The sequence below is a fragment of the Zalophus californianus genome, chromosome 11 (assembly GCF_009762305.2).
Source record: "Zalophus californianus isolate mZalCal1 chromosome 11, mZalCal1.pri.v2, whole genome shotgun sequence".
Classification (NCBI taxonomy): domain Eukaryota; kingdom Metazoa; phylum Chordata; class Mammalia; order Carnivora; family Otariidae; genus Zalophus; species Zalophus californianus.
In genome coordinates, this window is record NC_045605.1 from 103,981,913 (window position 1) to 104,054,001 (window position 72,089).

At 41.5% G+C, this 72,089-nt stretch overlaps 1 protein-coding gene across 1 annotated transcript; it reads left to right on the forward strand.

The window, feature by feature from the left end:
• Positions 1-20,522: 20,522 nt before the first annotated feature.
• SCGB2A1 (secretoglobin family 2A member 1) lies at positions 20,523-25,611 on the forward strand. Its single transcript, XM_027581272.1, is given in 4 exon segments — positions 20,523-20,650; positions 22,358-22,439; positions 22,818-23,005; positions 25,421-25,611. Coding segments are annotated over 4 exon segments (378 nt in total). The 5' UTR covers positions 20,523-20,599; the 3' UTR covers positions 25,478-25,611.
• The last annotated feature ends 46,478 nt before the right edge of the window (positions 25,612-72,089 follow it).

Genomic DNA, 72,089 nt, shown 5'->3' on the forward strand with positions numbered 1-72,089 from the left:
GAACAACCTTGCCAGAGCTCTGGGATTGGGGTATGATATGTGGTTGTAATTTGATGTTAAAGCCTTTGCAAAATGTGGGGAAATTTGTATTATAAGTTGAGACTCTCTCTTATTCTATTTTTGAACAGAATTCCCACAAAGAGGCTGTATATGGGAGCAAATGGAGTAACTCATCCATAATACATGAATCTGGGTAAATGCGAACATGTGTTTCTGTAGGGTACATAACATTGCATAATTCCTATAAATTTCTAGTTATTTTCAAAGACAAAGTTAACAATTGTATTGCTGAGGCAAAATGTACTGAACAAACTTCTGCCTTTTCGGGAAAGAAGGGTCAGACTATCCCGGGAAAGTACCTGATGAGCTGGGTCATGGGAGGACCCCAGTGATGGGTGATGCTGTATGAGTCAATGTGCAGTTGGATGAAGGGTCCTCAAACTTCAGCTTGTGTCTGAAATGGCTCCTGGACAGGATTCCCAGCATTATGAAATGCACAAGTAGGGCAGTGCACACAATGAGAAACTGTTATGGAAAATTCTGGAGCAAACCAAACATTCCCAAATTTTTTCTTCATTCCTTTCCCTGTGTATGACACAGGAAGAGATTTAGACACAATAGCACCATTAAGTTGTGGCAACAGTTGGCAAATAGGTGAAGGAAACAATCTCTGATGTACAATGGCCTTTTCCAAGTCATGGGTTTCTTTTTGTAGCTCACAGCTTATAGCAAGAAGTTTGAGCATGCGTTAGGGGTATAAGGGTTGTGGCAGATGATGTGTGGGGGTAGTGGACGGCTTGGTCAGCCTACACATTTCCCTGAGGAGCCTCAGGGCAAAAGTCTCAGAGGCTCAACAGTACACAATGACAAGAGAGGTAATAATAAAATGGCTTCATGGAGTGTGTAAGATAAGGCACAGTGGTGATTTGGGTGCCATCAAAGATGCTTGCAGCTTTGGATAAAGACAGATATATTTCAATTTTTGATACTTCTTAAATCTATGATATAAAATGTTATTGGTAAATAGATGTGCCCTCAAGTAGAAAGTACAAGAGCTGAGCTTGAACCCAGGAGTCAGACCCTAAAATTGGGCCCTTACACACTGCTCACACTGCTCAGTGAATGAATACATTCTACTTTGAAAGACCCAGCACTTCAGAATTCAATACACAGTGTAAAACTGCCCAATGAGGATTCTTTTTTTTTCTTTGTTGACATATATTTATTTTTTTTAAATTTTATTGTGTTATGTTAGTCACCATACAATACATTATTAGTTTTTCATGTGGTGATCCACGATCCATTGTTTTCATATAACACCCAGTGCTCCATGCAGTACGTGCCCTCCTTAATACCCATCACCGGGCTAACCCATCCCCCCACCACCCTCCCCTCTAAAACCCTGTCTGTTTCTCAGAGTCCGTAGTCTCTCATGGTTCATCTCTCCCTCCAATTTTCCCCCGCCCTTCATTTTTCCCTCCCTTCCCCTATGGTCCTCCCTGCTATTCCTTATGTTCTACAAATAAGTGAAACCATATGATAATTGACTTTCTCTGCTTGACTTTTTTCACTTAGCATAATCTCCTCCAGTCCCATCCATGTTCGTGTAAAAGTTGGGTGTTCATCCTTTGCCAATGAGGATTCTGATGTGAGCTGGACTGGATTTGTAAAATAATTTAAGAGTGGACCTCCTTAGTAGTTCTAATATTTCCTTCAGGAACAAAGTGTGTGCCTCTATTTTTTCAGATTCCTTTTTATATCTGTAAGTAAAATGTCATTATTTCATCCTTTAAGTTTTGCCTATTTCCATTTATATATATTCCAACATAGTTTTGTTGCTGCTGTTGTTCTGTTGCCAATGACATCCTTTTTTCCATGATGTCAGGAATGGTCAGAGGAGGTTTATAGGAAAGTAATTGATGTTTATGTGTTGATCTTATATTCTGCTACATAGTGAACTTTTGTCACCTCTAATACTTTTTTTTAGTAGATTATCTTAATATTTCCTGACAGTTGATCAACTAGATCTATATGTGGTAACAATAGCATTGATTTATTTTTTTCTGATTGCTTTCTTGCCGGAAGGCAATATAAAGATATATTTTTTAACGAACACTTTATTTTTTAAGTTTTTTTAATTTATTCATTTGAGACACAGAGATACAGAGAGAGAGAGAGAGCATGAGCAGAGGGAGAGGCAGAGGGAGAGGGAGAAGCAGGCTCACTGCTGAGCCAGGAGCCCAATGTGGGGCTCGATCCCAGGACCCTGGGATCATGACCTGAGCCGAAGGCAGACGCTTAACCAACTGAGCCACCCAGGCGCCCTGGAAGGCAATATTTTTAACAAGCTGTTTCTCTTCTTTATAATAGCCTTTACTGTTTTAGAGAAGTGTTAGGTTCACAGAAAAATCAAGCAGAGCATACAGAGTCTTGGTGGGCCTCTCACCTCCACAGGTGCACAGCCTCCCCCACCATGAATAGGCCACACCTGATGGTACATTTGTTTCAGTTTATGAACCTATATGACACATCCTCATCACTCAAGGTCAGTAATTTACATTAGATTTCACTCAGGTCGTACATTTGATGGGTTTTGACAGATACATAATGACTGGTATCCAGCATCATAGTCTCATACAGAATAGTGTCCCAGCCGGCAAATCCTCTGCACTCTGCATATTCATTTTTCTTTCTTCCCCAAACCACAGAAAGCATGGATCTTTTACTGTATCCATAATGTTGCCTTTCCAGGATGTGTTAGGGTTGTAATCAACATTACAGAGCTCTTCGGGTTGGCTTCTCTTATTTAGCAATATGTATGTAAGGTTCTTCCATGCTTTATCATACCTTACAGCTCATCTTTAAGGGATCAATTCCATAGAATTATAGAATTATATTCCATTGTCTGAAGGCAGCACAGTTTCTTTATCCATTGACCTACTGAAGGACATCTTGATTGCTTCCAAATTTGCGCAACCATGAATGAAAGTGCCATGAACATCATGTGCAGATTTCATATACTTGTCTTCAGCTCCTTTGCATAAATACCAAGAAACACAACTGCTGGATCATACAGTTCTTTCCACCTCTTGGCTAGTGTGGATAATGCTACTATAAACATGGGTACGCAAATATCTGTTTGAGACCCCGCTTTCAATTCTTTTGCACAGATACTGAGAGGTGAACTCAATTAATCACATTAACTTTCTTTTTACTCTTTTTTTTTTAATTTTATTTATTTATTTCAGAGAGAGAGAGAATGAGAGAGATAGAAAGCACAAGAGGGAAGAGGGTCAGAGGGAGAAGCAGACTCCCCGCCGAGCAGGGAGCCCGATGTGGGACTCGATCCCGGGACTCCAGGATCATGACCTGAGCCGAAGGCAGTCGCTTAACCAACTGAGCCACCCAGGCACCCTCTTTTTACTCTTTAGAGGGAACTCCAGGCTCTTTTCCTCAGAGGCTGTACCATTTTAGACTCCATCCAAATGCACAAGTGTTCCTATTGCTCCACATCCCTGCCAATACTTGTTATTTCTTTTTTTCCCAGTAGTTGCCATAATGGGTATGAAAAGCCTATGTGATTTTTTTTTAAAGATTTTATTTATTTATTTAACAGAGAGAGACACAGGGGGAGTGGGAGAGGGAGAAGCAGGCTTCCCGTGGAGCAGGGGGCCCAATGCGGGGCTCGATCCCAGGACCCTGGGATCATGACCTGAGCTGAAGGCAGATGCTTAACGACTGAGCCACCCAGGCGCCCCAAGCGTATGTGATTTTGATGTGAGATCTAAAACCCAGCATGACAGCACTAGTGCAAATAAACTTAGATGTGTCTCACCCCATCCATCATTCTGCCCCCACATCCCACAGAGTTCAGTGGAAACTCTCCTTGATTTGGCCCATCCTGTCTTTCCAGTCAAAAAACCTTCCCTCTGCCACCATGCACTGTTGTATGTATTATGTGTTTCAGGGTAAGCTGCATACCTGATATTCCCAAGGAACAGGACTATTTATACCTAGAGAGCCTCCCTGGTGCTGCCCAAATAAATATGTGGTCAGGCCATCGGCCTTGTCTCCCCTCATGCTCTTCCCTTGGGATCCCTCCTCCATCCATCTCTTTTTTTCTTTCCTTTTTTGCATTATGTTCAGTTAGCCAACATATAGTACAACATTAGTTTTTGATGTAGTGTTCAACGATTCATTAGTTGCGTATAACACCCAGTGCTCATCAGCCATTTCTTCAAGTCAGAATTCTATATACCCTTCAATGGCTCTCCCATATGCCCCTCTGGATAACCAGACTGACATCCTAATGCCTTTAGTAAGGATTTTCCATGCCTCCCCTGTGTTTCCGAGAGCATGCTAGTTATACTTGAGGAGAGGTAGAGGAAAAGCCCCTTTGGGGAGCTCTATTGCCTGGACCCTGTTGACTCTGAAGGTGTGACCCTGACAGTGGACAAGTAAAGCTAATGAGGAGTTTCTTTTCTCCATGTAGAGCCTGATTTGATTATAAATATCTTCTATATTTTTTAAAATACTAGCTTAGAATAGAAAATTAATTGTTGGGGAGGTAGGCTTCTCCTTGACATTGTCTTTTCTTGGGATGCCAAAAACCACTCATTCCTCTCACTGGGGTCACCACGCTACTAATCTTTCTCCCTCACCTGCCCAAAGGGAAACTTAGAGCAGGAGGCATCATTTCATACTGAAGATACACTCCAGCCAACTTTAGTGGTTTGTTGGTTAATATTCATTCATTTATTCCAAGAATATATGCTTTTCCTCTCCTGTGTGCCAGGCACTATGCTAGGAAAAGATGAGCAAAACCAGAGGCTGCCCCTGCAGTTCAGAAGCTAATGTCCAGTGGGTGGAGGGCTTGCACAAATTAACTGACTATACATTTTTAAAACTACAACCTCAGTTTTTGCTACAAAGGAGAGGTGCATGCTGACAGCAATGCCTATGAATAGGAATGTTGACTGTGGCGTTGGGGTCTGCGACACCGATGAATGGCATGAGACCTGAGAGAGGAATGGAGGGCTGGAAGCCAGGCCCATGGCCTGACCACATATTTATTTGGGCAGCACCAGGGAGGCTCTCTAGGTATAAATAGTCCTGGGATCCCCAGGCTCCTGCGTTCAGCTCACCTTTCACTCAAGCTGAAAACTCAAAGCAAAATAAACGATGAGGTTGTCTCTGAGTGTCCTGCTGGTCACTCTGGCTCCTACTACTATGAGGGTGAGTATCATTTCTCATCAGACAGGCATCAGCCCTGGTGAGTACACTTCTCAGAACCAGGTGAACTTAGGTGGCTTTCCTCTTTTTCCTCTACTTGTGAACTAGCCTCCCACCCCCACTCCCAACCCCAGGGCTAATTTTGTGAGTTCCCAACACCCTGGAAGTTGTGCAGCAAATTAATGCAGACAAATTTTAAGAGTTTTCCACTGAAACCTCTCTCCTTATCTGTGATCTGTGCTTCAGAAGCAAGAGGACATAAGATTTAGGTATGAATCATGGCTCGGCAACTTACCAGTGCTTTGACCTTGGACAAAATGCTTAATCTCTCCAAGTCTCTTCTCATTCTTGGGTTTGACAGATACCACAAGAATAGCTATAGCAAGAAGTGAGATTAACTGTATCAAGGGTCCAGCTTTGGCTCTCAAGCTGATTTCTAGCAGTTCCCAGATATTCTCCTTCCCATAGTTTTTCAGGTGACAGTTGAGTTCTCAGCTTTTAACTCTTGGATTCAGTCTCATAAAATGTTATAGCTGGAAAGTTTTGTGGAGAGTTCCCACTTCCAGAAGATCCAGTGTTGTCTGAGTCTCTTAATAATAAATTTTCAAGGTGGCTCTGGGAATAAACAGCACTCACTATGTCTACTAGTGAGTAGATCTCACTGTATCTACCAGTCCTCCTGGTTTTCTAGGAGTGTTACCAGTAATTGTAGTAGAATTACTACATTTTTAGGGGCAAGATTCTTGTTTATCTAGATAAATTCTTGTCATTCATTCAACAGTATTTTTACATATCTTCTTACCCATGGTATCGACCCAAATCTTCTACAGTTGTTCTACCTCATCTGACTTTCTAAATGTCCTCATCTTTCCCTCACTTTCCTCTGATTTGAACCTCTCATGTTCTTTGCATAGTTTGACATCTGATCAAGGGTGAGATCAAGCCCGGTAGGGTACCTCAAGTCTACAGCGTGGTTACAAAGACTTCGGGGGATAGAGAATCTACACTAGGAAAAGTGGTTTCTTCAGGCTGCCACACAGGTCCAGGGGGTCAGGACAGAGCCCCAGTCCCTGCCTCTCACCCTCTCTAAGGGATTCTGCAGGAATAAAAGAGCCAGTCATAACTTTGTGGATAAACTTCAAATGTGTTCACACTGATTACCTGGGGGATTGTGTTTGCATGTGTGTGTTTAGCTTTTTAACCATGTCTGCATCCAGTGACATAATGTCATCCTTCAGTCTCAAAGGAGCATCTTCCAACATATAAATAGTGTGACTTTTCTTCTCCAGTTTGACGCCCCACTTCTCTGCTCTCTGGAAAGATCTCACTCTGCCATTCACTTAAAAATTGATTACTCAAATCTCTCTTTCTCTGATATCCAAGACAAAACCAAGGTGTCACTGTGTTCAGGCAAAGCTTAATTGCTTGAAATGTAATGAAAGTAATTTCAGCAAACCAGGAAAGTCTAGTTAAAAAGGTGATGTGCCTTAAAAAGGATAAAAACTGAAACAGTGATCAGCAAGCCTATATTCTAGTTCTGGCTCCTCTGATTGCTCTGCAAAATGAGGAAGTCACAGCTTCCATGGCCGGGCGTTGTCACTGGCACTATGGTGGGATGAAATCCTAAAACCTTTAGGGTTTGTGTCTAATTCTAACATTAGGGAGCCAAGGGAAAAATGTGAATTTCCTTATATCAGTTGTATTCCTTTCTCTTCTCCAGCCAATGCGAGTGCCTGTCCAGACTTGGTAAACATTTTGAAAGATTTCCTCTTTCAAGATTCAGCTAGCTTCAAGACCACCCTTCAGGGAAAATATAACCCACCTCAAGGAGTCATTGAGGACTATCTGAAAGTGAAGAAATGTTTGGGTCACATCTTCCCTGAGAACAAAAAATGCATTGGAGAGGCATTGGTAATTCATTTCTTCTTTGTGCATAAAGGCTTCTGCTTGTTGAGAAGCCAGTTAGGCTGTCAGGATGCTGTTCTGTCAATGGCATAGGGGGTGGAGGTCCCTGCCTCCCTGCTTGCCCCTGATAGGGTGAAAGGTGGCCACAGGGTGGATAACATTACACCTGGGGACCTACACTAAGCTTGCACAGAGTGTCATGACGTGTTCCTCCTTTACAGGCACCAAGTTCCCCATAGTGTCCTGAGGAAGAGAACAATTGGGGCCCCATGCAGGGGTGTCGTAGGGCCAAAGTGAGGCTATGCCCTTGCCTGGGAACTTTCCTGAGAGTGAGTTCTCCCCCTCCAAGTGGACACAGTCACAGCAGAGTCCCATGGGGCTGTTGGGAGTGTTGAATGGGGAGACAGCTGGAAGGGAGGGAAACTGGTCCTCTGTCAGCATGGAGGGCAGCTGCCTGGGCACTCTGCCAGCTTCTGCACCGCCAAGACCTACCCCCCATACCTCAGCCCACTTCACCACTCCCTGCCTACAACGCTCTCTCTTGTCATACCCATGTCCAGAGACTCTCCTCTATCTCCTGTAATCACATGTGAGGGTGAAACACTTAAATTACATCTTTGTCTAGAAATAAGATACTTAAAGGTGTCTCTCAGCCCATCCACTGCTGGATTTAGGTCATAAGGTTCAGTCACAAATGCTCATGGGGGCTGGGGTTTCAGTGCTGAGAAGACACATGCCATCTGGTTGAATTTCCACACCATGAACCTGGGACTCTCCTGAAAGCAGTATTCCCAAAGTCCCCTCCCATCCCTATTCTAGTCTCTCACTCCCATATCCCCACTGCAGTGAAAAATTAGAGTCTTTCACTCGAGATACCAAGAAAAAAATCCTGGCTGCTCCTCTTTCCATTAGAAACCTGAGTCTTACTCTTGGGTCACCTCAGGCTTTACTTGCCAGAATATGGAAATGGATTTTTCCTGACTTGCATCATTTGTTGTAATTATGTCGGGTGTATTTAGTTTACCATCCTCCCTGGCTTCCTGTCTTGTGCCCATTCTACTTGCCTTTTGTTGATTGAAACTTCACAGACAACTTCTTGTAAGTGACAGCCTGTGGTTAAGGTGTCATCCCCAAGAGAAGCATGACTGACCTTCTCTCTCTTTCTTTATCTATTTCAGGAGAACATTGTGTTGTATTGTACATAACAAATCTTATATGCTAGTATCTCAGTCTCCAAATGACCACCTGATCTTCTGGAAAATGTAAAGATTTCATCGTCTTGCTTTAATAAATCAGTTTCCCTGCATTCCTCTATTTGTCTTATTATTATCCCACAGTCTCTGGCCTTGAGTTGGGGTGCTCTTTGTCATGCAGTGGCCATTGGGTGTTGTCAATAGTAAATTTTAGAGACCTCGTGTCCAGTCACCCATAGCAGCCTGAACAGCAGGGACCACAAGAGGAAATATCTGCGCAGAAATCATCTAGAAAATCACTTTCTAGATTTCCCATACGCATGGGCATGAATGAAAATGAAGTTTCAGGGTAATGCACAGTTAACGTTCCTGGGATGGTTTTGTATGAAGGATACCCACAGCCTATCTATCTGGGCAGTCATGTGGTTCCCAACGAGCACTGTCACTAGTATTTTGTCCCCATCACAATCAAAACAAACTTGCTTGGTTCTCACACCTCACTCTGGTTTCGATCCTATGACTTCTCCAGTGTAATTTGTTTTCTACCTACTTCTCAAATTTAATGAACTTCTAGGGTTCACCCTTCAGTTAAATCATTTTGATTCTGCACATGCACATGCTCATTGACCTCTAGAACATTCATCAACACCTCAGGCTAATGCTTTCTCCCACACATTCTCCTGAGAGCTCCAGAAATAGCTTCCAGGTGCCATCTGGAAAACTCCATTCAGGCCTCCATCGTTATTTCAAGAGAAATGTAGAAAACTGTACGCACTGCCTGCCTGCAACCTACTCTTCCTTCCATGGGCCTCCCTTTCTGGCTAATGCCCCAAGCCATGAGGCACCTGATGCAGACAATTTGGAAGAGTTTCCACTGACTGCTGCAAAGCACTACCATACATTTGGTGGCTTACACCTATTATTTTCTTTTTTTTTTAAGATTTTATTTATTTATTTGAGAGAGAGAGAGAATGAGAGATAGAAAGCACGAGAGGGAAGAGGGTCAGACGGAGAAGCAGACTCCCTGCTGAGCAGGGAGCCCGATGTGGGACTCGATCCCGGGACTCCAGGATCATGACCTGAGCTGAAGGCAGTCGCTTAACCAACTGAGCCACCCAGGCGCCCTACACCTATTATTTTCTTAACGTTTGGATAACAGAGGTCCAAAATCTGTAACACTTAACAGAAATCACTGTATCAGGAGGGCCTGTCTGGAAGGTTGAGGTGAAAATCTGTTCATGGCTGCTTCCAGCTTTGATGGCTGGAAACCATCATTCCTTGTCTTCTGTCCCATCACGCTGATCTCTGCCCTATGAGGTCACACTGCCTTCTGCTTTTCTGTGTCTGTCAATCTCCCTCTTTCGCCTTCATATAAAATGTATGGGGTTGTATTTAGAGGACAATCCCAAAAATTCAGGATAATATTTCCATATCAGAATCTAGATTTATTACATCTACAAAGTCCCCCCCTCTTTTTTTAACCATGAAGGGGAACATGGCAAGTAGCAGGGCTTAAGATGTGGGTATCTTTGGGGAGTTTTAGGAGTTTACTACATTCACCTTCCTGTCGTGAGCCAGCATGAAAAGACCAGGACAACCCGAGAGAGAACGGTGGGGAATGAAGAAAAACAAGAGTCAAGAAAGCTGGGATCGGGAGGTCTCATGAGCTGATAACTCAATGGAGCCCCAGTGTGCTTGAGAAGCTTTATTTTATAGTTCAATAACAAGGATGTTTATCCAGAAACTGCACATTAGTAAGAAACCTCTAAATAGAACAGACAACCACAAGTTCCTCCCGGCTGCTCTGCAAAATAACAAGAAAGCTTAATCAAGCATTTTTACAGAGGAACTATTGGGTTTGCCCCTCAAGTCCCAGAGCACTTATGTAGGTCAAATCAAATACTGGGTTGCATGCAGGGATTGTGGAAGCTAGCCCCTGGTTGGGCTCCCTGACTGCAAGGACCGAGTCAGCTTACAATCAGTTCCCTACACCTTCCCCCTGACATCCAAAGTTCACTGAGTTCTGCCACCTCCACTCCCACAGCCTCACTTCTGAGCTTTCCCTCCTGCCATCCCCATAGCCATCATCACACACCAGTCCCATCATGCCTGGCTTGTGTCAAAGTCTCCTACATGTTTCCCTGGGCTCTTTTTTTGTGCAATACATCTTCTTCATCAATGCCAAAGTGACCTTCCCATCCAACTGAATCTGATCTCACTCCTAGAAACATGAACTAATACAGTTATATGTTTCCAAGGCTTTTGAATAAGAGGAATTTTTGATTCGTAATCCTAACGCTGATATTGTAGTCAGAAATTGATACTACCTCATGACTGAGACATAGAAGGTAACAGCTATCTACTATTATCAATTTTTAGCAATGCTTTTATAATAAATGTGTATTTTTAACACATCAGGAAATATGTACAATCAAATCGGTCCCCTTTTGTGGAATGCATTCTGTATTCAGCCTATGTACTCTGCTAAGTGGACACAAGGATCATGGAGCTCTTGCAAACTCTAAGAAACCCAGACTGCAGACACTGCTGGGAGGATCAAGGCCCACCATTTGCATTGCACACAAGGGCATCCATGGCTCCATCCCTGGGCACCCCTTAGCCTCTATCCCTGATCACCCAGGACTCTATGCTCAGCCATACTTGTTTACATGCCATTCACTTATGTATTGTGCTGAGTCATACCATTGTACCAGGGCAGGTGGGGTTCTCTTTGCCTCTACATCCTCCCTGAATAGGACAGTCTACAGCCTCATCTGTAAGGTCCATTTCCCGTCTCCTCCTTTGTGAAGCTCTTTCTGAGTCACACACCCTAAAATAAATCTTTATACAAAGACACACATCTCACCCTCAACAACATGCACACAGATATACAGTTTTACAATCACACACAGACAAACCCAAAAACACACAATATCACACCACACAAAGACAAACACACACACACACACACACACACATCCTTCTGTTATCACTTTGCCTTTCTGTGATAGAATATTCATATCACAGAGTACTTTTGGATAAATTAATAATATAGAACAACAAATTTTATCAGTCACTTTAATTGTTTCTAAAATACTAAGCATTTACATTCATTGAGCACTCTTATAGGCTGGTCCTTATCCTGGAAGGTTTACATGTTCTGTCTCACTTCATCCCTACTAATAGCCAGGAAGGTAAAAGATTAATACCACCATTGAATGTGGAGATAAAGAATGTCTTCCTCCAGTGTTCCTCAACCCTGGCTCTATGTTGGAATCAACCGTGAAGATTTCAAAAGCAAATGATGCCCAGACTGTCCCCCACCCCTGCCAGGACCAACATATGGATATCTCTGCAGAGAGAATCCATTCAGTCCCCATTTCTTCGTCTCCATCTCCTTTAGGTGCTATCAGCCCAGTGACTGGGGAGGCAGGTGCCACCCGTTGATGGTACGAGGAGGGCAAGACTCTCTATGAGACTCAGAGAACCACCCCCCCCGCCCCCAGCATCACCATGGTGGTCGCTTTGAGACATTTCCTTTTTTTAATGTTTTATTTTTATTTAAGTAATCTCTGTACCCAATATGGGTCTCAAACTCCTGACCCAGTTTCAAGAGTCACAATGCTCTTCCCACTGAGTCCACCAGGCACCCCCTGCCTTGAGACCTTTCCTTAGCTACTTCTGTAACCCTTTAAGACTGGTATTTCACTGTTATAAAACTAATAAACTTAGGGTCTCATACAGGAACATTTTCCTTCATGAGCTGCTGTTAGAGAGTGTGAGGTGAGATAAAGCAAGACCGTAAGGGCGGGGGCTGGGAGGAGAGAAGTTTAAAGAGCTACTGTTTACTGGGTGCAGTTTCTGTTTGAGATGATTTCTGGAAATGGGTAGTTGTGACAACATTGTAAATGTACTTAATGAAGTGGAATTGTACATTTAAATATGGTTTAAATTTAAAGATAAAATTTTATCTTATATATATTTTACCAAACACACACACACACACACACACACACACACAGTGATTCCACAGGCTATAGCTCTCTGAGACAGCAGAAAGATAACTACATGGGAGCAGGGACTGTAATTCAATCTCCACTGGCCATACTCGCCCAGAGTTGTTACATCTCAAAGTCAAATCACATCTGCTGTCAACTCACTTTTTGTTTGTTTTGCCACCTAGATTTTTCTTTGTTGACATAGGCCTAATTTTCTATAAACTTTGGCTCAAATGACAATCCTGTATACCAAGTAGGAAGGATGAATGTATGCAGAGTCTTTTGACTTTGTCTTTGAGGCCTCTAGTTGTTCCCCTGGACACAGATTACCACTCTCTGCCCAGGGACTCCTCCTCCGATGGCTTCTCCCTGCATTCATCTTATTTTCTATGACAAGGTCAACACTCCTAACTCAAAGTTCTCCTTTTCCCATGGCTTATTTCAAGCAAACCTTCAATGGTGCTCCATATCCTAGGATATGAAGTCTAATTTCTCCCTTCTGATATTAGCATATTCAGGCCTGTATAATAATCAAAACCTCACATTGTTTCAAACTTAAGACTTTTTTCTTTCTCTCCTTTACTACTACTTTTTCTCTCCTGGCTACTATCCATAGTTTCTTGCAGAGTTAGGGCCTAAAATGAAGAGAGACAAGAAGACAAGAAAGTTCTTAACTGACTCATATTCTTTTGCAATTAGTCCAGATTCTCTGAGTCAGGCCACTCTTTCCTCTGTGGATCATTTCATGGGTCTTCATAAAGCCCAGATGACCAAGATCCCTTCATCACCTCATGGCTTAAGGACATTCAGAGTACCCTTGGAAATCTACTCTAGCGAGAGGCACCCCTTCTGAAAATGGCACAGGGGGCAAGTAAGGTAGAACTCTAGGGGGATCATTTGGTCTCAGGATTCCAGGAGATTCAGAAAGAATGGGGGAGCCCGAACAGATAGGGTGCCCAAGCTGTGGAGCAGGAGAGACTGGTTATGATCAGCAAGCCCAGAGGGGACTTTCAGCTCTGGACACCATAAACCATGAGCCGAGCTGGTAGGGAGATCACCTTCTGCTTGACCACCCTGAAAAGGACTAGAAGGTGCAGCCTGTCTAACAACCTAGGGGAGATATAGAACTGCTTGTGCCCATGACAGGGACAGCTCTAGGGATGGTGTGGCCCACGAGGAGACACCGGGGCAGCACCCAGCATGACCAGGGAGCTGTGGAGGAGGATGCACATGCGAGCCCACGGCTGCTGGCAGTTGCTGAGTCACAAGGCACAGAGGCCCACATGGGTTCCTGTGGCTCCCCAGGGAGAAGTCCAGCCAGCGGGGCCCCGAGATTTGGCAGTTTGGCACATAAAGAGCCTGTGCCAACAACTTGGTAACAGCTCTCAGGGTGGTGTGATCCCCCAAGGGACACTGGGGCAGCACTCATTGTGACCTGGGAGCTGTGGAAGAGGGTGCACGCATGAGACCATGGTGGCTAGCAATTGCAAAGTCACAAAGTGCAGAGATGCTCACAGGTCCCTGTGACCCCCTCTGCGAGAAGTGTGACCTGCATGAATTGCACGAGTCTGTAGAGTTTGGTATGCACAGAGGTGGAGATGGATTGACCTGGAGGATTTGCTGAGGGACTGCGACATTGCGGCTCTGTGCCAGAGATTCCCACAGGGCCATGTTTGCTCTGACCCTCTAAAGCGAAGTGGAAAGACCACGGGGAACAAAAGCAGTGCAGCCAACCAGCTCACCTTAAGCCCATCCCCCTGAAAGGGGTGGGGCAACTCCATCCAAACAAAGAAGGCTGAGTAGCCAAGAAACAGGCCCCTACCCCAGAAGACAGACTGGAAGAACACGTGAATGATAAGCTTATATCCCACAGGACTGTAAAACTCCAGTGCCAGGGAAAAATGATATAGGGACCTCCAGGTGTTTCCTCATGACTCCCTTATACTTCAGGCTAAAATTTTGCGTTTCTTTTCTTTCTTTCTTTCTTTCTTTCTTTCTTTCTTTCTTTCTTTCTTTCTTTCTTTCTTTCTTTCTTTCTTTCTTTCTTTCTTTCTTTCTTTCTTTTTTTCTTTTCCCCTGCTCCATCCAGTTCCAAATAGATTCATATTTCCCAACCTGTTTTTAAGTTGCTTCTTAACTTTTATTTTCTTTTTCACATATATGTTTTATAGATTTATGCCCCACACTAGCCCATTTTTAACTCTATTCAATTTCATCTTACTATATATGTAAGTTCTGATTTTTTTGCAATTATGGGATATAGTGTCTTCTAACACACAGAGCAAAAATCAGGAGGAACAGGCAGATCACCCTGCTGTGTCCACCCTGAGAGATTTTATAATCTCTCTCCCTGCTCCCCTTCTTTTTTTTTTTTGTCTTTTCTTTCTTTTTTATTGTTTTGGATCATCTTGGCTTTGATGGCGTATCTGTGATAGCTTTTGAACACTTCTGATTTTTTTTTGTAGGTGCATTTTGCTTGGGGCTGTGATTGATATTTTGAACTCTGTACATTCCCTCAAATATCCCTTAAAAGAATGACTAAGAGGAGGACCTCCCAACAAAGAAAAGAACCAGAGACAAGGGCCTCTGCCACAGATCTAATGGATATGAATATAAGCAAGATGTCAGAGATAGACTTCAGGGTAGCAATTATGAGGTCAATAGCTAGGCTTGAGAAAACGATTAGCAGCAATATAGAATCTTTAAGGGCAGAAATGAGATCTAATCAGTCTGAACTTAAAAATACTATGAATGAGATGCAGTCTAAACTGGATACTCTAACAATCAGGGTAAATGTGGCAGAAGGACAAATTAGTGATCAAGAAGATAAGATGATAGAAAGGACGGAAGTCGATGAGAATAGGGATAGGCAGTTAGAAGCCCCTGGGATCAGACATTGAGAGATCAATGGTGCCATGAAACATTCCAATGTCACAATTATTGGGATCCCTGATGAGGTGGAGAGAGAGAGTGGACTAGAAGGTATATTTGAGCAAATCATAACTGAGAACTTCCCTAATCTAGGGAAGGAAATAAGCATTCATGTCCAAGAGGCAAAGAGAACTCCCAAGATCAATAAAAATAGACCAACACCCTGGCATATAATAGTGAAACTTGCAAATCTTAGAGCGAAGGAAGCTGTCTTGAGAGCCACTAGGGTTAAGAGATTTCTTATGCACAGAGGGAGGAACATCAGAATAACGTCAGACCTGTCCACAGAGACCTGGCAAGACAGAAAGGGCTGGCAAGACAGATTCAGGGTACTAAATGAGAAGAACATGCAGCCAAGAATACTTTATCCAGGAATGCTGTCATTCGGAATGGATGGGGAGATAATGTGCTTCCAGGACCAACAGAAACTGAAAGAATATGTGACCACCAAGCCAGCCCTGCAAGAAATATTAAGGGGGATTCTATAAAAGAGGAAAGACCCCAAGAGTAACATAGACCAGGAATTTACAGAGACAGTCTATAGAAACAGGGACTTTACAGGCAATATGACGGAACTAAATTCATATCTTTCAATAGTTACTCTATGTGAATGGGCTAAATGCTCCCATGAAATGGCACAGGGTTGCAGATTGGATAAAAAGACAGGGCCCATCCATATGCTGTCTCCAAGGGACATATTTTTAACCTAAAGACACCTCCAGATTGAAAGTGAGGAGATGGAGAACCATTTATCATGCCAAAAGGACCTCAAAACAAAGCAGGAGAACCATTTATCATGCCAAAAGGACCTCAAAACAAAGCAGGGGTAGCAATTCTCATATCAGACAAATTAGATTTTAAACCAAAGACTGTAGTAAGAGATGTAGAGGGACACTATATCATACTTAAAGGGTCTATCCAACAATAAGATCCAACAATTGTAAATATCTATGACACCAGCACGGGAGCAGGCAACTACATAAGCCAACTGTTAACCAAAATAAAGAATCATAGTGATAATAATACATGAATAGTGGACCTTAATACTCCACTCTCAGCAATGAACAAATCATCTAAGCAGAAGATCAACAAAGAAACAAGAGCTTTCAATAACACATTGAACCAGATGGACTTCATAGTCCATATACATCATTCTGTATATACAGAGCATTCCATCCTAAAACAACAGAATACTCATTCTTCTTGAGTACACATGGAACTTTCTCCAGAACAAACCACATACTGGGTCACAAATCAGTTCTCAACCGATACCAAAAGATTGAGATTATTCCCTGCATGTTATCAGACCACAACGCCTTGAAACTAGAACTCAATCACAAGAAAAAATTTGGAAGGGATTCAACACTTGGAAGTTAAAGAGCATCCTGCTAAAGAATGATTGGGTCTACCAGGAAATTAAAGAAGAACTTAAACAATTCATGGAAACGAATGAGAATGAAAACACATCGGTTCAGAACCTATGGGATACTGTAAACGTAGTCCTTAGAGGGAAGTACATAGCCATCCAAGACTCTCTCAAAAAACTAGAAAAATCCCAAATGCACAAACTAACCTTACACCTAAAGGATCTAGAGAAAGAACAGCAAACAAAGCCTAAACCAAGCAAGATAAGAGAAATGATAAAGATTAGAGCAGACATCAATGAAATAGAAACTAGAAGAACAGTATAACAGAGCAACAAAACTAGAAGCTGGTTTTTTGAAAGAATTAATAAGATTGATAAACCTTTGGCCAGACTTATCAAAAAGAAAAGAGAAAGGACCCAAATTAATAAAATCATGAATGAAAGGGGAGAAATCATGACTAATACCAAAGAAATAGAAACACTTATTAGAAATTATTAGCAGCAACTACATGCCAACAAATTAAACAACCTGGAATAAATGGATGCCTTCCTGGAAACTTACAAACTACCAAGACTGGATCAGGAAGAAATAGATGATCTGAATGGCCAATAGCCAGGGAAATTGAAACAGTAATCAAAAACCTCTCAAAAAACAAGAGTCCAAGGCCAGATGTCTTCCCAGGGAAATTCTACCAAACATTTAAAGAAGAAATCTTACCTATTCTACTGAAGCTGTTCCAAAAAATAGAAACAGAAGGAATACTTCCAAACTCGTCCTTTGAGGCCAGCATTACCCTCATCCCCAAACCAGAGAAAGACCTCATCAAAAAGGAGAATTACAGACCAATATCCCTGATGAACATGGATGCCCAAATACTGACCAAGATCCTAGCCAATAGTATCCACAGTACATTAAAAGGATTATCCACCAAGACCAGGTGGGATTTATTCCTGGGATGCGAGGGTGGTTCAACATTCGCAAATCAATCAACGTGATAGATCACATTAATAAAAGAAAAGAAAAGAACCATATGATTCTCTCAGTTGATGCAGAAAAGCATTTGATAAAATACAACATCCTTTCCTGATTAAAACTCTTCAAAATATAGGGATAGAGGGAACATACCTCAATAGCATAAAAGCCATCTATGAAAAGCCCACAGCAAATATCATTATCAATGAGGAAAAAATGAGAGCTTTTCCCTTAAGGTCAGGAATATGACAGGGATGCCCACACTCACCGCTTTTGTTCAACATAGTACTAGAAGTCCTAGCAAAAGCAATCAGACAATAAAAAGAAATAAAATGTATTCAAATTGGGAAAAGAAGAAGTCAAACTCTCTCTCTTTGCAGATGACATGATACTTTATGTGGAAAACCCAAAAGACTCTACCCCAAAACTACTAGAACTCACACAGCAATTCATCAACGTGGCAGGATACAAAATCAATGCACAGAAATCAGTTGCATTTCTATACATTAACAATGGAACTGAAGAAAGAGAAATTAAGGAATTGATTCCATTTACAATAGCACCCAAAACCGTAAGATACCTAGGAATAAACCTAACCAAAGTGGTAAAGGATCTATACTCTAGAAACTACAGAACACCTATGAAATAAATTGAGGAAGATACAAAGAGATGGAAAAACATTCCATGCTCACGTATTGGAAGAATAGACATTGTGAAAATGTCTATGCTGACCAGAGCAATCTACACTTTCAAAGCAATCCCTATCAAAATACCATCATCATTTTTCACAGAGATGAAACAAACAATCCTAAAATTTGTATAGAACAAGAAAAGACCTCGAATCACCGGGGGAATGTTGAAAAAGAAAACCAGGGGCGCCTGGGTGGCTCAGTTGGTTAAGCGACTGCCTTCAGCTCAGGTCATGATCCTGGAGTCCCAGGATTGAGTCCCACATCGGGCTCCCTGCTCAGCAGGGAGTCTGCTTCTCCCTCTGACCCTCTTCCCTCTCGTGCTCTCTATCTCTCATTCTATCTCTCTCAAATAAATAAATAAAATCTTTAAAAAAAAAAAAGAAAAAGAAAACCAAAGCTGGAGGCATCACGTTGCCTGACTTCATGCTATATTACAAAGCTGTGATCATCAAGACAGCATGGTACTGGCACAGAAACAGACACACAGGTCAATGGAACAGAATAGAGACTCCAGAAATGGACCCTCAACTCTACGGTCAACTAATCTTTGACAAACCAGGAAAGAACGTTCAATGGAAAAAATACAGCCTCTTCAGTAAACGGTGCAGGGAGGTTGGACAGCTACATACAGAAGAATGAAACTTGACCATTCTCTTACACCAGACACAAAGATAAACTCAAAATGGATGAAAGACCTCAATGTGAGATAGGAATCCGTCAAAATCCTAGAAGAGAACATAGGCAGTTACCTCTTTGACATCGGCCACAGCAACTTCTTTCAAGATACATCTCCAAAGGCAAGTGAAACAAAAGCAAAAATGAACTTTTGGGACTTCATCAAGACAAAAAGCTTCTGCACAGCAAATGAAACAGTCAACAAAACAAAGAGGCGACCCACAGAATGGGAAAAGATTTTTGCAAATGACACTACAGACAAAGGGCTGATATCCAAGATTTATAAAGAACTTCTCAAACTCAACCCCCAAAAAACAAATAATCAAGTCAAAAAATGAGCAGAAGACATGAACAGACACTTCTCCAAAGAAGACATACAAATGGCTAACAGACACATGAAAAAATGTTCATCATCATTAGCCATCAGGGAAATTCAAATCAAAACCACAATGAGATACCACCTGACACCGGTTAGAATGGTTAAAATTGACAAAACAGCAAACAACAAACATTGGAGAGGATGTTGGAGAAAGAGGAACCCTCTTACACTGTTGGTGGGAACGCAAGCTGGTACAGCCACTCTGGAAAACAGTATGGAGGTTCCTCAAAAAGTTAAAAATAAAGCTACCCTATGACCCAGCAATTGCACTACTAGGTATTTACCCAAAAGATACAAATGTACTGAAAAGAAGGGTCACATGCACCCCAATGTTCATAGCAGCAATGTCCGCAGTAGCCAAACTGGGGAAGGAGCCGAGATGCCCTTCAACAGATGAATGGATAAAGAAGATGTGGTCCATATATACAATGGACTATTACTCAGCCATCAGAAAGGATGAATACCCACCATTTGCATGGACATGGATGGAACTGGAGGGGATTATGCTAAGTGAAATAAGTCAGGCAGAGAAAGACAATTATCATACGGTTTCACTCATATGTGGAACATAAGCAATAGCACGGAGGACCACAGGGGGAGGGAGGGAAAACTGAAGGGGGGGAAATCAGAGAGGGAGACAAACCATGAGAGACTCTGGACTCCAGGAAACAAGCAGGGTTTCAGAGGGGAGAGGTATGGGGGGTAGCCAGGTGATGGGTATTAAGGAGGGCACGTGTTGTGATGAGCACTGGGTGTTATACACAACTGGGTATTATATGCAATGAATCGTTGAACATTACATCCAAAACTAATGGTGTACTATATGGTGGCTAACTGAACATTAAAAAAAAAAAAAAACTATCCAGAAGAACATGGGTGGCTCAGTAGGTTAAGCATCTGCTTTTGGCCCGGTCATGACCTCCGGGTCCTGGGAAGGAGCCCCTTGTCACGCTCCCTACTCAGCGGGGAGCCTGCTTCTCCCTTCCCCTGTCCTTTGTCCCTCCCCCAGCTGTGCATGCGCTCTCTCTGTGGTTCTTTCTCTCTCAAATAAATAAAAGTAAAATCTTAAAAAAAAAAAAAGACCTATCCAAAAAGTCTCTGCTTTCATCACTAAAGTCCTTCATTTGCCTTTTGAAAGGAGATTGGCAGCAATGGTCCACTGGGGGAAAGCACACACATAAGAACATCACCTTCTTCCCTATTTCTGGTCTCTCCCTAAGTTAGTATTGATCTTGGCAACCTGTGCTCCAGCTGAATGATGGGAAGAAATGAGTCCCAAATAATCCAAACAGGAAATACTACATTTGTGAGTATTGAATTCATCTCTTTGTCTCTCTTATCAATTTCTTTTTCATTTTGTTAACTTGAGCCTACTTTTTTTTCTCTTGTTTCTATTAGCTTCCTATTGTCCCTGTTTCAACTTATGTGGTTTCTCTATTTCTATTGTATGAGGCTGTCCTGTGTCTCTCTTGACACCAAGAGACACACTGTTTGCTTTCCTTATCCTGCCAAATACCAAGTGCTCCAGAGCCTCTGTACATGCTGTTCCCTCTGCCAAGAACACACTTTCCCAGATCTTCCCCTTGATATCATCGTCCACTCATCCAGGCTTTAAGGTCCATCCTCCTGTAGCTGGCCTGGACGTCTGTACAGGACGCTGCCCCTCATGGTTATCTTGTTGTTCTGTACAGCAATCACTTTCTGATGTGACTCATTCAGCTATAGGCTTGTTTTTGTCTCCCTTGTGAGAAGCTCCACAGGGTCAAAGTCCTGGTGGAACACCTGAATCTGGGGCACACAGCACAGACGCCGGTCATGGGGGAAGCTCATGGTTACTGTTGAGCAGTGGGTGGGTGGATAGGTGGTTAGATGGAAGAAACCTCCCATTTATTCATAATTACCTTGTTTGAATAAGCTTTTGTTTTGTTTTGTTTAACATTTTATTCATTTATTTGACAGAGAGAGACAGAGACAGAGAGCACAGGCATGGGGATCGGGAGAGGGAGAAGCAGGCTTCTCCCTGAGCAGGGAGCCTGAAGTAGAGCCTGATCTCAGGACCCCGACAACATGACCCGAACCGAAGGCAAACGCTTAACCAACTGAGCCACCCAGGTGCCCCTGGATAAGCTCTTTACAGAGTATCTGTCGTTCTTGCAAAACCAGAGGTGGTATTATTCCTGCTCATTTTAGAAACGAGGAAAAGGAAGCTTGAAATGACCAGCAGTTTCACTTGCCTAAGGACACTTTGTGATTAGGTGTTGCATCCAAGATTTAATTCCACTTCTGCTTGAACCCAGACCTGGTCACCATTCCTCCACTCAGCACTGTCTCTGCTGAGCAACCTCTTGCTCTACTGCTTCACACCATTCTTTGAATTGGTGGGGGAAAAAACAGCTAAAAAACTTATGGATTTACGATAGACTGAATTTATGAAATTGAGTTAATTAAATGAGATATTCTTTGTAGAAAAGAGCCTTCAAGGAGAATAAGACATTGTGTCTCCCAAACACAAGCACCTTCCTAAACTGTCTATGGGCTAGGGAAGTCTGCCCTCCAAAGGACACATGTGGAATTGCACTGAGCCCAGATGTGCCCTAAGCCAACAGGAGCAGAACACGGGATAGGAACCTTTATGGAGCTTGAGGAAGGAGGATGGGTATGAGGGGGATATGAAGCCCACAATAATAATAAAACAACCAAGAGGACAACACAGGCTCACTTTGCTGTAATCTGATTAGTTAGCAAGCACTTTCGCATTAATTTCATCTACAGTCATGTATCGTTACTGAGTTCCAAGATTGTTTTGGGTCCAACAAGCTCTGTCTCCTTGGTTTCTACAAATGGAGCACAGGCTGGCTGGGTTGCAGTTGATTCTTGCTGTCATTTCCTGGTCCAAAGCCAGGGTCATCGTGTGATTCATTCCTTCATTTATGGGAGGGATTAAGGTAGTGAGCAGGAGAATAAAAGGAGGACTCCTAGGGGCTCACCGCCAAAGTTCTTTCCTCCCTGACAGACCGGCCAACCAGAGCTGCCCTCAAACGTGAAGCTGCTGAGAGTCCTTGTGCTGATTGCCCGCCCCCTTTACTGCTTTGCAGGTGAGTTCTTTGCAGGGAGGACAGGCTTTGGGCTGCAGATTGTGTCACAGCCCTCTGGAAGACCTCCCGTTCCCCAAACTCCAGTGCAGAGCATCTCATTTCTCCAGCGTCTTCGTGTTTCATGGTTTTTAGTGTTTGGCTTCTCTGGGCTATGGAGGTAGCATAGGGGTGGGGAGGGGGCACACGTGGTTTCAGGCTTAAAGGAAATCCTAGATCCTGAACTTACTCTGCTAGAATTGAGAACTCAAGATCATTCACCATAATCTCTCTGAATATGTGTGTCTACTGGAATGTGAGAAGATGACCAACATCCTAAGGACACCAACAAAGGGCTTCATACCTACGTAACTGAGACCACTTTCACATGTTTTCTTCCAGGTTCTGGATGCTAGTTTCTAGAAGAGGTGGTTAACAAAACAATCAATTCTCAAGTGAGCATGGATGAATACCAAAACTTACTTGAGCCCTTCTCATCTGGTCCTGCAACTGACCAAGCCCTAGCACAACTGAAGCAATGTTTTCTCAGCCAGTCAAACGAAACTCTGAGCAATGTTGGAGTGATGATGGTAACTATGATTTCTTCTAATGAGCTTTCAAACCACTGATCAGGGACAAGCAAACTCTAAGTTTGTCACTCATTATGCCACATCAAGTGTTACACATGCCTTCTTTTATTTCAGTGAATTTAATTGTGGGTGCATGTGAATCCTTTGACATCCAGAAAGCCAGCCAAGGTTCCAGTACTGACTTGCCTCTTCACTTTGTGGAATCTTTAGGGAATGGAAATAAAAAGGTCAAGGTGGGAAAAGAACACACACACAAACTCACACACACACTTTCTATCAAGGTTTAAAACATCTGATTCTCAAGAAGTTCCTCACTTGTAGAAGTGATCAGCAAAAAAGATCCCCTTCTTCATAGAAACAAAGAGGAAAATGTTCATAAGAATGTTTTTTATTTAAATTCAATTAGCCAACATATAGTACATGATTAGTTTTTGGTGTAGTGCTCAATGATTCATTAGCTGTGTATACCACCCAGTGCTCCTCACATCACGTGCCCCCCTTATTACCCATCACCAGGCTAACCCATCCCCTCACCACCCTCCTCTCCGTAACCCTCAGTTTGTTTCCTGGAGTCCAGAGTCCAGAGTCTCTTATGGTTTGTCTCCCTCTCTGATTCCCCCCCCCCTTCAGTTTTCCCTCCCTCCCCCTGTGGTCCTCCATGCTATTGCTTATGTTCCACATATGAGTGAAACCGTATGATAATTGTCTTTCTCTGCCTGACTTATTTCACTTAGCATAATCCCCTCCAGTTCCATCCATGTCCATGCAAATGGTGGGTATTCATCCTTTCTGATGGCTGAGTAATATTCCATTGTCTATATGGACCACATCTTCTTTATCCATTCATCTGTTGAAGGGCATCTCACCTCCTTCCCCAGTTTGGCTATTGTGGACATTGCTGCTATGAACATTGGGGTGCATGTGACCCTTCTTTTCAGTACATTTGTATCTTTTGGGTAAATACCTAGTAGTGCAATTGCTGGGTCATAGGGTAGCTTTATTTTTAACTTTTTGAGGAACCTCCATACTGTTTTCCAGAGTGGTTGTACCAGCTTGCGTTCCCACCAACAGTGTAAGAGGGTTCCTCTTTCTCCAACATCCTCTCCAATGTTTGTTGTTTGCTGTTTTGTCAATTTTAACCATTCTAACTGGTGTCAGGTGGTATCTCATTGTGGTTTTGAAGTCAAAAAAAGTCATATCCCTGATGACAAGTATTTTTTAATAGAATCCAGAAGAACCCACTTGAAGAAGACTCTGTACATCTTATTAAAAGAATTTAGAATGCACTTTCAAGCAATCACAATGTGTTAGTATACATGATCAGATTCCTTGACCATAAATTTAAGACCCCATGATGGCAAGTAGAGATCATGGGTATGAATCTGCCATGGGGGGTGGAATTGCATAAAAGAACAGTCAGTACTGTGTTTGTTCTCTGTATTTCATTCCCTATCCTAATATGCCATCGAAAACCTTCCAGAGTAGACAATGTAGAAATATTGCCAAAGCAAAAGGTAATAGTGTCCCCCACTGAGAAGATGCTAACACAGGGCACAACTTGGATGAACCTTGAGCACATTATGATAAAGGAAATAAGCCAGTAAAAAAAGACAACTATTGCATGAGTTCATTTACATCCATTTCCTAGAGTAGCCAATCTCCTATAAACAGAATGTAGAATAGTGCTTTCAGGGGCTGGGTGGTATGGGAAATGGGGATGTTCAGTGGGTATAGAGTTTCACCATAGCAAGATGAAAACGTCCTGGAGATTGGTCGCACCACAATGTCAATACACTTAACACTGCTGAACTATATACTTAAGATGATGAAAATGGCCAATCTTACGTTATGTGTATTTACCATCAGAAAACATTTTAAAGCCTGAAAAACCCTGCAACCAAAGATAGTGGAATTTTTTCTTTAAAAACCTGATTAGACTGACCACTTGGAGTGCACATCTCCATTATTTTCTGGGTCTCAAAGGTAATGGTTTCAGTTTCAGACTGTTTTCGGTATTTCTAACATGTAAGGCCACACCAGAGCTCAAAAACTTCACATTTTTTTGTATATGAGCTGAAACTTAACAATTCTTTGTTGAAAACTGATAATACACACAGCATATTTACAGGATATGATATTTCATGGAGTAGGAAACATGAAGAAAAAAGTATTACCGAGACCCCTGATGGGCAGAGATCTGGCAACAGCAGCACCTCTCTGGAATCAATAAAGTCTCTGGATCGTTAGAATGAGAAACAAGATCATTCCAATCTTAATTCAAACACTGACTTTCTTGGATACCAGATGTGTGTGGACAAACCCAGAACACCCAAGGAGAAGAAGTGTTTCTTTTTCAACTTTCCTTTCTAACAGAGAGCTGAAAATCTGATCGATGTCTCTGTTTTTGTTTTCCAGAACACAATATATCAAAGTAGGTGGTGTGCTGAAGTTTTAACCTTCCACATGACCTGAGGCACCGAGGACTACAGAGAATGGTCAGAAACTATGGATTCATATGAACCACGAGTTTCCTTTCCTTTTTGTCTTTTGATCTATAAACTGCAAGACAATTGTTGAAACCTTGAGTACATTTTCATTTCAGTAAAGTATCTGCAAATGGAAAGCTCTGCTTATGTGATCTGATCAAAATGGAGGCTTTAGAGAGCCTCTTCTATCACACGTACGTGTGCCCACACGCTCACGCACAGAGAAGCTCATGCCTAATTTTTCATTGGAGAACACATGGGTGAAGGACTGAGGAATCTGAAAAGCACTTTGTTTGTCCCCATGTGTAGCCCTACAGGGTCCTCTCTCTGAAAATGTGCTCTTCCACACTCTTGGCCGCCATTTCCCTTGGGACCTTGTGGGACGATCTCCAGACTTAGGTTCTGGTGTTTGGGCCCTGTGCAGTTCCCTGAGACACTGCAGTCTTGGTCTGTGTTGTGAGCCCAGCTCGCCGTGGCTAGGCCTCTCTCAGCGCCTGCCCCGGATCCAAGAGTGCAGGGCCAGGACTAGAGCCAGGGAGAGACATGACTCATACAAAGCAGGGGCGAATCCTATCTTGATTTTAAATTTTAAATATGTGGCATTCATTTTGATTCTTGAAATATTTCATTAAAATGTGATTTGCCCTACTTACTGAGATTGGGGGCCTCCCTGAAATTGTGTGGGCACCCCTAGTCCTCTCTGTGTAAGTGACAATGTGGTCCAGTCTCTCCACCATGATAACCTACAAAGCCAGGTAGGTTGAGGGAAATGTGTGTGTTCTGTAGGAATAAGGCAAAGCCAGCAGTTTTTATACTGAACCATAACTCTCCTTACTTTTATCCATCCCCACATTCCGGTCATCAGGGATAAGATATTGCCACCTCTTCTGCTCACTACTCACGGGGTCCCTCTTCTCTTCCTTCATGGACTATCCTGTCACCCCGAAAGAGCCTTGACCCTAACTCAAGACTTTCTCAACTTCAACCAGGGCTGACTTCCACCAGGCGTAACACATACAGAGCATTAGTCACATGGTACTTTTAGGATTCCACAAAAATTTATAATTTCTTTAAAAATATTAACCGAAAGTGACTGTAGTAATAAAGAATATATACCAATAAACCAGAGTGGAGTATATTATCTTTATACTGATGTAGTTTTTTTTTTTTAAAGATTTTATTTATTTATTTGACAGAGAGGGACACAGAGAGAGAGGGAACACAAGCAGGGGGAGTAGGAGAAGCAGGTTTCCCACGGAGCAGGGAGCCCGACGTGGGGCTTGATCCCAGGGTCCTGGGATCACGACCTGAGCTGAAGGCAGACACTTAACAACTGAGCCACCCAGGCGCCCCTATCCTGATGTAGTTGTAAGATATGGTACTAATATGCTTTTTACTGAAACTGGCCCAAAGTATCTAGGACTTACAAATGTCATAATGAGTCCCTCCCCTCTTCCTTCTCCCAAACACCTCAGGATCTGTGATGCCATTAGACCCAGGCAGAAGGACCCTTCCCAGGACCCACAACTTAAAAGATTCCCCCTATTAAACAGACACACACACACACACACACACACACACACACATTTATTAACTCATGGATCATACACAGTTCTCAGTGCTCTGGGTGCACCCTCACTGGGGAGGGAAGCTGCAAAATCCCTCTCTGCCTCTCAAAAATGGGGACCTCAGTCCACCCTCTCTCTCTTTCGGACCATCAGAGGAGAGGAAAAAGAAGAGATTCAGCTGTAGGAACTGGAGATGGGCATACAGATACGCAGAAATTTGCTTCTGTTGAGATGAATCCTGGCCCATTTGATGAAGGTGTCTACATATTGAACAGAGCAAATATCATGCAAGAATTGGTAATATAGGTTATTGAATGACTAGAATAGTATAAAGGGAAGATGAAGGATGCCCAATGAGTGATCATTTGAAAAGACAATACTAACTCTAGAACTGGGAAAATAAGAAAAAAGGAGAAGATTGTAAAGTAAATGGAGTAGCACATCAGCAAAAGTGTCTATGAGTAAAACTATACGGATGTTCTACTACACATATCATTGCAACATTTCTGTAACTTTGTGGGGTATTTTGCAATTTTTTCTTTCAAGATTTTATTAAAATTCAAGATACTTAACATATAGTGTAGTATTATTTTCAGGGATAGAATTGAGTGATTCATCACTTACATATAACACCCAGTGCTCATCACAAGTGCCTTCCTTAATGCCCAGCATCCATTTAGCCCATCCCCCACTCCCCTCCCCTCCAGCAACCCTCAGTTTGTTCTCTAAAGTTCAGAGTCTCTTATGATTTGCCTCCCTCTCTGTTTTTACCTTATTTTTCCTTCTCTTCCCCTATGTTCATCTGTTTTCTTTCTTAAATTCCCTATATGAGTGAAATCATATGGTATTTGTCTTTCTCTGATTGACTTCTTTTGCTTAGCATAATACACCCTAGTTCCAACCATTTCTGTGATTGTGAAGTTATTTCCAAGTACAAAGTTAAAAACTGTATTCCTGAGGCAAAGATGGATTATGCTGAACACAGCTTCTTCATTCAGGTTCCTGATAATGAGTGATGTTGAGCATCTTTTCTTTTTTTTTAAATTTACTTTTAAAAGATTTTATTTATTTATTTGTCAGAGAAAGAAAGGCAGGCAGAAGGAGAAGCAGGCTCCCCACTGAGCAAGCAGCCTGATGCTGGACTCAATCCCAGGACCCTGGGACTACGACCTGAGCCAAAGGCAGATGCTTAACAGACTGAGACACCCAGGCATCCCTGTCGAACATCTTTTCATGTGTCTGTTGGTCATCTAGATGTCTTCTGCCCAGTTTTTAATTGGATTATTTGATTTTTATGGTGTCCAAGAGAATATTCTCAACAATGAGTTTTCCTTCTTTTTGTCTTCAATAGAGTTTTTTGGGGTTTTTTTTTAGAGTAGATTTGGCTCACAGCGTAATTGAGCAGAAAGTGCAGAGAGTTTCCACACATCTCCTAAAATCACACACACGCACAGCTTCCCCCACTATCAATATCCCCCACCTGGTTGTACATTGGTTACAGCTGATGAACCTCTGTGGACACATCCTTATCACCCAAAGTCCATACTTTATCTTAGGGTTCACTCTTGGTGTTTTACAGGCTATGCCTTTTGTGAAATGTATGTGATAGACACCCACCTTAGAGTACTGAAGAGTTTCACTGCCCTTAAAATCATCCGAGCTCTGCTTATTGGTTCCTTCCTCCCCCCACCTCTGACAGCAATTGCCCTTTTTAATGTCCCCATTGTTTTGATTTTTCCAGAATGGCTGCCATTGAATGCAGCAATCCTGTAGAGCCCTAAGTCCCATTGAGACTCCAGAGCCACTCAATGGGAGAAGCCTGGGCTCCTGAATGATTGGATTCAGTCTGGATATGTCATGGACAGGCACTGGGAACACCCTGCTCCAGGTCAGTGTCACATTATTTACAATGTCCAGCAAAGAGGGGCATGTTATCCATGATATTGTCTAGAAAAACTAGCTCATGGTGATCATTCAAAGCAGTTGATTTTTATTTCATTTCGTTGTCATTTTTAAATCCTCCACAAACAGTGCACAAATTCATTGTCCATACCCCATGGGAACACTCCCCACACTATACCCTCAACCTCCAGCCCATCAAGGAGCATCTCCCTTCTCCTGGCCAACTGCATTGCACTGAGATGTGCTAATAATAAGCCATTATTATGGGAGGGAGAAGCATGTTCTCCATGAGTAGGGAGCCTGATGCAGGGTTTGATACTGGGACTCCAGGATCATGACCTGAGCCGAAGGCTGATGCTTAACTGACTGAGCACCCCCACGCACCTTGAATAATGGTTTTTAAAGAATTATTTTAATAGCATTTTTAACACATTGGAATATACAGTGTGTAGTAATTCTTAAATCTGGTTTTCCTCTCTTCAGTTTCTCTCACCTCTTTGGTCTCTACTCAAATGTCTCTTTCTCACAGAGAAGAGTAGAGTTTTTAGATCTTTACAAGTCTCAGTGTCTACCTCAACAGAAGACAGCAGGTGTTACATATCTGTCCGCAGTCTTTTTTTTTATTTAAATTCTGTTTAATTAACATATAGTGTATTATTAGTTTCAGAGGTAGAACTTAGTGATTCATTACTTGCGTATAACACCCAGTGCTCATTACATCAAGTGCTCTCCTTAATGCCCATCACCCACTTACCCATCCCCCCACCCACCTTCCCTCCAACAACTCTGTTTCTTTCTTTTTTTTTAAGATTTTACTTTATTTTATTTTGACAGAGAGAGACCCCGTGAGAGAGGGAACACAAGCAGGGGGAGTGGGAGAGGGAGAAGCAGGCTTCCCGCAGAGCAGGGAGCCCGATGTGGGGCTTGATCCCAGGACCCTACGACCATGACCTGAGCCGAAAGCAGACACTTAACAACTGAGCCACCCAGGCGCCCTTCTCACTTTCTTTCTTATAGTTCAAAATCTCTTATGTTTACCTCCCTCTCAATTTTCATCTTATTTTATTTTTCCTTCCCTTCCCATATGTTCATCTGTTTTGTTTCTTAAATTCCACAAAGTGAAATCGTATGGTATTTGTCTTTCTCTGACTTATTTCACTTAGCATAATACACACTATCTCCACCCATGTCATTGCAAATTACAATATTTCATTCTTTTTGATGGCTGAGTAATATTCCATCATATATATGTATATACATATATATATGTGTATACACATATATATATACATGTATATATATAAATATATATAAATCTAAAAAGTCTAAAATAATCAACATGCCAAAGTAGCACATTTGGGGGCAGTCTGCCCTTGGCCCCTACAAAAGGCAAGTTCAACAAGAGGTTTGTTGGTGAATGACTCTGATGTAAGAATTGGTCCATGGGAGGACCCAGTCTAAGGACGATCAATGAGAGAAATGGGTTCCCAGGCAAGTCCAGATCGGAGATGATGAGGAAGTGGCAATGGAATTGAAGAAAAGACCTTTCCAGATGACAGTACAAAAAAAGAACCATCAGCAAAGAAATGGGAGCTCCAACACGATCTGACTTGCATTGCATCGTGTATTTACTGTCTTGGGTACTGGAGATTACTGTAAACTATGGGGGTGGGGGTGGGAACCAGAAGCACTGAGGATGGAAGCATGTAAATTATTCCCTTCAATGGGGCAGGCAGCCCTCTCTATATGGGGACCTAACAATCCCAGTGAACCTGAAGCACTAAGCAGTATCACTCCAAGAACTTGCATCCCACTGGGGATGGAGATTCTCCATGGCTTATGATAAAGGAAGGAATTATGGAATTTCACTTAAAAGCCAACATGGGCACGTTGATGTGATTAGCACTGGGTGTTATACGCAACTGATGAAACATTGAGCACTACATCTGAAACTAAAGAGGTACTATATGTTGGCTAATTGAATAAAAAAAAAAAAGCCAACATGGGTGGAGATGTGATAGATGTGGAGGTGTCACAGGGATGAAACAGATACTATGAATCCTGTTCATTGGTTGGCATTTAAATGAGCCTACTCATGGGAACACAAATAAGCAAGTGTTTTCCTGAGGTTTAGGGTTTAGGCAAAGAAGAGTAGGGTGATACGGATGCTCAGCTTTCATGGAATAGATGTGATTCCTAGGGAGGACCACAAGATGTCTCCCTCCCAGGGGCAATGACCTAAGCTCCACATCCTTGTTTTGGATTACTCTGCACCCACCTTGATCACCAGGACAACTCCTATTGATCCTTCAAGTCTCAATGGACCACTGGACACCTTGTTTAGGAACCCAGGATTGACATTCCAGAAAACATTAGTACAGTCACTCTCTCTCCAACTCCCTCTCTTTGCTGAATATTGGTGTTTACTAGGGAATGTGACAAGTGGAAGAGGAGGCAGACACAATTTTGGTATCAAAGCAATCATGAAATGAAGCAATGGGAGGTTAAATGAGGACAGTTATGATGGCTTTCACAGTGTTTACTCTAAGCCCTCAGGACTTATAGGAGATGCTCTAAGGCTGTACTTGGAGAAATTGAATGGACCAAAGAACCACCTAAATCATCACCACATTTCAACCTCAGCAAAGCATTCATCGAAATTCTCTCCCATTCCAAGAGTGTTTAGCCAGCCTAGAGGGAAGAGGTTTTATAAAAAGTCCTGTCATCCCTCCCTTGCAAACAGATAACTTAATGCTGGTTTAAATCTCATTTATGTTACTAAAATATTTCTAATATTCACAAGCTCCTTGCCTTTGTCTGTTTAAGTCAGCTCACTCTGCACATCTTGAGTGGAGGATGCTAACATTTTCATCGTTGTTTTTCTTGACCCAAGTCAGCATAGATTATGTGCTCAATCATGATAAATTAATAGAATCAATTTGCAGAATTTGTTCTGGTGGTAGGAATTGGAGAGTTGCATTATCTAACTGGGGGATGGTTTGTCTTTCTCACTGACTTCTCATTGTTCCGAGGCATTCAATAACAACTGGGACTCTGAACCCTGCAACTCCTACCCAGGGAATGAGACAAAAGAGGGATGGAATGAAAAGTCCTGAAAGACAATTTGAGGTCACTTCCAGAGAGGGTTCCTGTTCATGGCTTGAAAGAACCCAGGCATTCGAGTGGAAAGAACTGGTCCAGAGCCCCTGCAAATAGCTTCAGCCAACCTGGTTTCAGCTGGTTTCAATTTCACCCCTTTTGCCCCAGAAGTCCATGTTGTTTGTGTTGTTCAGTTTCTAGCATGCAGTGAGATCAGGTCTTCATGTTCGACCCCGTGCAAAGTTGTTGAACGCTGACTATTGCTCTAGCATAGGTACTTTCTTTATCTTCATGTCACACCCCCCAAGAAGGCTCCCTGAATTTCCTCTGGTTAGGTGGTCATTTGCCATGCTCCCCTAATTCATAAAGAACTGTCCTTCCTGGGCTTCTGTGAGTCATGGAGACACCAGTTCTACCACCACTGCAAGAGGTGATGTCAAAAGCTTGACATGACCTCTGCTTTCTTCCCACCTTTAAACTCCCGTGGGTGCCTTCCATTGGAGAACCACACAAGGCAGCACTGGCAAGTGCTGGGATATGTAACTTACAGGCCTTCAGTTCTAGTGGTAGGGACATGAGTAGGACGAAGCAACTCTGGAACTAAGAAAACATAGAGCTTATCTGTCACACAGTGATTTAATCTACAGACCCTGGGTATTATTTTCAGCCTGATGGAGACCACTTGTCTGGTCTATGGAAAAGTTAATAGCTGGTAAGTTTGTTGCCTACAACATAATAAGCATGACTTACTTGCATAATAAATACATCAACTAACATACCCATAAGCTTTATTGGTCAATACCTGTGTACTAGGAAATGCTGGCATAAGAAAAGTCCCTTGATGTCTCATGTCTTATGTCTTACTCCCAGAGTGGCAGATCTACCATGAGAGATTTGAGGAAGATACTAAAGCTATGGGCACATAAATATTAGAGCAGAATGGAGATTAAATAGGATCAATGCCCACAGGGCAGAAATTACTTTACTGTCTATTTCACTACGAAAGACTATTCAAGAAGAACGGTCTTTATGGTAAGCAAAATGTAAAGGTAAGCTAAGTAAATAGTCTTGAGAATCCTGCAGTGAGTATGATTTCATCAGTTTCCTGGCACACCTCACAAGTCCGGAGATTATTTGGCCTCTTCTTTATGCAGCTTGTCCAAAATTTAGAAACAACTTTACTCAACCTGTTGTTGATGCCACCCAGTAACTACTTATCTCCCTAGGCTAAAGATGAAGAAAATCTGCTTAGTTTTGTCATCTTAAGTGGCATCTGAGTACCATTTACTTAAGTGTTTGCAGAGGATTCAAGCTCCCCCCTGTTTGGGAGGTAACTCTGATGAGGTGAGACTTGCTGTCCTCAAGGCTCTCCTTCATATGTGGGCCTGACTTACAATGAGATGCATGTACCTCAGGGTTGGACCAGCACACATACCTGACTGTGGGGATGGTCAAGAGGAATTGTTAGCACCTGGCCTTGACTGCTACAAGGGGCCCCCTCTGGAATTGCTCTCTCTAACATTTGTTACTCAGATAGAACACATGTATTGTGACAGAATCTCACCTTGGTCAGGTAGCCTTGACTCCAGCTTAAAATGAGCTTGAAATGAAAAGAGAGTCCTTGACATTCAAGTGTCTTCTCATAGCAGAAGAAAATTGCTGGAGTTCTACCTGGAAATTTCCTGGGCCCATGACAGTTTCATATGTGCGGTGCTTCACAGCTCATTCTAATGCAGGCTGTACATTTCTTGTATCATCGAGAGGGCTTTAGGTCACTATAGGCTTGTTAGGTATGATTTATTTAGTCTATAATGTGCCTTGATTTGGGAATGACCTTGCCAGAGCTCTGGGATTGGGGTATGATATGTGGTTGTAATCTTATGTTTAAGATATTGCAAATCTGCAGGAAAATATGTCTCATAAGTTGAGACTCTTTCTTATTCTACTTTTGAACAGAATTCCAACAAAGAGTCTGTGTTTGGAAGCAAATAGAGTAACTCATCCATAATAAGTGAATCTGGGTAAATGCGAACATGTGTTCCTATAGGGTACATAACATTGCATAATTCCTATGAAGTTCTAGTCATTTCAAAGACAAAGTTAAAAATTGTATTGCTGAGGCAAAATAGGCTGAATAAACTTTCGCCTTTTCGGCAAGGAAGGGTCAGATCATGTGAGGAGAGTACATGATACAGCTGGGTCATGGGAGGACCCCAGTGATGGGTGATGCTGTATGAGTCAATGTGCAGTTGGATGAAGGGACCTCAAATTCCAGGTTGTGTCTGAAATTGCACCTAGACTGGATTTCCAGCATTATGAAATGCACGAGTAGGGCAGTGCACACAATGAGAAACTGTTATGGAAAATTCTGGAGCATACCAAGCATTCCTAAATTTTTTCTTCATTTTTTTTCCCTATGTATGACACAGGGAAGAGATTTAGACACAATAGCACCATTAAGTTGTGGCAACAGTTGGCAAACAGGTGAAGGAAGCAATCTGTGATGTGCAATGGGCTTTTCCAAGTCGTGGTCTTCTTTTGTAGCTCACAGCTTATAGCGAGAAGTTTGAGCATGCGTTAGGGGTATGAGGTTTGTGGCAGATGATGTGTGGGGGTAGTGGATGGCTTGGTCAGCCTACACATTTCCCTGAGGAGCCTCAGGGCAAAAGTCTCAGAGGCTCAACAGTACACAGTGACAAGAGAGGTAATAATAAAGTGGCTTGATGGAGTGTGTAAGATAAGGCACAGTGGTAATTTGGGTAATTTGGGTGCCATCAAAGATGCTCGGAATTTTGGATAAAGACATATATATTTCAATTTTTTTATTATGTTATGTTAGTCACCATACAGTACATCATTAGTTTTGGGGGTAGTGTTCCATGATTCATTGTTTGCATATAAGACCCAGTTTTTGATACTTCAGAATACTTACATCAAAATATAAGATGTAAAATGTTATTGATAAAAACATCTCTTAAGGAGCTGAATGAGGCCCTTTTTAGTTTTGCATATCATGTATATCATTTATTGCCAAAATGAGGCAGGTTTATGATGGGTTTTTTTCTATAGACGTAAACCCTGAAAATACTGGTCATCTGAATGTGCAGATGGGAAAAGAGTGAGTGTATGGCAGTGATGTCACTCAATTCTTTGAATTCCCCTAGGTAACACCTAAAAATGACATAATGATCTGTCACTCCAAATTACTCTTTTTTTAAAACTTTATTTTATTACATTATATTAGTCACCATACAATACATCATTAGTTTTTGATGTCGTGATCCACGATTCATTGTTTTCATATAACACCCAGTGCTCCATGCAGTATGTGCCCTCCTTAATACCCATCACCGGATTAACCCATCCCCCCACGCCTCTCCCCTCTAAAACCCTCAGTTTGTTTCTCAGGGTCCATAGTCTCTCATGGTTCATCTCTCCCTCCGATTTCCCCGCCTTCATTTTTCCCTTCCTTCTCCTAATGTCCTCCATGCTATTCCTTATGTTCCACAAACAAGTGAAACCATATCATAATTGACTTTCTCTGCTTGACTTATTTCACTTAGCATAATCTCCCCCAGTCCCATCCATGTTGATGTAAAAGTTGGGTATTCGTCCTTTCTCATGGCTGAGTAATATTCCATTGTATATATGGACCACATCTTCTTTATCCATTCATCTGTTGAAGGGCATCTCGGCTTTTTCCACAGTTTGGCTATTGCGGACATTGCTGCTATGAACTACTGGGTAAATACCCAGTAGTGCAATTGCTGGGTCATGCGGTAGCTCTATTTTTAACTTTCTGAGGCACCTCCACACTGTTTTCCAAAGTGGCTGTACCAACGTGAATTCCCACCAACAGTGTAAGAATGTTCCACCTTCTCTACAACCTCTCCAACATTTGTTGTTTCTTGCCTTGTCAATTTTTGCCATTCTAACTGGTGTAAGGTGGTATCTTAATGTGGTTTTGATTTGAATTTCCCTGATGGCTAATGATGATGAACATTTTTTCATGTGTCTGTTAGCCATTTGTATGTCTTCTTTTGAGAAGTGCCTGTTCATGTCTTCTGCCCATTTTTTGACTTGATTATTTGTTTTTTGGGTGTTGAGTTTGAGAAGTTCTTTATAGGTTTTAGATACCAGCCCTTTATCTTTAGTGTCATTTGCAAATATCTTCGCCCATTCTGTGGGTTGCCTCTTAGTTTTGTTGACTTTTTCCATTGCTGTGCAGAAGTTTTTAATCTTTTTTTTTAAAGATTTTGTTTATTTATTTGACAGAGAGACACAGCGAGAGAGGGAACACAAGCAGGGGGAGTGGGAGTGGGAGAGGGAGAAGCAGGCCCCCTGCCAAGCAGGGAGCCCAATGCGGGGCTCAATCCCAGGACCCTGGGATCATGACCTGAGCTGAAGGCAGACACTTAATGACTGAGCCACCCAGGCACCCCCAGAAGCTTTTTATCTTGATGAAGTCCCAAAAGTTCATTTTTGCTTTTGTTTCACTAGCCTTTGGAGATGTATCTTGAAAGAAGTTGCTGTGGCCGATGTCAAAGACGTTACAGCCTATGTTCTCCTCTAGGATTTTGATGGATTCCTGTCTCACATTGAGGTCTTCCATCCATTTTGAGTTTAACTTTCTGTATGGTGTTAGAGAATGGTCGAGTTTCATTCTTCTGTATATAGCTGTCCAATATTCCCAGCACCATTTATTGAAGAGACTGTCTTTTCCATTGCATATTTTTTCCTGCTTTGTCAAAGATTATTTGACCATAGAGTTGAGGGTCCATATCTGGGCTCTCTATTCTGTTCCATTGGTCTATATGTCTGTTTTTGTGCCAGTACCATGGTGTCTTGGTGATCACTGCTTTGTAATATAGCTTAAGATTGGGCAACGTGATGCCTCCAGCTTTGGTTTTGTTTTTCAACATTTCCTTGAGGATTCGGGGTCTTTTCTGATTCCATACAAATTTTAGGATTGTTTGTTCCAGCACTTTGAAAAGTGTCATTGGAATTTTGAATGGGATGACATTGAAGGTATAGATTGCTCTGGGCAGCATAGACATTTTAACAATGTTTATTCTTCCGACACATGAACATGGAATGTTTTTCCATCTTTTTGTGTCTTCAATTTCTTTCATGAGTGTTCTGTAGTTCCTAGAGTATAGATCCTTTACCTCTTTGGTTAGGTTTATTCCAAGGTATCTTATGGTTTTTGGTGCTATTGTAAATAGAATCGTTTCTCTAATTTCTCTTTCTACAGTTGCATTGTTAGTGTATAAGAAAGCAACTGATTTCTGTGCATTGATTTTGTATCCTGCCACATTACTGAATTACTGTATGAGTTCTAGTAATTTCGGGGTGGAGTTTTTGGGGTTTTCCACATAAAGTATCATGTCATCTGCGGAGAGAGTTTGACTTCTTCTTTGCCAATTTGAATACTTTTTATTTCTTTTTGTTGCCTGATTGTTGTTGCTAGGACTTCTAGTACTATGTAGAACAATAGTGGTGAGAGTGGGTATCCTTGTCGTGTTCCTGATCTTAAGGGAAAGGCTCTCACCTTTTCCCCATTGAGGATGATATTCGCTGTGGGTGTTTCATAGATGGATTTTATGAACTTGAAGGATGTTCCCTCTATCCCTATACTCTGAAGAGTTTTAATCAGGAAAGGATGCTGTATTTTGTCAAATGCTTTTTCTGCATCAATTGAGAGGACCATATGGTTCTTCTCTCTCCTCTTATTTATGTGTTCTATCACATTGATTGATTTGCGAATGTTGAACCGTCCTGGCATCCTGGGGATAAATCCCACTTGGTCGTGGTGGATGATCCTTTTAATGTATTGTTGGATACTATTAGCTGGGATTTTGTTGAGGATTTTGGAATCCATATTCATCAGGGATATCAGTCTAAAATTTTCCTTTCTGATGGAGTCTTTGCCTGGTTTAGGGATTAAGGTAATGCTGGCCTCATAAAATGAGTCTGGAAGCTTTCCCTCTGTTTCTATTTTTGGAAACAGCTTCAGGAGAATAGGTATTATTTCTTCCTTGAATGTTTGGTAGAAGTCCCCAGGGAATCTATCAGGCCCTGGACTCTTGTTTTTTGGGAGGTTTTGGATCACTGCTTCAATTTCGTTACTGGTTATTGGTTATTGGCCTATTCAGCCTGTCAATTTCTTCCTGTTTGAGTCTTGGGAATTTATAGGTTTCCAGGAAGGCATCCGTTTCATCCAGGTTGCTCAGCTTACTGGCATATAGTTGTTGATAATAATTTCTAATAATTGTTTCTATTTCCTTGGTGTTAGTCGTGATCTCTCCCCTTTCATTCATAATTTTATTAATTTGGGTCCTTTCTCTCTTCTTGTGGATAAGTCTGGCCAGTGGTTTATTGATCTTATTAATTCTTTCAAAGAACCAGCTTCTAGTTTCATTGATTTGATCTACTGTGTTTCTGGTTTCTAATTCATTGATCTCTGCTCTAATCTTAATTATTTCTCTTCTAATGCGTGGCTTAGGCATTGTTTGTTGCTTTTTCTCTAGTTCTTTAAGGTGTAGATTTAGATGGTGAATTCGGGATGTTTCTATTTTTTTGAGTGAGGCTTGGATGGCTATGTAGTTCCCCCTAGGACCACCTTTGCAGGATCCCATAGGTTTTGGACCAATGTGTTTTCATTCTCATTGGTTTCCATGAATTGTTTAAGTTCTTTGATTTCCTGGTTGACCCAAACATTCTTGAGCAGAGTGGTCTTTAGCTTCCAAGTGCTTGAATTTCTTCCAAATTTTTTCTTGTGATTGAGTTCCAGTTTTAAAGCATTATGGTCTGAAAATGTGCAGGGAATAATCTCAATCTTTTGGTATCGGTTGAGACCTGATTTGTAACCCAGTATGTGGTCTATTCTGGAGAAAGTTCCATGTGTGTCGAGAATGAGTATTCTGTTGTTTCATGGTGGAATGTTCTGTATATATATCTATGAGGTCCATCTGGTCCCTTGTGTCATTCAAAGCTCTTGTTCCTTTGTTGATTTTCTGCCTAGATGATCTGTCTATTGCTGAGAATGTAGTGTTGAGGTCTCCTACAATTAACTTATTCTTATCAATATGACTATTTTGGTTAACAGTTGGCTTATGTAGATGGCTGCTCCCATGTTGGAGGCATAGATATTTACAATTATTAGATCTTCTTGTTGGATAGACCCTTTAAGAATGATATAGTGTCCTTCTGTGTCTCTAACTACAGTCTTTAGTTTAAAATCTAATTTGTCTGATATAAGAATTGCTACCTCAGCTTTCTTTTGAGGTCCGTTGGCATGGAAGATGGATCTCCATCCCTTCACTTTCAGTCTGGATGTATCTTTAGGTTCCAAATGAGTCTCTTGTAGACAGCATATGGATGGGTCCTGTCTTTTTATCCAATCTGCAACTCTGTGCCATTATATAGGAGCATTTGGGCTGTTCACATTGAGAGTGATTATTGAAAGATATGAATTTATTGTCATCATGTTGCCCGTGAAGACCTTGTTTTTATAGATTGTCCCTGTAAATAATTGTTGCATATCACTCTTGGGGTCTTTCTCCTTTTATAGAGCAGCCCTTAATATTTCTTGCAGGGCCAGCTTAGTGGTCACATATTCTTTCAGTTTCTGCTGATCTTGGAAGCTCTGCATCTCTCCATCCATTCTAAATGACAGCCTTGCCAGATAAAGTACTCTTGGCTGCGTGTTCTTTTCCTTTAATACCCTGAATATGTCTTGCCAGCCCTCTGTGGATGGGTCTGACGTTATTCTGATGTTCCTCCCTCTCTATGTAAGGAATCTCTTCCCCCTAACTGCCCTTAAGGTGGTGTCCTTGGTTCTAAGATTTGCCAGTTTTACTATTACATGCTGGGGTGTTGTTCTCTTTTCCTTGATCTTAGGAGGGGTCCTCTCTGCCTCTAGGACACAAATGTTTGTTTCATGCCCCAAATTAGGGAAGTTCTCAGCTATGATTTGCTCAAATATATCTTCTAGCCCTCTCTCTCTCTCCACTCCCTCAGGGATCCCAATAATTCTGACATTGGAATGTTTCATGGTGTCACTTATTTCTCTGGTGCTATTTTCATGGATTTTGTGTTGTTTTTCCCTAGACTCCTCTTTTCCCTTCTTGCCTATTAATTGGTCTTCTAGATCACTAATTCATTCTTCTGCCTCACTTACCGTAGCTGTTAGATTATCTAGATTAGATTGGATCTCATTGATATCATTTTTAAATTCTGCCAATTCAGCTTTCATTTCTGCCCTTAGAGACTCTATGTTGCCATTAATTGATTTCTGCATTCTAGATATTGTCTTCACAATTGCTAGCCTGAATTCCCTCTCCAACATCTTGGTTATATCTGAATCCATTTGTAAATCTGTGGCATAAGTCATAATCTCTGAGTCTTTCCTATTTTGGGGCTTCCTCCTCTTAGTCATTCTGTTGAGGGGTGGTTGAGGGAATGTATAGAGTCCAAATTATTGACCACAACCCAAGCAAGATGCACTGTTTTCTAGGGACCTTAGGGTTGCTGACCTCTTGTTTTCCCAGCCTGTCTTCTGGGGGAGGGGCCTGCTGCACTGTTATTTAGGGAACCCTGTTTGGACAGAGTTGTCCTAGGCCCTGTGGCGGAGGATGGGCTCAGTGAAAGTCGGTTTTTTTCTCAGAGTCCATAGTCTCTCATGGTGGTGGGTATTAAGGAGGGCATGTACTACATGGAGCACTGGATGTTATATGAAAACAATGAATTGTGGATCACGACATCAAAAATTAATGATGTATTGTATGGTGACTAACATAACATAATAAAATAAAATTTAAAAAAGAAAAAAGAACAGAAAACCTGTTTTGGGGGGCTTTTGTTCTCTGGCAGCTTTCCCTGGTGGCTTTTTGCTTCTCTTCTGAGAGTCAGAGCAGAAGAGACCATTTCCAACCCTCTGCCTCAGAGCAGAGAGCAGTCTGTTCTTTAGTGAGCTCTCTAGGCCACACTGTCTCTGTTTTGTCTGTGCTGCTATAAACTGCAGCACCCTGGCTTGTGCGCCTCTCAGCAGCAGTCCCAGTCCTCGCCTCCAGGTCGGGGCACGTCTCTGCCCTTTGTGCTTCTAAAACCGCCAGCCGCCCCCAGTTTGCACGCACTGCCCGGCCAGTCCCGGTTTCCAACTGAGGGGCTGCCCTAAAGTCCTTTCCCCAACGCTACTGGTCTGTGACTCTGTGCCCTGTCCCCAGCACAGGAGGCTATCACTCACTGGCGGTGTAGGATCCCATCGACTGGCTCCCTCTCCCTTCTGTTTACCCTCTGATATCTGCCCCTGGAATCATGGCTCCCTGCTTCCTACCTCAAAACCAACTGCTTGTGATATTCTGTTTGTAGAGATCCAGATCTATCTTCTTACATCTCAGGGTGATTTCGTGGGTGTTCAGAGTGGTCTGGTAGATAGCTAGCTCAATTCCGGGGACTGGATGGAAAAGGGTCCCCTACTCCTCTGCCATCTTCTCCGCCCCCAAATTACTCTGAATGATTTATCATCCCCAGCTAAATTAGGTCATTTGATGTTATCAAAAGCAAGGATTCAGAAACCACTTCCTATGGAAAAAAATGTGTACCAGAAAATATTACTGTTTTTTATTATTATTAAATATAATTTATTATTTGTTTCAGGGGTACAGGTCTGTGATTCATCAATCTTACAAAACACACAGCACTCACCACAACACATACCTTCCCCAATGTCCATTACCCAGCCAACTTTCCCCCCACACCCCTCCTCTCCAGCAACCCTCAGTTTATTTCCTGAGATTAAGAATCTCTTATGGTTTGTCTCCATCTCTGGTTTCGTCTTGTTTCATTTTTTCCCTCTCTTCCCCTGTGATCCTCCACCTTGACTCTTAAATTCCACAAATCAGTGAGATCATATGATAATTGTCTTTCTCTGATTGACTTATTTTGCTTAGCATAATACCCTCCAGTTCCATCCATGTCTTTGCAAATGAAATGATTTAATTTTTTGATGGCTGAATAATATTCCATTGTCTATATATACCACATCTTCTTTATCCATTCATCTGTCGATGGACATCTGGGCTCTTTCCATAGTTTGGTTATTTTGGACAACGCAGCTATGAACATTGGGGGGCATGTGCCCCTTCAAATCACTAGATTTGTATCTTTGGGGTAAATTCCCAGTAGTGCAATTGCTGGGTCTCAGGGTAGCTCTATTTTCAACTTTTTGAGAAACCTCCATATTGTTTTCCAGAGTGACTGCACCAGCTTGCATTCCCACCAACAGTGTTTGGATGGTCAGCATCCTCGACAACATCTTTTGTTTCCTGACTTGTTAATTTTAGCCATTCTGACTGGTGTGAGGGGGTATCTCATTGAGGTTTTGATTTGGATTTCTCTGATGCCGAGTGATGTTGAGCACTTTTTCATGTGTCTATTAGCCATTTGGATGTCTTCTTTGCAGAAATGTCTGTTCATGTCTTCTACCCATTTCTTGATTGGATTATTTGTTCTTTGGGTGTTGAGTTTGATAAGTTCTTTATAGATTTTGGATACTAGCCCTTTATCTGATATGTCATTTGCAAATATCTTCTCCCATTCTGTTGGTTGTCTTTTGGTTTTGTCGACTGTTTCCTTTGCTGTGCAAAAGCTTTTTATCTTGATGAAGTCCCAATAGTTCATTTTTGCCTTTGCTTCTCTTGCCTTTGGCGATGTGTCTAGGAAGAAGTTGCTGTGGCTGAGGTCGAAGAGGTTGCTGCCTGTGTTCTCCTCAAGGACTTTGATGTATTCCTGTCTCACATTGAGGTCTTTCATCCATTTTGAGTCTATTTTTATGTGTGGTGTAAGGAAATCGTCCAGTTTCATTCTTCTGCATGTGGCTTTCCAATTTTCCCAACACCATTTGTTGAAGAGACTGTCTTTTCTCCACTGGACATTCTTTCCTGCTTTGTTGAGGATTAGTTGACCATAGAGTTGAGGGTCCATTTCTGGGCTCTTGATTCTGTTCCATTGATCTATGTGTCTGTTTTTATGCCAGTACCATATTGTCTTGATGATTACAGCTTTGTAATAGATCTTGAAGTCTGGAATTGTGATGCCACCAGCTTTGCTTTTCTTTTTCAACATTCCTCTGCTATTTGGGATCTTTTCTGGTTCCATTCAAATTTTAGGATTATTTGTCCCATTTCTTTGAAAAAGTTGATGGTATTTTGATAGGGATTGCATTGAATGTGTAGATTACTTTAGATAGCATTGACATCTTCACAATATTTGTTCTTCCAATCCATGAGCATGGAACGTTTTTCCATTTCTTTGTGTCTTCCTCAATTTCTTTCATGAGTATTCTATAGTTTTCTGAGTACAGATCCTTTGCCTTTTTGGTTAGATTTATTCCTAGGTGTCTTAGGGTTTTGGGTGCAATTGGAAATGGGATCAACTCCCTAATTTCTCTTTCTTCAGTCTTATTGTTGGTGTATAGAAATGCAACTGATTTCTGTGCATTGATTTTATATCTTGCCACTTTACTGAATTCCTGTATGAGTTCTAGCAGTTTTGGGGTGGAGTCTTGGGTTTTCCACATAAAGTATCATATCATTTGCAAAAAGTGAGGGTTTCACTTCTTCTTGGCTGATTCTGATGCCTTTTATTTCTTTTTGTTGTCTGATTGCTTAGGCTCGGACTTCTAGTACTATGTTGAACAGCAGTGGTGTAGTGGACATCCCTGCTGTGTTCCTGACCTTAGGGGAAAAGCTCTCATTTTTTCCCCATTGAGTATGATATTCACTGTGGGTTTTTCATAGATGGCTTTTATGATATTGAGGTGTGTACCCTCTACCCTCTATCTCTACACTGTGAAGAGTTTTAATCAAGAAAGGATGATGTACTTTGTCAAATGCTTTTTCTGCATCTATTGAGAGGATCATATGGTTCTTGTTCTTTCTTTTATTAATGTATTGTATCACATCGATTGATTTGCAGATATTGAATGAAACTTGCAGCCCAGGAATAAAATCCACTTGGTCGTGGTGAATAATCCTTTTAATGTACTGTTGGATCCTATTGGCTAGTATTTGGTGCGAATTTTTGCATCCATGTTCATCAGGGATATTGGTTTGTAGTTCTCCTTTTTGATGGGGTCTTATGTCTGGTTTTGGGATCAAGGTAATGCTGGCCTCATATAATGAGCTTGGAAGTTTTCCTTCCATTTCTATTCTTTGAAACAGTTTCAGAAGGATAGGTATTAATTCTTCTTTGAATGTTTGTTGGAATTCCCTGGGAAACCATCTGGCCCTGGGCTCTTGTTTGTTGGGAGATTTTTGATGACTGCTTCCATTTCCTTAGTGGTTATGGGTCTCTTCAGGTTTTCTATTTCTTCTTGGTTCAGTTTTGGTAGTTGATACATCGCTAGGAATGCATCCATTTCTTCCAGATTATCTAATTTGCTGGCAGATAGTTGCTCATAATATGTTCTTGTAATTGTTTGTATTTCTTTGGTGTTGGTTGTGATCTCTCCTCTTTCATTCATGATTTTATTTGAGTCCGTTCTCTTTTCTTTTTGAGAAGTCTGACCAGGGGTTTATCAATCTTATTTATTCTTTCAAAGAACCAGCTCCTAGTTTTGTTGATCTGTTTTACTGTTCTTTTGGTTTCTATTTCACTGATTTCTGCTCTGATCTTTATTATTTCTCTTCTCCTGCTGGGTTTAGGCTTTATTTGCTGTTCTTTCTCCAGCTCCTTTAGGTGTAGGGTTAGGTTGCTCATTTGAGACCTTTCTTGTTTCTTGAGAAAGGCTTGTATTCCTGTATTCTTTCCTCTTAGGACCGGTTTTACTGCATCCCAAAGATTTTGAACAGTTGTGTTTTCATTTTCATTTGTTTCTATGAATTTTTTAATTCTCCTTTAATTCCTGGTTGACCCTTTCATTCATTAGTAAGAAGCTCTTTAGCCTCCATGTATTTGAGTTCCTTCCGACTTTCCTCTTGTTATTGAGCTCTCATTTCAAAGCATTGTGGTCTGAAAATATGCACAGAATGATCCCGATCTTTTGGTACCAATTGAGACCTGATTTGTGACCCAGGGTATGATCTATTCTGGAGAATGTTCCATGGGCACTAGAGAAGAATGTGTATTCTGTTGCTTTGGGATGGAATGTTCTGAATATATCTGTGAAGTCCATTTGGTCCAGTGTGTATTTAAAGTCTTATTTCCTTGTTGATCTTTTGCTTAGATGATCTCTCCATTTCATTGAGGGGGGTGTTAAAGTCCCCCACTATTATTGTATTATTGTCATTGTGTTTCTTTGCTTTTGTTATTAATTGGCTGCTCCCATGTTAGGGGCATAGATATTTACAATTGTTAGATCTTCTTGTTGGATAGACCCTTTAAGTAGGATATAGTGTCCTTCCTCATCTCTTATTATATAGTCTTTGGTTTAAAATCCAATTTGTCTGATAGAAGGATTGCCACCCCAGCTTTTTTTTGGTGTCCATTAGCATGGTAAATGTTTCCCCCCCCCCTCACTTTCAATCTGGAGGTGTCTTTGGGTGTAAAATGAGTCTCTTGCAGGAAGCATATTGATGGGTCTTTTTTTTTTTTTATAATTTTTTCAGAGAGATCCGGGTTTTTCTCTTATTCTTTTTTTTTTTAAACTTTTTATTTATTTATTCATGAGAGACAGAGAGAGAGAGAGAGAGAGAGAGGCAGAGGGAGAAGCAGGCTCCCAAGGAGCAGGGAGCCCGATGCGGGACTCGATCCCAGGACCCCGGGATCATGACCTGAGCCGAAGGCAGATGCTTAACCATCTGAGCCACCCAGGCGCCCTGATGGGTCTTTTTTTTAATCCAATCTGATACCCTGTGTCCTTTGACTGGGGCACTCATCCCATTTACATTCAGGGTAGCTATTGAAAGATAAGAATTTAGTGGCATTGTATTGCCTGTAAGGTGACTGTTACTGTATATTGTCTGTGTTCCTTTCTGGCCTATGTTACTTTTAGGCTATCTCTTTGCTTAGAGGACCCCTTTCAATATTTCTTGTAGGGCTGGTTTGGTGTTTGCAAATTCTTTTAGTTTTTGTTTGTCCTGGAAGCTTTTTATCTCTCCTTCTATTTTCAATGACAGCCTAGCTGGATATAGTATTCTTGGCTGCATATTTTTCTCATTTGGTGTTCTGAATATATCATGCCAATCCTTTCTGGACTGCCAGGTCTCTGTGGATAGGTCTGTTGCCAATCTAATGTTTCTACCCTTGTAGTTTACAGACCTCTTGTCCTGAGCTGCTTTCAGGATTTTTTCTTTGTTTCTGGCATTTGTGAGTTTTACTCTTAGATGTCAGGGTGTTGACCTGTTTTTACTGATTTTGAGGGGGGTTCTCTGTGCCTCCTGGATTTTGATGCCTGTTTCCTTTCCCAAATTAGGGAAGTTCTCTGCTATAATTTGCTCCAATATACCTTCTGCCCCTCTCTCTCTTTCTTCTTCTTCTGGGATCTCAGTTATTCTAATACTGTTTCATCTTATTGTATCACTTATCTCTCAAAATCTGCCCTCATGATCCAGTAGTTGTTTATCTCTTTTTCTCAGCTTCTTTATTCTCCATCATTTGGTCTTCTGTATCACTAATTCTTTCTTCTGCCTCATTTATCTTAGCAGTTAAAGCCTCCATTTTTGATTGCACCTCATTAATTGCCTTTTTGATTTTGACTTGGTTAGATTTTAGCTCTTTTATTTCTCCAGAAAGGAACTCTTTAGTATCTTCCGTGCTTTTTTCAAGCCCAGCTAATATCTTTATAATCGTCATTCTGAACTCTAGTTCCAACATTTTACTAATGTCCATATTGATTAGGTCTCTGGCAGTCAGTACTGCCTCTTTTTTTTTTTTTTTTTTGAGGTGATTTTTTTCCATCTTGTCATTTTGTCCAGAGGAGAATAGATTGTGCTGTATTCCCCTAGCGCTGGAGTCTGCAGTTCTCATTGATCAGTAACTTGGCCTTGGCTGGCTGTTCTTGCTGATCTTCTGGGGGAGGGGCCTGTCACAGTTGTTCTCAGATGTCTTTGCACTGCCCTCATCAGGGACCAGGCTAGGTAATCTGCTCGGGTTTGCTCTCGGTAGCTTTTGTCCCCTGAAAGCTCTCCATATAGCTTTGGAGGACGAGAAAGAAAATGGCGGCCTCCCAATCTCCTCCCCAGAGGAGCCAAGAACTTAAGGCCCCACTCCTCAGTGAGCCCCCAGAGAAAAGCAGTCAATCACTCCTGTCTCCCCAGTCTCTTGCCACACTCCATGCTCACCCGGCCTGTGACCAAGCATTTCTATTTCTGGCACACGACCCCATTTGGAGTCTCCAAACCCAGCAGATTCCTGTGGTGCACTCCCACACTGCTCCTCCCGGGGGAAGAAGGGGAGTGTCCCCGGATCTGCCACTTGTTGGGTCCCTGCTGGAAGAGTAGTGGCCTGACTGCCCTGTGGATCAGGTTTATTGCAAACCCAAGCTGAGAGCCCACTCCTCAGCTCTGTCTTTGCAGCTGGCTTCCCTGCTCTGACACATGGGAGCTCTGCCACACTCAAGCACCCTCATTCTTTCTGTGACCCTGAGGGTCCTGAGACCACACTGTCCCAGCAAGGATTCCACCCCCACGCTTAGCCACTGGAGCAATGTCCCTCAGCAGAGCAGACTTCTAAAAAGTTCTAATTTTGTGCTCCACTGCTCTATCACTTGCTGGTAGCTGGCTGACCGAGGCTCCCTCTCCCCTCGGTCTATCTTCCCATATATCGCCTCGGATTCACTTTTCCACACGTCCTACCTTCCAGAAAGTGGTAGCTTTTCTGTTCATAAAGTTGCTGCTATTCTTTTCTTCGATCTCCTGTTGAGTTTGTAGGTGTTCAGAATGGTTTGATACCTATCTAGCTGAATTCCTGGGACCAGACGAAATTTAGGTCTCCTACTCCTCCACCATCTTGTTCTTCCCCTTGCCTGTTTTCTTTACTGATGTATCCCCAGTGCCAAGAACTGTGCTTGACATGAAATTGAAGGGAAGGAATAGTTTTCCCTCTACCCTTCAAGGTCTTTTACCTGGACTGATAATTAAATTTACTTAAGACAGATTAACAAGAGAAAAAAAAACACAAAATTTTATAATATATGCATAATAAATAAAGCCCAATATTAAACTGAGACCTAAAGAAATAACCAAGGCAGGCAGTTTTTATATTTTTTAGACACAGAGACAATAAATCAGTGAGGAATTGACAGGACAGAGAAAATTTAACTTTGGGGGTTACAATTAGTAAGGAATTCTAAACAGGATTGGGCTGGGGTAGTAAATTAGTAAAAAGTAACAAGGATTGTTTATACAACCTTCATGGCTTGACATTTTCTATATCTGGTGATAAGGATGTCTATCTCCTGGTAGAGGGCAGGTACCTTACACGGGGAGATTTATTTCCTGCTTTCAGGGCAACAGAAGATGGTCTGAGTATCCTTCTGATTCCTTCTTAAGTCACTTTTATTAAAAAAAAATAATCCACTTGCCAAAATGGCACATTTGGGGGCAGCCTGCCTTTGGCTCCTACAAAATGCAAGTTCAACAAGAGTTTTGTGACTGAATGACCCTCATGTAAGAATCAGCCAGTGGGCAGATGCAGTCAAGAGACACTCAATGAGAGAAACTGGTTCCCAAGCAAGTCCAGATCAGAGATGATAAGGAAATGGCAATGGAATTGAAGAAAAAAAAAAACATTCCAGACAACAGTACAAAAAGGTGCTATTGGCAAAGTAATGGGAGCTCCAACTTGATCTGACTTGAATTGCATCATGTTTTTACTCTCTTGGATACTGGAGAGTACTGTTAAATGTGGAGGTGACGGTGGCAATCGGGAACACACTGGCTGTGAGCATGTAAATGATTCTCTTCAATGGATCAGTAAGCCCTTTCTATGTAGGGACCTAACAATCCCACCGACACTGAGGCTATAAGCAATATCACTCCAAGAAAAACTTGTGTCCCGCGGGAGATGGAGATTCTCCATGGCTTATGATAAAGGAAGGAATTATGGAATTTCACTTAAAGCCAACGTGGGTGGGGATGCCTGGGTGGTTCAGTCGGTTAAGCTTCTGCCTTCAACTCAGGTCACGATCTCAGGATCCTGGGATCAAGTCCCACATCAGGGTCTCTGTTCTCCAGGGAATCTGCTTCTCCCTCTCCCTCTCCCTCTGTGATCTCCCTCTCTCTCTCTCTCCCTCTCTCACAAATAAATAAATAAAATCTATTTTTTAAAAAAGCCAACTAGAGTTATTATATCTACTTTGTAATCTGTACCTTTTTCAAGCCTAAAAAAGGAGGGATTCACTCAACATTAAATCTGGTGATTAATTATTGTAAATTAAGAAGTGTATGTTATTTTGTCATGATATGATACAATTGTGATATATTATTTTAGTACCTCACCTTACACCATAGAATAAAATTTATTTTGGGACACCTGTGTGGCTCGGCCCTTAAGTGTCTGCCTTCGGCTCAGGTCATGATCCCAGGGTCCTGGGATCAAGCCCCACATTGGGCTCCCTGCTCAGCGGGAAGCCTGCTTCTCCCTCTCCCACTCCCCCTTCTTGTATTCCCTCTCTCGCTGTCTCTCTCTCTGTCAAATAAATAAATAAAATCTTTTTTAAAAAAAGAATAAAATTTATTTTTAAAAAGTATAATATTCTGTGCTTTTGAAAGGCCAAATAAAAAATTTAACCAAATTAAAAAAAAAGATACAAGGGTGGAGATGTGATAGATGTGGGGGTGTCAAAGGGATGAAACAGATGAATCTGCCAACCGATGAAGAGAGCCCTGTTCATCAGTTGGCATATAAATGAGCATACTCACGGGAACACAGACAAGCAAGTGTTTCCTGAGGTTTAGGGTTATGGGCACTGACGACGAGTAGGGCAAATGTGGATGCTCAGCTTTCACGGAATAGATGTGATTCCTAGAGAGGACCACAAGATGTCTCCCTCCCAGTGGCAATGACCTCAGCTCCACATCCTTGTTCTGATAATTGCATCCACCTCGATCACCTGGACAACTCCTGTTGATCCTTCAAGTCTCAATTGATCACTTGACACCCGGTTTAGAAACCCGAGCTTGACCTTCCTGCAAACATTAGTACAGTCACACTTTCTTTCCAACTCCCTCTTCTTGCTGAATCCTGGTGTCTACTAGAGAATGTGACAGGTAGAGGAGGCAGGAGACACAATTTTGGTTTCAAAGCACTCAAGAAATGAAACAACAGGAGGTTAAAGGAGGAGAGTTATGATTGTTTTCACAGTGTTTACTCTAAGACCGCAGGGTCCATGGGAGATGCTCCAAGGCTGTGCTTGGAGAAATTGAATGAACCAAAGAAACCACCTAATCATCACCACACTAGAGCCTCAGCAAAGCATTCATTGGACATTCTCTCCAATTCCAAGTGTGTTTGCCTAGCTGAGAGGGAAAACGTTTTTTTAAAGGCCCTGTCACCCCTCCATTCCAAAAGCATGACTTAGTGCTAGTTTAAATGTCATTTATGTTACTAAAATGGATCTAATTTTCATAAGCTCCTCTCTATGTCTCTTTAAATCATCCTGCTCTATACATCTTGAGTGGAGGATGCTTCATATTTTCATTGCTCTTTTTCTTGACCCACGTAAGCATAGATTATGTGCTCAATCATGATAAATTAATAGAATCAATTTGCAAAATCAGTTCTGCTGGTAGAAATTGGGGAGTTGAATGCTCTAACTGGAGATGGTACATCTCTCTCAGTGACTAATCATTATTCCTAAACATTCAATAAAAACTGGAGCTCTGCTCCCTGCATCTCCTACCCAGGGAATGAGATAAAAGAGGAATGGAATAAAAAAAATCCCCAAAGACACTTTGAGGTCACTTCCAGAGAGGATTCTTGTTCATGGGCTGAAGAAACCCAGGGGTTGGATGGAAGAAACTGGTCCAGAGCCCCTACAAATAGCTTCAGCCATCCTGAGTTTCACCTGGTAGCAGTTTCACCCCTACCCAGAAGTCCATGTTGTTCATGTTGTTCAGTTTCCAAGATGCAGTGAGATCAGGTCTTCATGTTTTGATCCTTTGTGAAGTTGTTGAAGGTTGACTGTTGCTCTAGCATAGGTACTTTATTATCTTCATGTCATACCCCTCAGGAAGCCTCCCTGAATGTCCTCTGGCTAGGTGGTCATTTTCCATGCTTCCAGAATTCGTAAAGCACTGCCCTTGCTGGGCTTCTGTGAGTCATGGAGACACTACTTCTACACACATGTCAAGAGGTGACATCAAAATCTGAACATGACTTCTGCCTTCTTCCTACCTTTAAACTCCCATCAGTGCCTTCCATTGGAGCACCACACAAGGCAGCACTGGCAAGAGAGTCTGGGATATATAACTCACAGGCCTTCAGTTCTAGCAATAGAGACATGAGTAGGACAAAACAACTCAGGAACTAAGGAAACATAGAGCTTATCTGGCACACAGTGGTTTAATCTACAGACCCTGGGTGTTATTTTTTAGCCTCATGGTGACCACTTGTCTGACCTATAGGAAAGTTAATAGCTGGTAAGTTAGTTGCCTACAATACAATAAACATGAATTATTTATATAATAAATACATCAACTAATGCACCCATAAGCTTTATTGGTCAATACCTGTATACCAGGTAATGCTGGAATAAGAAAAATCCCTTGAGGTCTTATGTTCTATGTTTACATCCAGAGTGGCAGATCTACAATGTGAGATTGGGAAAGTTCCTAAAGCTATGTGTACATAAATGTTAGAGCAGAATGGAAATTAAAGAGGATCAATACCCACAAGGCACAAATTACTTTTATTGTTCACATCACTACAAAAGACTATTCAAGAAGAAAGGTCTTTGTGGTAAGCAATGTATAAAGGTCAGCAAACTAAAAGGTCTTGAGAATCCTACAGTGAGTATTATTTCATCAGTTTCCTGGCACATCTCACAAGTCATGAGGTTATTTGGCCTCTTCTTTATGCAGCTCTTCCAAAATTTAGAAACGACTTTACTCAACCTGTTGTTGATGCCACAGGATAACTGCCTTCCTCCCTAGGCTAAAGATGGAGAAAATCTAAGTGGCATCTCAGTGCCATTTTCTTAAGTGTTTGCAGAGGATTCAAATTCTCCCCTGTTTGGGAATTACCTCTGATGAGGTTGTGACTTGCTGTCCTCAAGGTTCTTGTTCACATGTGAGGCTGATGTATAATGAGGAGCATATACCTCAGGGATGGAGCAGCACACATGCCTCATTGTGGGGATGGTCAAGAAGGGTTGTTAGCACCTGGCTTGATTGTTACAAGGCAGCCCCTCTGGAATTGCTCACTCTAACATCAGATACTCAGACAGAACACATGTATTGTGACAGAGTCTCACTTTGGTCTGGTAGCCTTGACTCCAACTTAAAAGGAACTTGGAATGAAAAGAGAGTACTTGACATTCAAGTCTCTTCTTATGGCAGAAGAATATTGCTGGAGTTCTACCTGGAAATCTCCCGGGCCCATGACAATTCCATATGTGCAGTGCTTCGCAGCTCATTTAAATGCAGCCTATATGGTTTGTTTGTTTTTGGGTTTTGTTTTTTGTTTTTTGGGTTTTTTTGTATCACTGAGAGGGCTTTAGGCCACTGTAGGCTTGTTGTGATTTATTTAGTCTGTAATTTGACACTTGATTTATGTACAACCTTGTAGATCTCTGGGATTGGGGTACAAGATGTGGGTGTAATTTGGTGTTTAAACCCTTGCAAATCTGTGGGAAAATTTGTCTCATAAATTGAGATTCTTCATCTTAGTGTTTTTATTGTTAAAGAGTCTGTATATGGGAGCAAATGGAGTAACTCATCAATAATAGGTGGATCTGGGTGAATGTGAACATATGTTCTTCTAGTTATTTTCAAATACAAAGTTAACATTTGTATTGCTCAGACAAAATGGGATAAACAAACTTCTACCTTCCCAGGATGGAAGGGTCAGGTCATCCTGGGAGAGAACCTGATACAGCTGGGCCATGGGAAGACCCCGGTGATGGGTGATGCTATATGAAATCAGTGTGCAGTTGGATGAAGGGTCCTTAAACTCCAGCATGTGACTGAAATGGGACCTGGACTGGATTCCCAGGTTCATGAAATGCACAAGTAGGACAATGCACACTATGAGAAACTGTTACGGAAATTCTGCAGCAATCAAGAATTTCTGATTTTTTTTCTTCAGTCTTTATTATGTATGACACAGAAAAGAGATTTAGACATCTTAGGACCATTGCGTTATGGCAACAGTTGGCAAACAGGTGAAGTAAACAATCTCTGATGCCCAATGGCCTTTTCCATGACCTGGGCTTCTTTTTGCAGATTACAGCTTATAGCGAGAAGTTTGAGCATGCATTAGGGATAGGACAGTTGTGGGAGTAGTAGATGGCTTGGTCAGCTCACACATTTCCCTGAGGACCCTCAGGGACCCTCTCAGAAGCTCAACAGTGCACAAAGACAAGGGAAGAAATAATAAAATGGTTTTTGGAGTGTGTAAGATAAAGCACAGTGGTGATTTGGGTGCCATCAAAGATGCTCACAACTTTGGATAAATGTATATTTCAATTTTTCATTCTTCTTAAATCAACGCTGTAAAATGTGATTGATAAATTAATGTCTTAAGGAGCTGAATGAGGCCCTTTTTAGTTTTGTATATCCATGAGTATCATTTATTGCTAAAATGAGGCAGTTTTATTCATGTTTTCCATCTCTATAGATGTAAACCCTGAAAATACCGGTCACAGCAATGTGCAGATGGGAAAAGAGTGAGTCTGTGACAGTGACATCATTCATTTCATTGAATTCCCCTAGGTAACACCTAAAAATGACATTGTGATCTGTCACTTCAAGTTACTTTTAATGATTTGTCATCCCCAGCTGAATTAGGTCCTTTGTTGTTATGCAAAGCAAGGAATCAGAATCCACTTCCTATAGAAAAAAGTGTGTGTACCACAAAATATTACTTTCAATTATTTCTTTTAGAGTGTAGAGATTTGTACACAGAGCCAATGCTGTGTAAGATCTGAGGGGTGACATGCATGCCTGTCTTTATAAATTGGAACAAGAATGTTCATTGCAAGGGAAATGGGACATGACAACGAGTGCGACCACATGATATATCCTTTGTAACACTATTTGTGGACCTTATGATCCAGAAGTAATGTCTTAAATCTTTCCATGTCCCATGTATATGTTAAGCCTTAGAGAATACCTGGGATTTCAACCTCACCCAAAGGACCCATGTGACCAGTGTCTCCTGCTGTGAACAGGAGCCCAAAGACCCTGTATAGCTTGGGGATAACTAATATCTATCCCCATTCATCACTCTCCTATACCTTTGGTTCCAGTATGCTCAGTGTTTAGGAATTTAAAATCACAACAGCCATTTCAATGTGATCATATACTACAAATTAACTGATGGAAAAGACTGTGGGAAAAACTTTAACTGAGAGAAACCCCATTTTAACATGAGAGAAATCCCAAAGGAACCAAAAACAAATTCTAAAGCACACTTTGTTAGCATTTAGGATAAATAAACATACTTCATTGGTGGAGTCAGTTACATTCAGGTCGAGATTTGACTTGGGAGTGAGCTGATTTATTTTGTTTGACATTTTACTTGTATATTTTCTTTTTTGTTACCTAAGCGTGATAGCGGACATTACTGCCAGACACTGAGCTGATCCTTTTTCCTGTATCAATTCATTTATTGTAACATAAATCCTATGAGGTAAGGACGATTGTTATCACATTATTTTGCAGATGAGGCACCAGGCCAAAAAGGTCAGCATCTTGCTGATGTGCCCACAAGTAGAAAGTACAACCACTGAGCTTGAACCCAGTAGTTAACCCTAAAGTTAGGCCTTTACCCACTGCTCACACTGCTCAATGAATAAATACATTATCCATTGAAAGAACGAGCATTTCATGGGCAGAAGACATGAGCAGACGTTTTTCCAAAGGAGACATCCAAATGGCCAACAGACACACGAAAAAGTGCTCAACATCACTCAGCATCAGGGAAATCCAAATCAAACCTCAATGAGATACCACCTCACACCAGTCAGAATGGCTAAAATTAACAAGTCAGGAAATGACAGATGTTGGCGGGGATGTGGAGAAAGGGGAACCCTCCTACACTGTTGGTGGGAATGCAAGCTGGTGCAACCACTCTGGAAAACAGTATGGAGGTTCCTCAAAAAGTTGAAAATAGAGCTACCATACGATCCAGCAATTGCACTACTGGGTATTTACCCCAAAGATACAAATGTAGGGATCTGAAGGGGTACATGCACCCCAATGTTTATAGCAGCAATGTCCACAATAGCCAAACTATGGAAAGAGCCAAGATGTCCATCGACAGATGAATGGATAAAGAAGATGTGGTCTATATACACAATGGAATATTATGCAGCCATCAAAAGGAATGAGATCTTGCCATTTGCAACGACGTGGATGGAACTGGAGGGGGTTATGCTGAGTGAAATAAGTCAATCAGAGAAAGACATGTATCATATGACCTCACTGATATGAGGAATTCTTAATCTCAGGAAACAAACTGAGGGTTGCTGGAGTGGTGGGGGGTGGGAGGGAGGGGGTGGCTGGGTGAAAGACGTTGGGGAGGGTATGTGCTATGGTGAGTGCTGTGAATTGTGCAAGACTGTTGAATCACAGATCTGTACCTCTGAAACAAATAATGAAATATATGTTAAGAAAAAAAAAAGAAGAAGAAGATAGCAGGAGGGGAAGAATGAAGGGGGGGAATCGGAGGGGGAGATGAATCATGAGAGATGATGGATTGTGAAAAACAAACTGAGGGTTCTAGAGGGGAGGGGGGTGGGGGGATGGGTTAGCCTGGTGATGGGTATTAAAGAGGGCACGTCCTGCGTGGAGCACTGGGTATTATGCAGAAACAATGAATCATGGAACACTACATTAAAAACTAATGATGTAATGTATGGTGATGAACATAACAATAAAAAATTTTTAAAAAAAGAAAGAACGAGCATTTCAGAATTCAACACATGGTGTAAAGCTGCCCAATGAGGATTCTGAATGGGGCTGGATTGGATATGTAAACTAATTTGAGAAGAGTAGACTTCCTTAAATGTTCTACTATTTCCTTCAGGAACAAAGTGTGTGCCTCTATTTTTAAGATTCCTGTATATATCTCTAAGTAAAATTCCATGATTGATCCTTAAAGTTTTGCGTATTTCCACTTAGGTATATTCCAACATATTTTTGTTGACCCTATTGTTCTGTTGCCAATGGCATTATTTTTTCCATGATGTTGAATGGTATTAGCAGGTTTATAGGAATGTCATTGGTGTTTACAAGATCTTATATTGAGCTACATAATGAACTTTTATCAGTTCTAATACTTTTTTTCAGTAGATCATCTTAGATTTTCTTTAAAAAAATTTTTTTTACTTATTTAAATTCAGTTAGCCCAGGTATAGTACATCATTAGTTTTTGTGTTTTTTTATTTATTTTATTTATTTATTTGACAGAGAAAGAGACAGTGAGAGCGGGAACACAAGCAGGGGGAGTGGGAAAGGGAGAAGCAGGCTTCCCACCGAGCAAGGACCCCAATGCGGCGCTTGATCCCAGGACTGTGGGATCATGACCTGAGCCAAAGGCAGTCGCTTAACCAACTGAGCCACCCAGGCACCCCTACATCATTAGTTTTTGATATCATGCTCAATGAGTCATTAGTTGAGTATATCACCTAGTGTTCATCATATCACATGCCCTCTTTAATGCCCTTCACCCAGTTACCTCATCCCCCCACCTCCTTTTCTGCAACCCTCAGTTTGTTTCCCAGAGTCAAGAGTCTCATATGGTTTGTCTCCCTCTCTGATTCTTTCCCATTCAGTCCCCCCCCACCCTTTTGTCCTCTGCACTATTCCTTATGTTCCACATATGAGTGAAACCATATGATAATTGTGTTTCTCTGATTGACTAATTTCACTTAGCATAATACCTTCCAGTTTCATCCATGTCAATGTAAATGAAAGATATTCATTCTCTCTCTGATGGCTGAGTAATATTCCATTGCATATATGAACGATATCTTCATTCATTGAAGGACATCTTGGCTCCTTCCATAGTTTGGCTATTGTGGACATTGCTGCTATGAACATTGGGGTGCATGTGCTCCTTCTTTTCACTACATCTGTATCTTTGGGGTAAATACCCAGTAGTTCAACTCCTGGTTCATAGGGTAGCTCTCTTTTTAATGTCCTGAGGAACATCCATACTGTTTTTCAGAGTGGCTGTATCAGCTTGCATTCCCACCAACAGTGTAAGAGGGTTACCCTTTCTCCACATCCATGCCAACATTTGTTGTTCCCTGTCTTGCTAATTTTAGCCATTCTGACTGGTGTGAAGTGGTATCTCATTGTGGTTTTGACTTGTATTTCCCTAATGGCAAGTGATATGGAGCATTTTTTCATGTGTCTGTTGGCCATTTGTATGTCATGTTTGAAAGTGTCTGTTCATGTCTTCTGCCTGTTTCTTGACTGAATTATTTGCTTTTGGGGAATTGAGTTTGATAAGTTCTTTGTAGATCTTGGATACTTTAGAGACATGTCTTGAAAGAAGTTTGATTTCTTCTTTGCCAATTTGAATGCCTTTTATTTCTTTTTGTTGTCTGATTGCTGAGGCTAGGACTTCTAGTACTATGTTGAACAATAGTGGTGAAATGGGCATCCCTGTCGCGTTCCTGACCTTAAAGAGAAAGCTCTCGTTTTCCCCATTGAGAATGATATTCATTATGGGCTTTTATGACATTGAGGTATGTTCCCTCTATCCCTATATTTTGAAGAGTTTTAATCAAGAAAGGATGCTGCACTTTGTCAAATGCTTTCTCTGCATCAATTGAGAGGATCATATGGTTCTTGTCTTTTCTTTTTTTTTTTAATTTTTTATTGTTATGTTAATCACCATATATTACATCATTAGTTTTTGGTGCAGTGTTCCATGATTCATTGTTTGTTCATAACACCCAGTGCTCCATGCAGAACGTGCCCTCCTCAATGCCCATCACCAGGCTAGCCCATCCCCCTACCCCCCTCCCCTCTAGAACCCTCAGTTTGTTTTTCAGAGTCCATCATCTCTCATGGTTCGTCTCCCCCTCTGACATACTCCCCTTTTCTTCCTCTCCTGTTATCTTCTTCTTTTTCTTTTTTCTTAAAATATGTTGCATTATTTGTTTCAGAAGTACAGATCTGTGATTCAACAGTCTTGCACAATTCACAGCGCTCACCGTAGCACATACCCTCCCCAGTGTCTATCACCCAGCCACCCCATCCCTCCCACCCCCAACCACTCCAGTAACACTCAGTTTCTTTCCTGAGATTAAGAATTCCTCATATCAGTGAGGTCATGTGATACATGTCTTTCTCTGATTGACTTATTTCACTCAGCATAACACCCTCCAGTTCCATCCACGTCGTTGCAAATGGCAAGATCTCATTCCTTTTGATGGCTGCATAATATTCCATTGTGTATATATACCACATCTTCTTTATCCATTCATCTGTCGATGGGCATCTTGGCTCTTTCCACAGTTTGGCTATGGTGGACATTGCTGCTATAAACATTGGGGTACACGTACCCCTTCGGGTCCCTACATTTGTATCTTTGTGGTAAACACCCAGTAGTGCAATTGCTGGATCGAACGGTAGCTCTAATTTCAACTGTTTGAGGAACCTCCATACTGTTTTCCAGAGGGGTTGCACCAGCTTGCATTCCCACCAACAGTGTAGGAGGGTTCCCCTTTCTCCACATCCCCGCCAACATCTGTTGTTCCCTGACTTGTTAATTTTAGCCATTCTGACGGGTGTGAGGTGGTATCTCATTGAGGTTTTGATTTGGATTTCCCTGATGCCAAGCGATGTTGAGCACTTTTTCATGTGCCTGTTGGCCATTTGGATGTCTTCTTTGGAGAAATGTCTGTTCATGTCTTCTGCCCATTTCTTGATTGGATTATTTGTTCTTTGGGTGTTGAGTTTGATAAGTTCTTTATAGATTTTGGATACTAGCCCTTTATCTGATATGTCATTTGCAAATATTTTCTCCCATTCTGTCGGTTGTCTTTTGGTTTTGTGGACTGTTTCTTTTGCTGTGCAGAAGCTTTTTATCTTGATGAAATCCCAATAGTTCATTTTTGCCCTGGCTTCCCGTGCCTTTGGCGATGTTTCTAGGAAGAAGTTGCTGCGGCTAAGGTCGAAAAGGTTGCTACCTGTGTTCTCCTTTAGGATTTGGATGGACTCCTGTCTCACGTTTAGGTCTTTCAACCATTTGGAGTCTATTTTTGTGTGTGGTGTAAGGAAATGGTCCAGTTTCATTCTTCTGCATGTGGCTGTCCAATTTTCCCAACACCATTTGTTGAAGAGACTGTCTTTTTGCCATTGGACATTCTTTCCTGCTTTGTCAAAAATAAGTTGACCATAGAGTTGAGGGTCCATTTCTGGGCTCTCAATTCTGTTCCATTGATCTATGTGTCTGTTTTTGTGCCAGTACCATACTGTCTTGATGATGACAGCTTTGTAATAGAGCTGGAAGTCCGGAATTGTGATGCCGCCAGCTTTGCTTTTCTTTTTCAGTATTCCTCTGGCTATTCGGGGTCTCTTCTGGTTCCATACAAATTTTAGGATTATTTGTTCCATTTCTTTGAAAAAAGTGGATGGTATTTTGATGGGGATTGCATTGAATGTGTAGATTGCTCTAGGTAGCATTGACATCTTCACAATGTTGATTCTCCCAATCCATGAGCATGGAACGTTTTTCCATTTCTTTGTGTCTTCTTCAATTTCTTTCCTGAGTATTTTATAGTTTTCTGAGTACAGATCCTTTGCCTCTTTGGTTAGATTTATTCCTAGGTATCTAATGGTTTTGGGTGCAATTGTAAATGGGATAGACTCCTTGATTTGTCTCTCTTCTGTCTTGTTGTTGGTGTATAGGAATGCCACTGATTTCTGTGCATTGATTTTATATCCTGCTACTTTACTGAATTCCTGTATGAGTTCTAGCAGTTTTGGGGTGGAGTCTTTTGGGTTTTCCACATACAGTATCATATCATCTGCAAAGAGTGAGAGTTTGACTTCCTCTTTGCCGATTTGGATGCCTTTGATTTCTTTTTGTTGTCTGATTGCTGTGGCTAGGACTTCTAATACTATGTTGAATAGCAGTGGTGAGAGTGGACATCCCTGCCGCGTTCCTGACCTTAGGGGAAAAGCTCTCAGCCTTTCCCCATTGAGAATGATATTCGCTGTAGGTTTTTCGTAGATGGCTTTTATGATATTGAGGTATGTACCCTCTATCCCTATACTCTGAAGAGTTTTGATCAAGAAAGGATGTTGTACTTTGTCAAATGCTTTTTCTGCATCTATTGAGAGGATCATATGATTCTTGTTCTTTCTTTTGTTAATGTATTGTATCACGTTGATTGATTTGCGGATGTTGAACCAGCCTTGCAGCCCAGGGATAAATCCCACTTGGTCGTGGTGAATAATCCTTTTAATGTACTGTTGGATCCTATTGGCTAGGATTTTGGTGAGAATTTTTGCATCCATGTTCATCAAGGATATTGGTCTGTAATTCTCTTCTTTGATGGGGTCTTTGTCTGGTTTTGGGATCAAGGTAATGCTGGCCTCATAAAATGAGTTTGGAAGTTTCCCTTCCATTTCTATTTTTTGGAACAGTTTCAGGAGAATAGGTATTAATTCTTCTTGAAATGTCTGATAGAATTCCCCTGGGAAGCCATCTGGCCCTGGGCTTTTGTTTCTTGGGAGATTTTTGATGACTGTTTCAATTTCCTTAGTGGTTATAGGTCTGTTCAGGTTTTCTATTTCTTCCTGGTTCAATTTTGGTAGTTGATACATCTCTAGGAATGCACCCATTTCTTCCAGGTTATCTAATTTGCTGGCATAGAGTTGCTCATAATATGTTCTTATAATTGTTTGTATTTCTTTGGTGTTGCTTGTGATCTCTCCTCTTTCATTCATGATTTTGTTGATTTGGGTCCTTTCTCTTTTCTTTTTGATCAGTCTGGCCAGGGGTTTATCAATCTTGTTAATTCTTTCAAAGAACCAGCTCCTAGTTTCGTTGATCTGTTCTACTGTTCTTTTGGTTTCTAGTTCATTGATTTCTGCTCTGATCTTTATGATTTCTCTTCTCCTGCTGGGTTTAGGCTTTCTTTGCTGTTCTTTCTCCAGCTCCTTTAGGTGTAGGGTTAGGTTGTGTATTTGAGACCTTTCTTGTTTCTTGAGAAAGGCTTGTATTGCTATATACTTTCCTCTCAGGACTGCCTTTGCTGTATCCCAAAGATTTTGAACAGTTGTGTTTTCATTTTCATTGGTTTCCATGAATTTTTTTAATTCTTCTTTAATTTCTTGGTTGACCCATTCATTCTTTAGTAGGATGCTCTTTAGCCTCCATGTATTTGAGTTCTTTCCAACTTTCCTCTTGTGGTTGAGTTCTAGTTTCAAAGCATTGTGGTCTGAAAATATGCAGGGAATGATCCCAATCTTTTGGTACCGATTGAGACCTGATTTGTGACCTAGGATGTGATCAATTCTGGAGAATGTTCCATGGGCGCTAGAGAAGAATGTGTATTCCGTTGCTTTGGGATGGAATGTTCTGAATATGTCTGTGAAGTCCATTTGGTCCAGTGTGTCATTTAAAGTCTTTATTTCCTTGTTGATCTTTTGCTTAGATGATCTGTCCATTTCAGTCAGGGGGGTGTTAAAGTCCCCCACTATTATTGTATTGTTGTCAATGTGTTTCTTTGCTTTTGTTATTAATTGCCTTATATAATTGGCTGCTCCCATGTTCGGGGCATAGATATTTACAATTGTTAGATCTTCTTGTTGGATAGACCCTTTAAGTAGGATATAGTGTCCTTCCTCATCTCTTATTACAGTCTTTGTTTTAAAATCTAGTTTGTCTGATATAAGGATTGCCACCCCAGCTTTCTTTTGGTGTCCATTAGCATGGTAAATGGTTTTCCACCCCCTCACTTTCAATCTGGGGGTGTCTTTGGGTGTAAAATGAGTCTCTTGCAGACAGCATATTGATGGGTCTTGTTTTTTAATCCAATCTGATAGCCTGTGTCTTTTGATTGGGGCATTTAGCCCATTTACATTCAGGGTAACTATTGAAAGGTATGAATTTAGTGCCATTGTATTACCTGTAAGGTGACTGTTAACTGTCTGTTGTCTGTGTTCGTTTCCGCTCTTTGCTGCTTTTAGGTTCTCTCTTTGCTTAGAGGACCCCTCTCAATATTTCTTGGAGGGCTGGTTTCGTGTTTGCAAATTCCTTTAGTTTTTGTTTGTTCTGGAAGCTTTTGATCTCTCCTTCTATTTTCAATGATAGCCTAGCTGGATATAGTATTCTTGGCTGCATATTTTTCTCGTTTAGTGCTCTGAAGATATCTTGCCAGTCCTTTCTGGCCTGCCAGGTCTCTGTGGATAGGTCTGTTGCCAATCTAATGTTTCTACCATTGTAGGTTACATATTATTCTTCTCCCGAGCTGCTTTCAGGATTTTCTCTTTGTCTCTGAGACTCGTAAGTTTTACTATTAGATGTCGGGGTGTTGACCTATTTTTATTGATTTTGAGAGGGGTTCTCTGTGCCTCCTGGATTTTAATGCCTGTTTCCTTCCTCACATTAGGGAAGTTCTCTGCTATAATTTGCTCCAATATACCTTCTGCCCCTCTCTCTCTCTCTTCTTCTTCTGGGATCCCAATTATTCTAATGTTGTTTCGTCTTATCGTATCACTTATCTCTCGAATTCTGCCCTCGTGATCCTGTAGTTGTTTCTCTCTCTTTTTCTCAGCCTCTTTATTTTCTATCATTTGGTCTTCTATATCGCTGGTTCTCTCTTCTGCCTCATTTATCCTAGCATTTAGTGCCCCCATTTTTGATTGCACCTCATCAATAGCCTTTTTGATTTCGATTTGGTTAGATTTTAGTTCTTTTATTTCTCCAGAAAGGGTTTCTCTAATAACTTCCACGCTTTTTTCAAGCCCAGCTAGTATCTTTAAAGTCATGATTCTGAACTCTAGGTCCGACATCGTACTAATGTCCGTATTGAGTAGGTCCCTGGCTGACGGTACTACCTCTTGTTCTTTTTGCTGAGGTGATTTCTTTCGTCTTGTCATTTTGTCCAGAGGAGAATAGATGAATGAGAGAACAAGAGGCTAACAGGTTTACAACGTCCCCAGCAAATATACTGTATACAAATCAGAAAAGACCTGAAACCAGGGGAAAAGAAAGGGAAAGAAAGAAAAAAGAAAGAGAAAAAGAAAAAAAAAAAGAAAAAAAGGATAAAAACAAAAACAAAACAATTCAAAAAAGGCAGAATATGATCAAATATGATCAGGCTAGTGCATAGATCAGTGCCACACACTAGATTTTGGGCGTATTTTGGTCTGTTAGAAAAAAGTGCCTCCTAAAATTTTAAAGGAAGAAAGACATATATGTACAAAATAAGGGTTGATACAATGAAGGGATGGCAGATGACTGTAAAGATGAAAATTATAAAAGATTTTATAAAAGGACTTGGTAAGATAAGTTGTTTGAAAAAAGAAGGAAGATTTAAGGAAAAAAAAAAAAAAGGAAAAAGGGAGAGAATGTGATCAGGCAGGAGACTAGAACAAAGCCGTACACTAGTGGTTTAGGGTATATTTTGATCTGTTAGAAGAAACTGTACCTCAAAATTTTAAAGAGAGAACAACTTATATATATATGCCAAAAACAAGGATAACTACTATGAAGGGATAAAATATGACTCTAAAAATGAAAAAAAAAATAAAAAATGTTTTTTTTTTAAAAAAAGGGATTTATAAGATGTTGGTTGAAAAAGGGAAAAAGAAAAATAAAAAAAAGTCAACAAAAATTAACTTTGATGAAATAATGAATCATGGTAAAAAAAAAAAAAAAAAAGAAGCCATGAATCTATGTGCAGTATTCCCCTAGCGCTGGAGTTCTCCTATTCTCCTTGATCGATCAACTTGGTCTTGGCTTGCTGGCTGTTTGTGTTGATCTTCTGGGGGAGGGGCCTGTTGCTGTGGTTTCCAAATGTCTTTGCCGGAGGCGGAATTGCCCCGCCCTTGTCGGTCCGGGCTAAGGAAGCTGCTCCAGTTTGCTCTCAGGAGCTTTTGTTCCCTGCAAGCTCTCGGTACAGCTTTGGAGGACCAGGGCGAAAATGGCGGCCTCCCAGTCTCCGCCCGGAGGAGCCGAGAACTCGGGGCCCCACTCCTCAGTGCGCCCCCAGAGAAAAGCAGTCACTCCCGTGTCCCCGGTCTCTGGCCGCACTCCGTGCTCACCCGGCCTGTGATCGAGCGTTGCTATCTCTGGCACCCGACCCCGCTCGGAGTCTCCAAACCCAGCAGATCCCTGCAGTGCGTTCCCGCACCGCTCCTCCCCGGGAAGGAAGGGGAGTCTCCCCGGATCTGCTGCTTGTTGGGTCCTTGCTGGGGGAGCCGTGCCCCGACTGGGCTGCAGATCACAGTTTATGGCAACCCCGAGCTGAGAGCCCGCGACTCTGCTCCGTATCTGCAGCCGGCTTCCCCGCCCCGACACCTGGGAGCTCTGGCGCACTCAGGCACCCCCGGTCTCTCTGTGACCCCAAGGGTCCTGAGACCACACTGTCCCGGGAGGATTCCACCCCCCGCTTAGCCACTGCAGCGACGTCCCTCCGCCGAGCCAACTTTTAAAAGGTCCGATTTTGCGGCTCTAGCACTTGCCAGAAGCGGCCGGCGGAGGCCCCTCCCCCGCCGTCTATCCTCCCGAATATCGCCTCGGATTCACTTCTCTGCACGTCCTACCTTCCAGTAAGTGGTCGCTTCTCTGTTCAGAGAGTTGTTGCTACTCTCCTGTTCGATCTCCTGTTGAGTTCGTAGGTGTTCAGAATGGTTTGATCCCTATTCAGCTGAATTCCTGAGACCAGACAAAATCTAGGTCTCCTACTCCTCCGCCATCTTGCTCCGCCCGCCGGTTCTTGTCTTTTCTTTTATCTGATATGTCATTTGCAAATATCTTCTCCCATTCTGTCAGTTGTCTTTTGGTTTTGCCAACTGTTTCCTTTGCTGTGCAGAAGATTTTTAGCTTGTTGAAGTCCCAAAAGTTAATTTTTGCTTTTGTTTCCCTTCCTTTAGAGACATGTCTTGAAAGAAGTTGCTGCGGTCGAGGTCTAAGAGGTTGCTGCCTTTGTTGTCCTCTAGGATTTTGATAGATTCCTGTCTCACATTGAGGTCTTTCATCCATTTTGAGTTTATATTTGTGTATGGTGTAAGAGAATGTTCCAGTTTCATTCTTCTGCATGTGGCTGTCCAATGTTCCCAGTACCACTTATTGAAGAGACTGTCTTTTTTCCATTGGCTCTTCTTTCCTGCTCTGCTGAAGATTAGTTGACCATAGAGTTGAGGGTCCATTACTGGGTTCTCTATTCTGTACCATTAACCTATGTGTGTTTTTGTGACAGTACCATGCTGTCTTGATGATCACAGCTTTGTAATACAGCTTGAAATCAAGCATTGTGATGTCCCCAGCTTTGGTTTTCTTTTTCAACAATCCCCTGGCAATTCGGGGTCTTTTCTGGTTCCATACAAATTTAGGATTGTTTGTTCCAGCTCTGAAAAATGTCGACGGTATTTTGATAGGGATTGCATTGAATGTGTAGATTGCTCTGGGCAGCATAGACATTTTCACAGTCCATGAACATGGAAAGTTCTTCCATCTCTTTGAGTCTTCCTCAATTTCTTTCATTGGTGTGCTGTAGTTTCTTAGAGTACAGATCTTTTACCTCTTTGTTAGGTTTATTCCTAGGTGTCTTATGGGTTTTGTTGCAATTGTAAATGGGATCGATTCCTTAATTTCTTTCTTCAGTCACATTGTTCGTGTATAGAAATGCAACTGATTTCATATATATACAATGGAATATTATGCAGCCATTAAAAAGAAGAAAATCTTGCCATTTGCAATGACGTGGTTGGAACTGGAGGGTATTATGCAGAGCAAAATAAGTCAATCAGAGAAAGACATGTATCATATGACCTCACTGATATGAGGAGTTCTTAATCTCAGGAAACAAACTGAGGGTTGCTGGAGTGGTGGGGGTGGGAGGGAGGGGGTGGCTGGGTGATAGACATTGGGGAGGGTATGTGCTATGGTGAGTGCTGTGAAGTGTGCAAGACTGTTGAATCACAGATCTGTACCTCTGAAGCAAATAATACATTCTATGTTAAAAAAAGAAGAAGAAGAAGAAGAAGAAGATAGCAGGAGGGGAAGAATGAAGGGGGGAAATCGGAGGGGGAGATGAACCATGAGAGACTATGGACCTGAAAAACAAACTGAGGGTTCTAGAGGGGAGGGGTGTGGGAGGATGGGTTAGCCTGGTGATGGGTATTAAAGAGGGCACATTCTGCATGGAGCACTGGGTGTTATACGCAAACAATGAATCATGGAACACTACATCCAAAACTAATGATGTAATGTATGGTGATTAACATAACAATAAAAAATTTAAAAAAAACTAATGATGTAATGTATGGTGATTAACATAACATAATAAAAAATAGATAATGAAAAAAAAGAAATGCAACTGATTTCTGTGCATTGGTTTTGTATTCTACCACGTTTCTCAATTGCTGTATGAGTTCTAGCAATTTTGGGGTAGAGTCTTTTGGGTTTTCACATAAAGTATGTCATCTGCAAAGAGAGAGAATTTGATTTCTTCTTTGCCAATTTGAATGCCTTTTATTTCTTTTTGTCGTCTGATTGCTGAGACTAGGACTTCTAGTACTATGTTGAACAATAGTGGTGAAATGGGCATCCCTGTCGTGTTCCTGACCTTAAAGGAAAAGCTCTGTTTTCCCCATTGAGAATGATTTTCATTACGGGCTTCTATGATGTTGACGTGTGTTCCCTCTATCCTTATACTTTGAAGAGTTTTAATCAAGAAAGGATGCTGCACTTCGCCAAATGCTTTCTCTGCATTAATTGAGAGGATCATATGGTTCTTGTCTTTTATTAATGTGCTCTATCACACTGATTGATTTGCAAATGTTGAACCACCCTTGCATCCTAAGAATAAATCCCACCTAGTCATGGTGAATAATCCTTTTTTTAAAAATTTTATTATGTTATGTTAGTCACCATACAATACATCATTAGTTTTTTATGTGGTGATCCATGATCCATTGTTTTCATATAACACCCAGTGCTCCATGCAATACATGCCCTCCTTAATACCCATCACGGGGCTAACCAATCCCCCCTCCCCCCTCCCCTCTAAAACCCTGTTTGTTTCTCAGAGTCCATAGTTTCTCATGGTTCATCTCTCCCTCCGATTCCCCTCCCTTCATTTTTCCCTTCCTTCTCCTAATGTCCTCCATGGTGAATAATCCTTTTAATGTACTGTTGGATCCTATTGGCCAGGATATTGGTGAGTATTTTGGCATCTATGTTCATCAGGGATATTGGTCTGTAATTCTCCTTTTTGATGGGATCTTTGTCTGGTTTTGGGATCAGGATACTGCTGGCCTCATAGAACGAGTTTGGAAGTTTTCCTTCCATTTCTATATTTTGGAACCGCTTCAGTAGATTAGGTATGATTTCTTCTTTAAATGTGTTGTAGAATTCCCCTTGGAAGCCATCTGGCCCTGGACTCTTATTTCTTGGTAGGTTTTTGATTACTGTTACTATTTCCTTGCTGGTTATTGGTCTGTTCATATTGTCTATTTCTTCCTGTTTTCAGTCTCAGTAGTTGGTAGAAGGATGGTTGAGTGAATGAACAGAGTCCAAAATATCAACCATGACCCAAGCAAAATGCACCCTAGAAAAAAATCTGAAGTGGTCAGAAGTTACCACAGATATGCAAACAAAGCCAAGATGATCCAAAACAATAAAAAAGCGGGTGGAAGAGAAACTATAATCTCTCAAGGTGGACAGTGTAGGGTGACCTGCCTGTTCTTGATTGATTTTCAGTCTGTGTGTTAGAAGACACTATATCCCAAAATTGCAAGAAAAACAGAAGATGATAGATAGATAGATGATAGATGATAGATGATAGATAGATAGATGATAGATAGATAGATAAATGATAAATAGATATAGATATAAATATGGATATAAATATATAGATATATATCAAGATAAAATTCAATAGAGTGAAAAATGGACTAGTATGGGGCATAAATCTATAAAACGTAGATGTGAAAAAAAAAGTTAAAAAGTGACTTAAAAACATAAGTTGGGAAATAAGAATCTATTTGAAATGGATACAGGGTAAAAAAAAAAAAAGAAAAGAAATGTAAAATTTTAACCTGAAGTATAAACAAGTCGTGAGGGAACATCCGGAGCTCAATATATTATTTTCCTCTGGTGCTGGAGTTTTACAGTCCTATGGGAAATAAGCTTGTCATTCACTTGTTCTTCCAGTCTGTCTTCTGGGGGAGGGGCTTGCTGCTTGGCTTCTCAGGCATCTTTGCCTGGGTGGAGTTTCCCCAGCCCTTGTCAGAGAGATGGGCTTAATGGGAGCTCGTCCTCTGTGTGGCTTTTGTTCCCTGGTGGCTTTCCACACCTCTTTAGAGGGTCAGAGCAAATATGGCCCTGCTGGAATCTCTGGCCCAGGGACTCAAGGCCCTTTCTTCAATAAACCCTCCAGGTCAAACTGTCTCCACTTCTATGTGTACCAAACTCCAAGACTTGAGCTATTCTTACCCACTGCCATGGGCTCACGCATGCACCCTCCTCCATGGATCCCAGGTCATGGCTGGGTGACACTCCAGTATCCTTTCGGGGGCCACACCACCATGAGAGCAGTTGCCCAGTCATGGGTGCAGACTTTGTGTGTACCAAACCACCGAATCCTGCAGTTCACGACTGTGTTACTCTCCTAGGAGGAGTTCCAGTGACCCAGGAGTGTCTCTGTGCTTTGTGTTTTAGTGACTGCCAGCGGTTGTGGGCTTGTCCACACCCGGTTCCACTGTTCCCAGGTCACAGCTGGGTGCCACCCTAGTGTCCTTCGCAAGGTTACTGCCACCCTGAGAGCTGTTGCCCAGTCATGGGTGCAGCCATCTTGTATCTCCCCTGGGATGTTAAACAGCCCGCACCTTCTATTTCTTTTCAGGGTGCTCAGGCAAAGAGCAGTTTCCCTAGGGGTCTGACTTGTGATTTATTGCAACCAGAACTGGGAGTCCCTTCTGGGCTCACTGACCATAGCCACTGTCCCCACTCCACTGCTTGGGCACTCTATTGATTCAGGCTCCCCTGTTCTTTCTGAGTCTCCTGGGATCCTGAGACCACAATGATCCACCTAGACTTCTGCCCTATTCATCCCCTGTGCCCTTTTCAGAAAGGGATGTCTCTCATTGGAGCAGATTTCCAAAGGTCCCAATTTTGCTTCCGGTGTTATAACACTACCCAGTGGCCGGCTTACAAAGGCTCCCTCCCCTCTCAGTTCATCTCCCAATATTTCCCCCAAAGAGTCAAGATTCCGCACATCCTACCTTGCAAAAAGTAGCCATTTTTCTGCTTGTAGAGATCCAGATATATCTTCTTACATCTCAGGTTGAAATTGTGTGTGTTCAGAATGGTTTGATGGATATAAAGCTAAATTCAAGGAACCAGATGAAACAAGCTCCCGTACTCTGCTGCCGTCTTCTCCCTCCCATCCTAGATTTTCTTGCCTTGATCAACTATCTATATGAGGTGACAATTCCATTGATTCATTTTTTTCTGATTGTTTTCTTGCTGAAAGAGAATGGTTTAACAAGATACTCCTTTTTTTAATAGCCTTTATGTTTTAGAAAAGTGTTACGTTCACAGAAAAATCAAGCAGAGCACACAGTGTCCAAATGTGTCCCTCATGTCCACACATGCACAGCCTCCCACACTGTCAACATGCCAACGCTGATGGTACATTTCTCAAAACTGATGAACCTATCCTGACACATCCTTATCACTCAACATCAGTAATTTACATTAGGTTTCACTCAGGTTGTACATTTGATGGTTTTGACAGATAGATAATGACAGGTATCTGGCATCAGAGTCTCATACACAGTTGTGTCACCAGCATGCAAATCCTCTGCACTCTGCATATACACCCTTCTTTCCTCCCCAACCCATGGAAACCACTGATCTTTTTTTAAAATTTTTTATTGTTATGTTAATCACCATACATTACATCATTAGTTTTTGATGTAGTGTTCCATGATTCATTGTTTGTGCATAACACCCAGTGCTCCACACAGAATGTGCCCTCTTTAATACCCATCACCAGGCTAACCCATCCCCCCACCCCCTTCCCCTCTAGAACCCTCAGTTTGTTTTTCAGAGTCCATCGTCTCTAATGGTTCGTCTCCCCCTCCGACTTCCTCCCCTTCATTCTTCCCTTCCTGCTATCTTCTTCTTTTTTTTGAAACCACTGATCTTTTATTGTGTCCATAATTTTGCCTTCCCAGGATGTCATAGAGTTGTAATCATACACTAGGCAGCTCTTCAGGTTGCCTTCTCTTATTTAGTAATATTTGTGTAAGGTTCTTTCCTGCTTTTTCATGGCTTACAAAGCTTCTTTAAGAGATTGGTTTCACAGAATGTTAGAACTATATTCCATTGTCTGAAGGTACCACAGTTTTTTTTATCCATTGACCTACTGAAGGACATCTTGATTGCTTCTGAATTTGGGCAACTTTGAATGAAAGTGTCATGAATGTCGTGGGCAGATTTTGTGTAACTGTGTTTTCAGCTCGTTTGCATAAATACCAAGAAATGCAATTGCTGGATTGTACTGTAAGACTATGTTTACTTTGATAAGAAACTGCTAAACTGTTTTCCAAAGTAGCTGTACCATTCTGCATTCCCACAGGCAGTGAATGAGAGCTGCTGTTGCTCCACATCCCCACCAGCATTTGCTGTTGTCAGTAAATTATCTTTTTTAAAAAGTAAAAGAAGAGAACTGGAGAAAGAGATGAAGAAACTTGCTTGAGAATCATCACCCAGAAGAATTCAACTGAGTCAAAAACTGAGATGCAAGCAGAGAACTTCACTATCATCTACCTCTGTTCCATCTGACATGTCACCACCTCCAGCCTTCCCTGACTGAAAGCACCACTTAGTTACTTTTTTCTTTTTTTTTAATTTTATTATGTTATGTTAGTCACTATACAATACATCATTAGTTTTTGATGTGGTGATCCATGATCCATTGTCTTCGTATAACACCCAGTGCTTTTTAATTCACATACCATCATGCCTGAGATAGACCTACTGGCTTCCAAACTGAACAAGATTGAGCAAGTTTCTTACCTTCTGCAAGTTAGTCGACTCAACCGTTAAATAGGAAATGTAATGGTTTGCAGATTTGGAGCAATGATTGAAGATGATAAATTATGTTTCCACATTCTCTAGCCATAGCTAGCAAGCAAAAATTTGTGCTACTCTTTTGTTGCCACTATTATTATTGGCTACAAGAGGGTTTGCAACACAAAGGACCTGTACAGAGGATTATAATGGTATGTCTCCCAATATAATCAGCTCATTGTTATTCTCATGACTCAGTTTTTGTTATACAGGATATTTCCCTCCCCCAGTCACTGGCATCCACCATTCTACTATTTCTTTGAAACTGACTACTCTAGGAACCCTATATTAATGGAATCATACAGTATTTTCTCTTTTTACTGGTTTCTTTCCCTTAGTATACTGTCCTCAAGGTTCACCCATGTTATAGCACAGAACAGGCTTTCCTTCATTTATAAGGCCGAATGTGAATAATCCTACATTATATGTATGTACCACATTTTCTTTATCTAGTCATCTGCCCATGAACACTGGGATCTTTCCACCTCTTGGCTATTGTGGATAATGCTGCTCTAAACATGGGTATGCAAATATGTGTTTGATATCCTGCTTTCAGTTCGTTTGCATAGGTACTGAGAGGTGAACTCTATT